This window comes from Magnolia sinica, chromosome 10 (assembly GCF_029962835.1).
Source record: "Magnolia sinica isolate HGM2019 chromosome 10, MsV1, whole genome shotgun sequence".
Taxonomy (NCBI): Eukaryota; Viridiplantae; Streptophyta; class Magnoliopsida; order Magnoliales; family Magnoliaceae; genus Magnolia; species Magnolia sinica.
Window position 1 is genome coordinate 9,454,793 of NC_080582.1, and position 72,089 is coordinate 9,526,881.

Below are 72,089 nucleotides of genomic sequence, written 5' to 3' on the forward strand. Positions count from 1 at the left end.
TTCTATTTGGTTTTTAGAACCAACTTTCCTATTTTGTAGGGTTATTGATAGATCTTCTAAATTGGTAACTTTGTCCTAATTTTTTTTACTTTCTCTATTTTCTAGATTAGATTTTTTATTTTTTTTTCATCACAATACTAACTTGGTTTGTTGTGTTTTTCAGGATCTTAACTTAGGACTTCGAATTCGGTAACTTCTTTCCATCTTTCCTCTTTATTTCTAGAATTCCTTTCTATTTTTCCTCTTAGGTCTAAGTTTAGAATCTAAATTGAGTGCTGCGAGTGTTTCATGCCCAAGTAAGTTCGTGATAACACTCGACATCTCTTAACCGGAGGAGGATTAGTTGAGAGGTTGACTGTCCATCGCAGGACTAGACACCACTCGAGGTCCCCAGAGTTAATTAAAGTAATGGTTGCAAATCAACCGGAAACACTACCCCCACCTAGGGTGGAGGACATTCAGGATGAGAATGAGGTGCATCAAACACCCCCGCCTCGTACTTTATGAGATTATTTAAAATCGGCAGGGGTGAGTACGCCCTCATCCTGAAAATACAGGACATGAACATCAAGCCAGGGGTTATCCAACTCCTTCCTAAATTCCATGGGCTTGAATAAGAAAGTCCATACTTACATCTGAAAGAGTTCAATGAGATAATAGCCAGTTTATACTTTCCTATTGTATATGAGGATACAGTCAGGCTGAAACTCTTTCTCTTTTCCTTGAAGGAGAAGGCTAAGACGTGGTTACATTCACTGCGTCCTAGATCCATTGGCATATGGAATGATATGCAGAGGGAATTCATAAAGAAATTTTTTCCACATCATAAAACGATTACCCTTAGAAAAGCAATCATAAACTTCGCCCAAAAGGAGGATGAAACATTCTTCCAATGTTGGGAAAGGATTAAGGATCTTGTCAATTCATGCCCACAACACGGCTTTGAAACATGGCACATTACAAATTTTTTCTATGATGGATTGACATTTTTCATGTGCCAATTGGTCGAGATAATGTGTAATGGAGAATTCATGAATAAAGATGTCGATAAGGTATGGGATTACCTAGATAGACTTGCTGAAAAAACACAATCATGGGACCATTACCCAAATTCGAACACCACGTCTAAGTTGACTCAATCTAAGGAGAAAGGTGGATTGTATCTCCTGAAAGAAGAGGATGATCTCAATTATAAAGTGACTAATCTCATAAGAAAATTCAAGGCCATGGAAGGAAAGAAGGATAAAGTTAATGAAATTGTTTGCGGCATCTGTGATTGCAACATTCACACAACTGAAAATTGTCCCACAATACTTACCTTTCGAGGAGTGTTGAATGAACAAGCCAATGCCATAAATAACTATCAAACACCTTTCAATGGACTTACCTCTAATACATACAATCCTAGTTGGAAAAATCATCCAAATTCGAGTTGGAGAAATGCACAAACTGCTACCCCTAAAGGTTTCTTTAATCAAACTTCATAACAACAGCAAGAGAATCCTCAAGAGGATCCGATTCTAAAACATTTTGAAAAGCAAGATCTTTTCAAGCAGGGTATGCTACAAACCTTGCAAGACATTAACAAAACATTACAAGGATTTAAAGCTGAAAATACGATTGGGAATAAGGGGAGCCTCCCAGCTCAACCTCTTCCTAATCCAAAGCTGCAATGTAAAGTTACCAACCCAAGCTCTTCAAATCAGATGGAGCATGCTAAATCCATCACCACTCTTAAGAGTGGGAAGTTTATTGATGAAACCCTTCCGGTTAGGCCCGAAAAGCCTCAAAAATCAGAAGAGGACAACAATGATGGATCTAGTAATGCCCCACAAAAATTAGAACCAGAACTTCTTGAGAAGCCAGTTGCTCCATATTCCTAACGGTTGATTGTACCAAAACATCTCTCTAACTCTCAGGATATTATAGAGGTGTTGAAACAAGTGAAAGTCAACATTCTTTTACTTGATGCCGTAAAACAAATACCTTCATATGCCAAATTCCTAAAAGACTTATGTACAACCAAAAGACAACAAAATATTTAAAAGAAAGTCTTCTTAACTGAGAAAGTGAGTGCCATCCTAAATCAAGATGTGCCGCAAAAATTCAAAGATCCCGGTAGCCCAACCATATCATGTGTAATCGAGGACTATCGAATTGATCACGCACTTCTTGACTTAGGAGCAAGCGTCAATCTGATTCTCTACTCGGTATACAAACGGCTAGGTTTGGGTGAATTAACACCCACTCTAACCACACTACAACTTACTGATCGCTCTGTTCGTGTATCAAGAGGGATAATTGAGGATGTGTTGGTCCAGGTCGATAGATTTTACTACCCTATAGATTTTATCATCCTGGACACCGAATCCATCAGTAGCATAAGCACTTAGATTCCTGTCATTCTTGGTCACTCATTCCTTACTACTTCAAATGCAATTATCAATTGTAGGAATGACGTCATGACTGTCTTTCGGGAATATGACATTGGAGTCAAACATCTTTTTCAATAACTGTTCACTCCCCAAGTATAGGGTTGTGATGTAGTAATAAACTCGGTAAGACCGAGGTCGAATCCACAGGGACTGATACCTGTACGTTATCTGAAACCAAGTAGAACTAGAACTAGGCTAAGATGTTATCTAAACCAAATAGAATTTAAGGAATAATTGTGGAATAATTATCTAAAACTTTAAGGAATTCAAAGGAAGGAAACTAGGGATTCAGAGGATCCACTTGTAGAGATCAGGGAGATCTTATGCCTGCTTCAAAAATCATGAAAATTAAACTGAACTTCTTCTGATATAATTTTAAAGGGATGAAAGGTATATGAATTAGAATGGATTCCATCACCACACCATGCCCAGGAGACAAAGTTAACAAAAGAATTAAACGAATTACCAACCAATCAACATGCCATGAAGGTTAGGAAGGGTACTATCATCCAACCATGCCCAGGAGACGATGGTGAACAATAGGGCCTCCTGACGTCATAAACATTAAAAGAGAAAAAGAAGTATTCAAAGTCATTGCAAACCCATTGTAATTTCAGTCACAACAGACCATTAAAGACTGAGAAAATATTCCTTTAATAATCAACTTAAAAATCAAATTAAGTTCAGAAATTTAAATTAAATGCATAGAATAGACTCTCCCATCTCGCTACAGGCTTCACCTCTTAGCCCTAGCTAAGAGGTTTAGCCCAACATGATCGGGCTTAATCTCTCAACTAATAATAAATAAAAATTAAAAAATTAAAACTTAAAAACAAACTCTCTATGCAGACGTCCAGCCCCAAGCCTTAGATCCCTGCCCTTTCTCTCTCTCTTGCCTTGCTCCCCTATTCAAGCATACCCTCTTCTCCACGTTTGGAATTCTTTTTATAGCTTTTAGAGTGGTGGAAATCGGATTTGGGAAGCTATCGCACGCACAGCGAAAGCCTTTTCGCAGCCAAGTTCGGGGCTTCATAATTCTCGCGTTCCTTGCATTATTTCTATAAAATCAGCGTCTCTTGGAAGTGTTTTAGCTGGCCTACACGATGGACGGTTCAGATCTGCCATATGATCAAAGATGGTGGGCCACAACTGCCTGGAAAGTCCGATTTCGCGGACGTGCGTAGCCTTTCGCACGTCCGGCGCTGACGTGATCGGTGGGCCCCACTGAGGTATTTTCTGGGAAATCCACCCCGTCCATTGGATTCAAGACGAAATTTCGGTCAAGAATGGGTGGTTTTGAACGTCCATTGATGCGGCCCAGAGAAGAAATCACCCCAAAAATCGTTTTGAACGTCACAGGACCGCCTGTTTGTGGCCTTTGTATCGCGCACATGTGCATGCATGGGTGTAAAATCTCAGCAAGGTTTTGTAGTAGTCGAGGCCCTCTACACGATGGATGGTTTGGATTTCCTACTGGGACAATGTGTGGGGCCCACTAGGGTCCGCAAAAATGGACAGCGTCCATCCGTCTCGCCGCATGAAACGGAAGTTGCCGTTTTTTTGGGAAGAAGGTTTGGTGCGGCTCGGGTACATGTGTACCTCATATACACACGTTGTATATGCGGGGCCCATTGTGATGTTCTATCAAAATCCAAACCATCCATTTGTTTCCTCATCTTATTTAAACCGCCGAGACCAAATTTGAGACAGTTCCAGATATCAGGTGGGCCCAGAATCAATGGTTTATGGGCTAATCTGTCAGTTGGGGCACTTCCATAGTGATCCGAGGGCTGAAATTTTATATGTACGGCTAATTTATGGCCCTTAGGCCATGTATAAAGTTTTGAGCCAATCAGATGGCGGGAACTATGTGATCTTGCATTCTTCACCAATTTCGGGCCTCTTTAACGTGAATGGCTTGATTTCCTCGGATCCCTGGTGTGTAATTCCATCGATCTTGGTCCCCTGGAGTCCGTCCCTTGCTTTGGGTGTCATCAGAGTGTCAAATCCATGGTTTAAGCACCCCTTTTCAGTTCATGCTTGTAAATACACTCTGCATCACAAACACGATTAAATCAGGCTATTAAACGGTATCAATGATTGTAAATCCGTGCAATAACTGGGTCTGATATGCAATATTTGACCCTCAACAATAACGACAGAAACTTAGAGGATGATAACGATTTCCACAACATTAACATGATTGACTCTTTCGTAGAAGATACGACACCTCCGACCTTATCCTCTGACCTTCTAAAGACGTGCTTAGCAAACTCCCCTGACTTGGATGATGACATGATTAGGGAGACGTGTGCCTTACTTGATACTGCGCCGGTACTTGAAGTTAACTAGTGGAGGCCACAATTTGAAGAATTGCCCCAAACTGATGTTGTGCCTCTATCGTCTAACCTTAAGTCACCAAAGCTTGACCTAAAACCTTTATACTTTGATTTAGAATAGGCTTATTTAGGTCAAGAAGAGACATACGTAGTGATGATTTCATCTCACCTTGAGAACAAAAAAGAGAGTATGCTCATTTCTACTCTCGAAGAAGATAAAGGAGTTATTGGACATATCATCACAGATCTCGATAGGATGAATGAACTCCTTTCAACTGAATGTTTCGACTCTTTGGAGGATTGCTTGGCACACTTTAAAGAATCAACAGATTCAAACGATCCTATGATACAAGAAATAGTGGATGCCTCACAAGACAATACCTTGGTAGTTGTCACGGACCGAGAGAACCCTTATTCTTAAGTACCTCCTCCCCACTCATATTTTTAGAGAGGCTAATGGCCCGGCTGATGGTCTGGCCAAGGAGGGCTGTAGGACCCAAACATGCTGTTTTTACTCTTCCTTGAGGGAGCTTCCTCAGGAGGTTAGGGGTAGGGTGGCTTTAGATTCTTCGGGCATTAGTGTCATTAGGAGGGGAGTCCATGTATAGTTGATTATGATAGGTTGCCCATTGTCATTTTTTGAGATTTTAGGCAACCTGAAGTACATCCTTGTAATCAGCCTTATCAATGTAAGCTATTTTACTTTAAAAAAAAGTTCCTCCTCCCTCAGATCCTGAATGTTTACCATTAAAGGAGGAGGAGCTGACAATGGAACCGAAGTCTGGCACTTTAGAATGTGTTGAGACTACATTACTTCACGAGAAGTTTTCTAAACTTTATCTACTTGTAGTCTCTGATTCACCATAGGATACTAACATTGAAACTGCTTTTGTCACAAGTAAATCGTATATACTCTGGATACCTCAAGCAATTCAACGAAAAATTTCTTATGAGGTACATAAGTTTCTCTGGAAAGTCATGCTCCGGGGCGTCCAAAGCTTATTGTAAAAAGGGCTTTTGGATGATCCTGTTGAGGAATTTACTTAGAAACTTATTAAGATATTGACCGGAAGAGGAACCTTACGGCATGATCGAGTAGTTTTTCCCTGCTTTCATAGGATTAGGGTAGTTTGTTTTATGTTGTTTTAGGATAGACGGTTTTATGTCATTAGGTTAGTTTGCTTCCTACATTATTTTATGATAGTTTTCTTTTGAGTCTTCACTCTCGTGCTGACCGGCATGCTATGATCATTGTGGAAACGTCTTTCTCGATTCCTTCGTCCAGGTACTATCTACCTATCACTTCTCATTTACTTTCGTTATCACATGTGTATTGCATGCTCATATCTTTTATATTAAGGACAATGTAGATTTTAGGTTGGGGGTGAGAGATTAGGTTTCTTAATCAGTGTTTTCTCGGTCTTGAGCAAAAATTGTGAAAATTTTTAAATTTTAATTTTTTTTAGAATTTCTTGTGAATTTAAAGTGATTTTGACAGTCATCTAAGGCACTTAGAATTTCAAGATACGTGATGTTGGTAATTTATGATCTTGGATTCCGTATCTGTTAGATTTCACAGTTAAGTTTGAATTGTTAATCCAGAATTAGAAGTTGTAAACATTGACTGAGTCATGATTTCACATTTCACATCTCGCCTTCACATTAAGTTTTCAGTTTGATATTGAAGGGTTTACTTGGTAATCACTAAGCATGTAAGGAACCAGCCTGGAAAATTTGCCCGTCATGTTCAATTGAAGAAAAAGAAAATACCTAGCTAAAAAAATAAAAATAAAAAACCAGATACCTTTCGAAAGGGTTAGGCGAATAATCTTCACCATAGGTTTGGTCCCTATAGGTGTAGATTTAATGCCCTATAGATGATATGTGAAAAAGGTTGGGTGTATGGTCTTCACCATAGGTTTGCTCCCTATAGGTGAGGATTTGATTCCCCTTCTTGGCGTTACTTTTAATGGACAAATTAAAAGCTGGAAGAATGAAAAGATGATCTGTGAGGCAAGTTTTGGTTTAAGTCTTGGTTATCATGAATTCTCTTGTTGATTACCAATGATATCCGGAAATAGAGAAGTGAATTTTAATGATGATAAGCCAAAATTAGACTATATACTCATGGATCCTAATATTTAGAATTTTTTCTAATTGATGGATTAATACTTTGATCTTGATTATAAAGTCTACTGAGCGCTTGAATATATGGAATGTAATGCCCAACATTCATGAATCTTAGACTTCTAGTATCTTAATTGTTTTAAAAAATCGCTCGAGTTTTTAGAGATTGTCCTATAGTTCTCAACTTATTTTTCGCATAATTTGCTCGGGATTAGCAAGATGCTAATTAGGGATTGTGTTGAGGGTCAAATATTGCATATTAGACCTCAGTTATTGCCTGGATTTACGAACATGATGTCGTTTAACGGCTCGATTTAATCGTGTTTGTGATGCAGGGTGTATTTACGAGCTTAGACTGAAACGGGGTGCTAAAAGCACGGATTTAATGCTCTGATGATACCAAAGGTAAGGGACGAACTCCAGAGGACCAAGATCGATGGATTTACAGGCCATAGATCCGAGAAAATCGAGAAACTGAAGCTCAAGTGGTTAGAAAGTCAACCAGAATGCAAGATCACAGGGTTTCTACCATCCTTTCGGCTCAAAAATTATGCATAGCCTGAGGACCATAAATTAACCGTACACTTCAAAATTCATCCATCAGATCCCTGTGGAAGTGGCCCAACGGACAGATCAGCCCTCAGAATCATGATTCTAGGCCCACCTGATATCTGTATGTGCTTCAATTTTGGTCTCAACAGCTTAAATGAGGTGAAAAAATTTATGGATGGATTGGATTTTGTATATACATCAAGGCGGGGCCCACTTTACTTAAGTGGAGTGCACAAAAGCTGTGCACTCGCTGTGCACCGAATGGACCAAGTCGGTCAGCAGGCGCTGACCCGACTTCCTTCATTAAAACGGAAGTTTCCATTTCCTGCTGCGTAAAAATAGCAACTAAGAGTTGCGGTCGACGTCAGATGGGCCACCATCATCACACATCTTGCTGATCCGAACCGTCCATTCGCACCAAGGGGACAAACCAACCGTACATTGCTGTGTGGCTCGATTCTCTCAGACGTTACATGTATATGAAGGTTTAAAAAGCAAAATGGATGGCAAGAAAAGATATCCTGTGGGCCGCATCAACAGACAGTAAAAACTGTCTATGATCAACTAGTTTTTCGTCCTGCATCTAATGGACGGCTTGGATTCCTCAAAATAACAATGGAGTGGGGCCCACCATCGGCACAGCGCAAGGCTTGCGCATGCCCTGTTTACGGCGCAACCGAGACCTAGTTGATCCGGGCCATTTAGCTATCATGGCCAGGATTGGTCCAATGATCCCGGCCGCTCAAAATCATCCCAAGGTGGGACCAACCAGAGCCATGAAGACTGAAAGACTCAGATCGCGCGCTTGGAGCTCCTGTAGCCGAACATTCTACTCCAACGCAGATTGGTTGCGTTTTATTATGAAAGGAGTGCCTAAACTCCAGCTTCCATCCGCATTCTCCATGCACCGACTGCATGAACTAACTCCAGCCCTTACGCACTCCCAACCGATTACATCACCTGTATAAAGAAGAAGTGAGAGAGAGAAAGAGATCATCCAAGCTTAGACGTGGAGCGGAGAGAGAGAGAGATAGAGAGAGTAATATTTATCTTATTTGTTTATTTCTACTGTTTCTTTTTATGTTTAGCCTACTCATGTCTATTCTAGGCTAAACGGCTAAGAGGTGAAGCTTGTAGCGTAATAGGAGCCTTTTTGCTAATGTCTTTTGTTTAAACTGAACTGATGTTGATTTTAGTTTAATTAAGGGAATGTTTTTAGTTTTTAATGGTATGTTGTGACTAAAATTACAATGGGTCTGTGATAGCTTTGATAATGTTCCTTTCCTTTTTATGTTTATAACGTCAGGAAGCCCCGTTGTTCTCCATCATCTCCTGGGCATGGTCGAATGACAGTATCCTTCCTAACCTTTATACATTGTTGAGTGGTTGGTAATTAGTTTAATTCAGTTGTTTACTTTGTTTCCTAGGCATGGTTTGGTGATGGAATCTATTCTAATTCATATACCTTTCATCTCTTGAGAACTATATCAAAGGAAGTTCAGTTCGATTTTCATGGTTACACCCTTCAACTGGATGAAGATGAGACTCTAAGTCTAGTTGAGTTCTTGAAGCACGCATAAGATCTCCCTAATCTCTACAAGTGGATCCTTTGAATCCCTAGTTTCCTACCTCTGATCTCTCTAAATTTTAGATGAATATTTCACCATTACTCCTTAAATTTATTTGATTTAGATTTCGTCTTAGTCTAGTTCTAGTTCTATTTAGATTCAGATAACGTACAAGTATCAGTCCCTTGGTATTCGACCTCGGTTTCACTGAGTTTATTACTACATCACAACCCTATACTTGGGGAGTGAATAATGGGCTGACAGTTGGCCTGGTCAAGGAAGGAAGTCTAAAGCATATTAGTAGTTTATCCCGGGATCCATCTAATCTTCCTTGTATAGTCAAGGGCAAAATTTCCTAGACAAAGTAGGTATAGTTTCTATCCGTAAGAGCCATAGGAGATCTTTGTATAGCATATGATAGTTAGGGCCTATTTTTCTTGTTGGCCCTTTCTAAAGGTTCCTCTTGTATCTCCTATTCTGATTAATGAATATATATATATATATATATATATATGGATAAAATTAAAGAAGTGCCACATCACTTGAACCATTCATATCTGTGCCCATGACGCATGTGCAAAGGTGCGCACAGGTGCTCACTTAAGAAGGTACATAGGTGAGCATTCCCTATATATATATGTGTGTGTGTGTGGAAATGGTATTATGAGGTCAACCTCATGGGAACTGTGTGGGGCCCATCATGATGTGTGTTGAAAATCAACACCATGCATTTGATGGGTCCCTTTTAGTTTATGGGATATCCCAAAAAGGGCCGTATGAGTAACTCAGATAGTCCATACCATCTAAAACTATGCGAATATATGCCTAAAACATATAAAGGAGTCGGTGAGGTCACCTGAGTTTTGGATGCTGATGAAACTTGGTCTAGACCCGTCATCCAAGTGGGACACACAATGGATGGGCTGGATTTGTAAACCACATCCCAGTGGCCCAAAAATTATTATGAATGTTTTAGTGGAAGGGTAACCTCTCTCAACTGTTGTACGTGGTGTGGCCCACCCAAGTCATGGATTGACTTGATTTTTAATCCCAGGGTCCACTATAGAATGGTTCATCTAACAAATGGAATAGATGTTCAACTCACAACATGGTGGGGTCCACACAGCTCAACCTCATGGGAAGTTCAGGTGAGCTCGACCACATCGTACCATTTCCGATATATATATATATTTGGCCCGCAAGTTGGATTTTCGTGAAGAAAGGACAGAGACCCACACGCGTCAAGCATCTATTCCCGTTGGAGAGACCGAAACCGTTGAGAATCTTACGGAATCTAAAGTGTGGTCCACCCAATGAGCGACCTGAACGTCGCACACATCAAATTGGTGACAGCTCCACCCATGTATGTGACTTCATTTGGCATGTGATTTATGGAGCTTTGCTTAAGCTCTCTTGCGAAATGATGGAAGACTTCTCAACGTGGCACTAGGGCTGTCAACGGGGCAGGCCTGTGGTTGGCTGTTTGAGCTGGCCTGATGGCCAGACCTATTCAAAATTGATTTTCAGCGCCGTTCGTATGGCACCCGTAGCCCCCAACTTTATCCTAAAGCATGTGACAAACAGATTGTTGAGAGATGCTCCATTGACTTTATAAAGTTACACTGCTCCGAGTTTCACTAGCACACGTCAACAGTCCGTCTGCCTGGAACATCCAGTCCAACAGACATTCCATGGGCTACGTTGTAGGTATCAGAGTTTTCCAAACAGTACTTGGCTTGGCTCGGGACTTGGTCACTGGTCCAGATTAACTCGGGACTTGACAAGTTGGTCAGGCATGTCAAAAATTATTTTTCATTACAGGCTACCGTGCGAACATCAGGCCAATACGATAAATATGAAACATTTGATCAGTGGTCTTTAATAGTGATGGTCGACATAATTTATATAATAAAGGTCCAATTAATAGTTGTATCCATCTATTTATTAAGGTATCTGTTGTGTGTAGCTACCACACGTTAGGCACAAAAGCAACTTTAGAATGAATCAAACACGCAACAAAGAAATGAAAAATTCGAGCAATCACAGAGAATACTGAGATTTTGCGTGGAAAAATCTTTGTGGGAAAAAAACGATCGTCTTCTCTCATCTTCTTAGATGAATTCCCCTTCTCAAAACCCTAGCTTTCATGTTTTATATAACCTGGTTATAGAATTAAAAACAAAATTATGCACTTATGCAAAATTGACGCAAGCCGTAATTGAACTATTGATCTATCGACTCCGATTAATGATCTTTGATCGATCAACTCTGATCGATCATGTTCGATTTGATCAAACATGCCCAAGAGTGTCCAAAGAGTAAATTGATTAATTTTGAATTATCTCAATCAATCGAGCCTAATTAATGTTCAATCAATCAAGAATGTCAAAAACTATCCTGAGACCAAACTGGTAGATTCAAGATTTTCTTGATCCGATCAAAGTTGCTATCGATCAATCAAAATCCTTGTATTTATACCAAATTGAAGGCACTCAATCAACAATCTCCACCGTGGCTTCAATTTTGCATCTTCACTATTGTAAGTTGTTATCCCGATCTCTAAATTTATTCGTACATCCATCATCGCTTATGTATATACTCCATCTTCATTCATTCTTCGCCAAGCTCAGAGAAGTCAAGAAAAACCTGAACTTCTATGCAGGAACCACTTTTGTAAGCACATTTACCAGATTTTCACTGGTGTGAATCTTCTCAAGAGTAATACTGCTTTCCTCTAATATATACCAAATAAAGTAATGATGCACATCAATATGTTTACTTCATAAGTGATATATTTAGTTCTTCGCCAAATTAATCATGCTTTCGCTATCACAATACACAAGCAAGACTTCCTACGAAACTCCCAACTTGTTCGTCATATCTCTTAACCAAATTGCTTCCTTGAATGCTTCTGTCACCACCATATACTTAGGTTCGATTGTGAGAAGAGAAACCATAAACTGAAGCTTCGACAACGGGTCAAGTTAGGCTAAGCTCAACAATTTCTAGGCACAGACATTGGGTTTTAAGTGTGGACTAGCCTAGGCTAGTTGGCCTATGCAAACTATGAGGTGAGCCCCTCCTCTTGTGCATCGCAAGTGTTGACAACTAGTTGCAATCCATTTTTACCCTTAACTAGTAAAAGTAATAAGAAAAATACAAGGAAAAATGCATCCATCCTCTTTTAAATGGTGATCTCTACACCATGCAAGTGGCATACATTAAGGAAATCAAAATGTTTCAAATCCTTAAAAGAAATCCAAACCGTCAATGGTTGAAGAAAATGGTTATTGTCTAGATGGGTTAAATTAGATTGTTTAGATTTTTTGTTAAAACACTTGTACATAATTAATGCAACTAAAGTAAAATCACAAGAGAAGTGCTAAACCAAAATTCAAAAGCCATGGAGAAAAGATAAATGATAAAATCCATGAGCCTTGTTTATTCTTTTCATTAATGTCTACGTGGGATACTTAACTTAATTATCAAACTGTTTATTCATCAAGTACGACCCTGAATAGATTATATACCAAATATCACAACGATCAGTCGATTCAAATAATTTGAAAGCATTAAAATTGGGTGCCTTTATTCTATGCTGAATTTGTGTCTATCAATAGGATCAACAGACTGCTCAATACGATTAAGAAAATTTCCAAATTCCTGATTTACTCATTGGACAGTTTTTTGGTCATCTGATCCTATCGATGGAGGCCTTGATCCTATCAACAGGCATTAAATGACCGCCGATCTTATCGAAGGTCCTTTCGACAGAATTGCACATTTTTGCATAACTGTGGGTTTCGTTTTTAATTTTGTAACGTTGTTTATATAAACTATGTTTACGTGAATTAAGGTTATTCTCCTTCGGCAATATGAAAGAGCCTCAGGTCAGAAGGTGAATAGTTCCAAATCTTCTTCCATTGCCCCATCAAAGACTCCCAGGTGTCGCTCCCATAGGTTGTGCGATCTAACGGGTTTCCGCCAGGCTTCTCTTCCTTCTATTTATCTTGGTGTTCCTATCTCTAAAGGTCGCATCCCTGGGGCATTCTTTCATCAGATCATCCAGAAAATCACCAGCAAAATTGATGGGTGGAAGGCTAAGCTTCTCAACCCGGCTGCGAAGCTAGTTCTTATCAAGCATGTTCTGTCCAGCATTCTTGTTCACACGATCTCTGCCATCAGCCTTCCGAAATCCACCATTCGCATTTCGGAAAGAGTTCTTGCAACTTCTTTTGGGGTAGCTCGGATAGGGGTAACAAGAGGCATTGGATAAGTTGGGCCACCTTATGCACTCCCTGCTCTGAAGGAGGCCTCGGCATTCGTAGGTTCAATGATTTATCGCGGTCCTTCCACATTAAGCTGGCTTGGCATCTATTGCAGGGTAACTCCTTGTAAGCGTCCCTCCTCTCAGCCAAGTACCTTCAGAAGCTTCTCTCGACCAATGGTGCTTCTGGCTCGATTGCATCTCAGAGCTGGAGGGAGATATATAGAGTTCTGCAATTCACTTTCCGGCACTCCAGATGGCTGATTGGCAAGGGGAGCGTCAATTTCTGGACTCGGAATTGGACGGGCAGAGGTTTGCTCGCCAGTGTTGCTGTTAATCCTATCCCACGCCATCAACTTTCAGCCCTTATCAGCGACTTCTTCTCCCCCCAAGGCTCAAGAAATCTACATGAAATCTGTCATCTCATCTCTCCTGCAGCAATGCGAACCATCTCAACTTTCCCTGTTTCTCTTTCTAATAGGGCAGACCGCATGGTTTGGGATATCTCCACTTCAGGTAAGTTTTCTATTAAATCTACCTAGAATGGGATTACTAGCCAACAATCGGCCCTTAGGTGGACCAATTGGATCTGGTGTAAGGCTCTCCCTCCCAAAATGGCCATCTTCGCCTGGAAATCTATCCATGGAGCTGTCCCGGTTGATCTAGCTATCCAGCGTCTGGGTATTGCTTTTGCTTCTAAGTGTGAATGTTGTAACTTGAGCCCATCCACCCATCTGGACCTTGCAGTTGGCCCCTCTTCTGCCATCAGTGGACAGGGCCCTTCTCTTCCTAGCCAACATTTAAGGACTCAAGGCAGTCCCCAGCCGTCTGCAGTGGAAGACTTGGATCATCGATTCAGCTCAGGTGTTATCGCAACGCAAGTTTGGGCCCATTTTGGCAGGCTCTTTGGCCTATCTTCCCTCCCCCATCTGACCACCGTCCAAAGGTTTCAGCTGTGGATCTCTAACGAAAGAAAGAAATCCAGAGTTCCCTTCCTCTCCGGCCACGCCCCAAGCATCATCATTTGGGAGATCTGGAGAAGTCGCAACAAAGCCCGCTTCGAGGGCCACGCCATGTCCAACTCTCATATCATTTCCAACGTGCATAAATGGTTGAAAGAAATTGGTTCTTCCTTCCCCCTTCCAGACCGCAACTCCTTGGCAGATTCTATCATCCTCCAGGCTATTGGAATTTCTCCATCCAAGTTAATCCCTGCTATCAATCCCATTTACATCAGATGGATCAGTCCCCCTCCTGGCTGGTTGAAATTGAATGTGGATGGATCATTGAGGGGGAACCCAGGAATCAGTGGAGGTGGGGGCGTTTGCAGGGACCATCTCAGGAATTGCTTGTCTTTGCATTCCATCGTCACTATGGGCTTTCCATGAATACTTCTGCTGAGGCAAGGGCTATGCTCGACGACATAACTATCTATGCCAATTTGGGCCTCTTCAACACCATTGTCGAGACTGATTCCAAGACCATTGCTTCTGCAATGACGGATCCTCAAGCACAAATTCCCTGTAAAATTTGGTACCAAGTGGGAGCCATCCAGCAATTCCAGCAATCCTTGAATCTCTCCTTCCTCCACATTTTTTAGGAAGGAAACTCGGTGGCAGATGCTTTGGCTAGGCTGGCCACTGATGGCTGTCCAAACAATATCTACATCTCCTTCCCTGCTCTTCCTCGTCTAGTTCGGGGTGCCCTTTTGCTGGACAGGTCTGGTATTGGATCTATTCGGAGTGCTTGATGGCTTCTGGTGTTAGGCCACGCGTTGCCTGTGATGCCCCTCTTCTTGTCTACTCTGTTCCCATTTGTTTGGTGTCCTTTTGTATAGCTTGCGTTTATATGATAGGTGGGATCTACCCCTTTTTGTTGGGTCCCATCTGAATGGCTGTATAGTTTCTGGATCAATGCATTTTGTGGCAACAGGCCACTTTCCTTAAAATAAAATAAAAAATAAAAAATAAAAGAGCTTAAACATTTTCTAAGAGGGTTTTAAAGGGGGCTATGGTTTTCTACTCTAAAATTTTGCATGTAAGTTGATCTGATCTACTGTAATTTTGTTTTCATAGTGGCTTGCTTGTTGCTTTGTGTTGTAATTTTTTTTTATTTTTCGCAAGGACTTTTCCACATAAATAGTTATGTTATCTGTGCATGCTTGAATTTTCTATCGTTATGCTTGTTTGATTCATGTCTATGTTATTTTAGGGTGACGCTTCTGTGCCCAACAAATGGTATCGGAGTGACCAGGTTATCAGGTTAGGGTTTTAGATTGAATCTGAAAACATAGCATTAAAGAAAATGAATATTAAGTTTGAGATAAAGAAATTTATAGGTAAAAATAATATTGAATTGTGGAGGGTGAAGATCAAAGCCCTTTTAATTTAGCAAGGGTTACAGCAGGTACTCCTCAAAAAAGCTAATCATCTTGATACTATGAGTAATAAAGAGTGAGATGAACTAGATCAAAATGCAATTAGCACAATTCAATTGTAGTTGGCCGATGAGGTCCTCTATAATTTTATAAATGAGACGACTACCACAGGATTGTGGGGGAAGTTGGGGAGTCTATACATGATGAGATCGCTCTCCAATCCTTTATTTCTGAAGAAGCAATTATACAATTTGAAGATGGCAGAAGGGACAAATCTCAATGAACACCTTAGCAACTTCATACGACAGGTGAAGCTTCGAAAACATCCTGTAAGTACGTCTCGGGTTTGGTCTACTCCTACACATCAATGCAAGCTTTGCATATCTACTCGTGTTTGATTGGAAACACCAACAGTCAAGAGTCTTGGACAACTCAGGCCTAGGCTCCATAAGAAGGCCTAATTTGATTGTAAATGGGTTGTAAATGTTTGCTTTGTGGTCTTTTAAGAGCCTCTCTTTTGTCTTCGTTTTTGTCTATAGAGGGGTGACACGATAGGAGAGGTCCGAAGTCTTTTTGTTGGGACCCTCCCGAATGCCTGTATATTTTTCTGATCAATGAAAGTCTAGTGGCATACGTCCACTTTCCTTTTTTATTTTTATTTTTTTTATTTTTTTTAAAGGAGTCTTCCAACCGACATTGAAAGTGCTCAATTCAGTGTCTTCAATGTCGAGGTGATTCATGGTGTCAAAACAAATCAGGTTTCACCAAGTCCGAGTTGACTCATCTGATTTGCACCAAGTCTTGAAAGGCCATACTTGCCAACAAACACCTGAGAAGTCTCCTCTTCTCACACTGTATGGCATATGATAGGCAGTCCAGTTCTTTTGTCACTGGCTTTCTCCTGCCGGAAATAGGCTTTTTGTAATCTTTGCTGGATATGAAATGCCGCAAGCTGTTTCTTTTTTCTTTTTCTTTTCTTTTTTTCTTTTTTTTTTTTTTCTTTTTTCTTTTTTTTAAATGGTTATTCGAGCGTATAAACCATGGAATATGACAGATGGAAATCTAGGATTAAAGCTTTTAATATTACTGATGAGAAAATCAAGAAACGTTTTTTTTTTTTTCTTTATCATTAATCAATGAAAAACTGGGCACCCATAAACCTCTACACCTGGGGCCGTTGGGCACTGAGCCAGAGGGCAATGGTCTCCCAATTCCAAACCCCACCATTTCACTCCATAGATATTCTGGAGAGCAAAGCTTACCAAAAGAGCAGTAAAAGCAATCCCAACATCCAGCCCAGCTGATAACACATAGTTGTACCTGCTCCACCACCCATTGTACTTCCTATATATAACATAGTTAAATAGGAAACCTACCACTAACCAAGACCAGTGATGGACAGCCCTTATGGGAGGCATGTTTGCAGTAGCCCCCAGTATGATTGGGAAGTGGATGAGTCTGATCCACTTCTTCTCGGAGAACTTACGTGAGAGAAGCCACACAGGCACGGGTGCGAGTGCGCCGAGGAGGAAGAAAAGGTAGACGTGCTTGTACAGGCCAAATGGGGCAAATATACGGGACGGGCCAACGATACCCCAAGTGCTTGTAATACTGAAGACGACACGTTCGGTGGGGCATGTCCATGGGCTTCCCGGCGGCAGCAGCTTCGGTTCACAAATGTTCTTCACTGTCGAGAGTATCCACCATGCCGTGCCGAAGCTAATGGTGGAAGAGATCAACATGCCTACTACCTAATCTCATTTGATGTAAACATGACTCTGGCATGAGCATGTCTTGATAATTTAAATAAATAAATTAATTAATTAAATTTTTTTAAAAAAAAAAACAGAGAGAGAGAGAGAGAGAGAGAGAGAGAGCTTGGAAAAGAAAAAGGAAAAGAAAACTAATGGCCTGCTTGGTTAGTGGACGCCTGTACGTAAATGAGTTCATCTCATTCCAGATACAAAGGACTTCATTTAGGATATTCCATCTTGCTAATTACTTAATTAATTGATTATTAAAGAGTTCATTTAGGATATTCTATCTGGCTAATTACTTAATAAATTGATTATCAAAATCAAGAGATTTTTTCTTTTTTTTCATATGTTTACATTCATCTACTAATGATGTATATATACCCTATTCATATGCAAAATTATATAAAGAAAAGAATTCAGTGAAAAGAGTAATTCCACTTTATTATGGTATAGAGGAAGGTTTTTATCTAGGCCATTAATCTAGGGTTCTCTTTCCAACGGACAGATCTCATACGTGCAATATCAAAGCAAATACACTGAGACTCTGTGTATCATCTTTCCTTTTTTCCACACAATAACCAATTGCACCTCGGAGCTACACGGTCAAGCTCACCATCACTGCTTCACAGCCGTCGTCTGCTCATCTTCAGACCCGCTGAGAATCGACAATCTCCTACCGTCGTCTTCTCTGCAGTGAACCAGCACCATCAACATACCTTTTGATTGGCCGTTGGACCAGAGACATTAAGTCCGGTTGTCGTCCTCTGATTTCCTCATCGCTGGTAGCTGCACCATTACCATTACACTTCTCCTCCTCTCAATAGATGCGGCATTTGGCTGCAGTACCCATTCGTTTCGGCATATTGCATTTTTACGATGGCTGTCATTGGGGCTTCGCGCTGCTGCACTGTACTCAGACATCTGCTGGTAACAGGTTCCGACATCTCGCTAGGCCCAACACCCACTTCAACATCTGCATCAAGTAAGAGCTAGATCTGATTCCTTTTCCCTGTTCACAATTACCACCATCTTCCTAATCTTACAGCCTTGTTTACTACCATTGCCCACCATTTCTCTTCCTTTTTTCTTTCTTTGGTGGTCCACCGGAGCACTGATTTCGTGCACCTTAGTTAGATCGATGCAATGCACGATCATCATCACATCCATCTCATCTATGTTGGGCACCGAAAATCCTTAATGATCGTGGAAGCAACTTCAGACACAATCAAACATAAGGGATAACGAAAAAGAACTAACAACCATAGAGAACATTGAGATTTTTACCTGGAAAACCCTTTCGGGAAAAAACCAAGGCACAAAGCGGCGATCAATTCACTGAGAAATTCAATATGTTAGAAGAATTATAAGAGGTGAAACAACTTACATATGGAAAACCCTAAATCCCCCTTCAAACCCCTCTCTTTGTGCTAAGCTCTTTCATATTAACCTTAATTGCATATTACATGTATTTTTATACACTTCCATACATAATTAGAAATAAAACTCGCGAGCACTGTCGATCTAACCATTGATCAAATTAATAGGACTTGATAGACCATTGATCGAATCAACACAATTGTCGATCGAATCGACAACATCCAAAAACATCCAGCAAGCAAACATGAATTTCTATGAATATTTCAAAAGAATCAACACTCCATCAATTGAATCGAAAACTCTATTATAGCAACAGGTTGAAGGCACTCGATCAACAATTTAATGACTCCATTCCACAGACCTTCCAAAACTTCTCCATGGACTCCAAAGGTGATAAGAATTTTTCCTCAAGCAAAACTAGTAATGTTGAAGATCTATCCAATCGTTATTATTTACATTATTCAAAAAATCTAGGGAGAATGCTAGTTTCACAACCCTTGATGGGTGATAATTATTTCACCTAGAGTCGGTCCATGAATATAGCCCTTAGTGCCATGAATAAAATAGAATTTTATTGATGGATCTATTTCAAAACCATCAATGACCACCGATCCAATCTACTCTCAATGGATATTATACAAGAACATGGTACAATCATGGATCTTAAATTCATTGTCAAAGGATCTTGATACATGTGTATCTTATGCGAAAACAACTTATAAAATTTAGCATGACCTCAAAGAGAAATTTTCTTAAAGCAATGCTCCTAAAAATTTTCAAATTTAGAAGAGGATCTCCTCTCTCATCCGCAACAAACTTTTGTGAACACTTATTTTTAAAAACTAAAGGAGTACTAGGACAAGCAACCTATCAATTGATATCCTCATCTTCATGTGGTGTAATGAAAATATCCCTGGACTATCAACAATACGAGAGAACTATGCAATTCTCAATGGGCTAAAATGAATCTTATGCTTTCATTGAGGAATGATTCTTTTGTGGACCCTCTCCCACCAATTAATAAGATTTTTTCTTTTGTGGTCCAATGAGAATAACAACATGAATTTTCTATCCTAACTCCTCAGCCTGCTGAAGCTGCAACCCTCCTTGTGAAATCTAAATCTCACAAATATATCATTGCGTGAGACAATTGAGCTTCACAAAGAAAAAACTTGTTTACACTTGGCTTGACACAGTCCACGTTGCCCCATAAGAAGTCGCCACATATCAACACCATGTATAAATGGTGGGAGGAAATCATACTTGCATTGAGAGAAGATCAGTGATCCTTATTGCATAGCGACATGTAGCTTGCCAAAAGAGGCTTTCCTTGGAGTCACATGCACATCTATGACAGAAGAAGGAAACATCACTCGAAGACATGTGATCAACGGATGCATGACATGTGTAACCCCTAGCATACACAAGAAGGTTTTTAAGTCCTGCTGATGTTAAACTTCTAGCAATATAACACATAGCAAGACCTTCCTCGAATCAACGCCAACTTGAGAAATTTTTGAGGGACAATCGATATTTTTTTAGAGGTAACATGCAATTAACAGAAAGTTCATTCAAAATTAGAAACAAATCAAATCACGATGGTACCATACAAATATGAATCCAAATCTTATTAGAACACAACCGTTACACAATCAAATATTCACAAGGAAACTTCAGCACGACCACCGCCTCTTCAAGTCTATAAAAGCATATATCGAATAAGAATTTCATACCATCGTCACACATAATCAATCTGTCTACAATGCTACATTGCCTATCCTTAGTTTTTAGCTTCTTAACTTAGATATTTCACTTTTGTCCATCCACCCTACAATAAGTCTGAAATCGTTAATTTAATTTATATTTGCTACTATCCACCGCCATCACTATAATACACCCCAAGAGTGGATTAAATATCCACGATTTTCATCATTAGACCCCCTGGTCACTGACTTCTTACTTGGTAGATCGCCAATCACATCTTGCTAATTGCATACCACGGTCGTCTCACGACCATCTAGTAACTCTCCAAGGCCATTTGTCAGCAAAAGCCGTCGTAAGTATTGATTTTCTTCTCTCGTTAGTTTATTTTCTTCTAATTGATTGTATTGTTCATATTCTCAAACTAATAAAATTAGCAACCTAGCCTTATGTTTGGATCTCATTTTAAAGGATTAATCATCCCTTTCTAAAATCACCTGATCATTGTAACAATTGGTGGCTGAATAGTCATATCAACATTCATAAGTTTGATCCTAATACAACCAGTTCGACACCTGGAGCCACAAGCGTTCAATCGATTGGATTCGAGTACGACTCTAGCATGCCCAACACTTCGAATTCGGGTTGTTTGTTACACATGTGGCCACCCATATTGAACAACAATAGAACCAACATTCCCATAGCTCACGATGTGTAAGACCTACTTGTGATCATTCTGTTGGGTAGGACACTATCCATAAATGCTATGTTCTTCAAAGGTATCCTCCATGGCAACATTTCTATAAGAATAGTAAACACTCATCTACTAACCCAGTAGCAATGACAAGTCAAGCTGAGGTCTCAATTGTTAAAAAACCATGAAGTGGCCAAATTTAGATAAGTCTCTCATTTGTTTATCTTATGTGTCATAAGTCAGAAACACTACATCTTTCAAATCATTTTTTGCTTTGGTTAAAATTCAATTTAATCATGTCATAAAACAAGCATGTAGTGATAATGGGATTAAATTAGAGATTTATCATTTCTTTCGAGAAAATGATGTGATTCAGTGACATAGTTGTTACCCTATAATGAAATAATATCGTTCAATGCAAACATCATCATTTCTTAAAAGTCGCACAAACTTTTCATTTTTAAGCTCACTTGCCTATTTCATTCTAGGGACAATGCAAAGTTAAAGACACCTATTTCATTAACTAAATACCAATTTCTTTCTATTCTGGTTGCATTCCATATGAGGTCATTTTTCACTCTAAACCCAGACACTTCAAGGTTTTTTGATGTCTCTATTATACTTTAATTTTAATTGCCAATTGATCAAATTAAATTTGATCCATAGGAAAGAAAATGCATGTTTATTGGTTATCTTTACAAACAAATTGGATATAGAACTTTTTGATCTCATAACACTGGGCATAATAACTTCATGAGATATCATTTTTATGAAATCATATTCCCTTTTCATTCTCAATATCATATCCACCATCTTTGATTATATCCTATCCCATTTGGGACTAAGATGATTCAGTTGAAAGTTTGATGCCTCCCTCATCACAATATTCTCAAAACACAAGTGATGTTCCTTGTCAGTCTTCTAATGGTACATAATTTACAGCACATCACTCAACTTGCACTTGTTAACAGTCAAGCGATCTTCATAACCTCCACTGTTAACTAACTACATTCTCTTATCCCAACTCATTGTCTTCCTCTCCAATGGACTGTCCAATAAGTAGTTCTCATTCTTTATCCAACTTTTTATATTAAGATAAACTCTCTTATCTCTCATTGTGCTTTCTCTATTGATATTTCTTCTATCACAAAACCAAGAACCTTCACTAAAGTTGCCAAAGTCCAAATGGTGTGAACAATGGCTATTGAAATCCAAGCCGTAGAGAAGAATGACACTTGGACTCTCATACCATTACCTAGTTATAAGTGAGTCATCAGATATAAATGAGTTTACAAAATCAAGCACAATTCCAACGATTTCATTGAACATTACAAGGCTCGTCTCATGGCCAAAGCTTATAATCAAAAGGAAATGTTGAATTACCATAAGACATTTGCTTCATTAGATTCTGCAGTTCGATGTAGTCGGGAGTGTTCAATTAGCACTGTTTCATCTGGAGTATATGTTAGATGGCTACAGATGAATGGCAACAGATTCAACACAAGCCTCCTTGCAACCATCCATTTACTCTATTCGTAGGAAACATCTCCTTCGACACCACGATAGACAATTTAGTCAGAATTTTTGGGCGATATGGGAAAATCTCAGATGCGTTTATTCCTTGGAATCAACACCTTAACAGATCGAGAGGCTACGACTTCATTAGATTATGCGATCAAGAGGAGGCCAGAGCAGCAATGGGTATCCTCAATGGAAAAAAGGGTGGACGGGAGGATTCCGTTGATTCAATGGGCTAGGGCCCATGCGTCCAACTTCCGCCCAGCCCTTCCCATAGATCCGAGCATCCCCTCTCAGCGAACAAACTCCCAGAAGGAATAGGAGCTCAGGGCACGTGACCCCTAGCTAGTTCGCAGATCCTTCGCTCAAGCCCTGAAAGACCCACCTATCCCTCGCCCTCCAGGTGTTTGTTCAAACTCCTCACAGAGTATTATGGGCATGGAGAGTGTTCGTCCTATAACCCCTCAGAAATTCCTGGTTAAAGCTGACAATAAGAGTATGGCCTTTAAGATAAGGGAGCTCAGCTTGGCCCTGGTGGCTCACGCAGTGGATAGCAAGGTGCAAATCATCAACCTAATCTAAGAATTTAGAAACTCCAAGTATGTTTCATCTGCCAGTGATGTAACGTGAATCGGCCTAGACAAATTCTTCCTCATATTCAAGACCAGGATGGAGCTTCTTTCTTTCTTCTCAGATTTGACCCTCCACAAGAAGATGGGTATTGATAAAGTTGAGGCATGGTCTACTAAATTTGTGCCTGAAGACGGAGGCAAATGGATTCAACTTCATGGAATCCCTGCTCATGCCTGGATGTAATCAGTCTTTGGGGCACTAGGCAGCATGTTTGGAGAAGTTGTGGAGATCGATAGATGCTCGATTTTGGGCCTAGTCCAAATGGCAGCTAGAATCAAAGTTATCATTCAACCGAGCAATGATACACATTCTCCTAGAGGACTAATTGTGGTAAGGAAAAATTTACTATTTGGCCAATTATTGAGACCTTCAACATCTTGCAGGACAGAGGCCAGGAATCTACCAGACAGTGGGTGGAAAAGGCCTTTTATTACCCTGCTCCCCCCATTGAAGCATTGAGTAGACCTCCCCCCCCCTAACGATCCGAGTCATGTCAGCGAATCTTGACTTTCCTCTCTGTAGCAACGTCCTTCGAACACACAGGAAAATAATCAGGGCATTGAAGCAAGACCCTCCATTTCCTCAACTCCTTCTGAGGACTCCATCTCTCCTACCATTCATATCAATGGCATGAATGCTTGCCCACAACAACAACAACTTCTTCAGCAGGAAGAGCTGTGTGCAACTGCTGATCAAGTAGCGCATATACCTGACCATTCCCTCAGACAACATTCCTTCTCCCAATTGCGTATGGCCCTCCTATTCCAAGCTCTTCCAAGGCCACAAATAGCCTTCTTTGAAGGTAATAGCCCCCTGCAAATTGGCAACATCTTTGAGGAAGAACCTGACAATGCTCGTATTTTGGCTTCGAATGCTATGAAGGAGAGAAGAACCCTTGATATTAGGGGTCACCTGCCAATTGATCTCTCCCCCTACTTCAAGCCGACTGTCTCACCCCACTCCCAACAAACCTCTACCTTAATAGCTCCAACATTGCTAGAACATGCCCTTCCTTCCTCGCGACAGGCCCTAGAATCTGAGATGGACATTAATGAGAGGCCCGCCTCCGTATCAGCTACTCTCCCAGGCATTTACACATCTCAAGCTACTTCAACTTCACCTAGGTCTATCTCGCCCGAGCAAGCGGCGCCCCCATTAGAGGTTCATGGAGGGGCTTCTGCCTATCACAGTCCATTCCTCATCAACAGGATGCTGAGAAGTCTATCCCTCTCGACAGGGTAAACAATCTGACCCAAGTGGTAGGAGATCTCCTTATCTTCTTTTTTTTCATGAAAGCAACCAAACTATGATTAACAAAACTTGGTAAGCTTTTCACAAACACACCCTTCAAATAGTATAAATAAAATTAAAATCCATAGGCTTTCACGAGCTCTCACCCACGCCTTTTGCAGCAGCAATCTTCCTCCCAATAACCAGAATCGAAAGCATCCAAACCTAACAGTTTCCGTCTATCTATGTGCCGTCACCAACGTCTTGATGAATCTCAATCCGTCGAACTTTGGTGTGAATTTCTCTTTCTCATAAGAAGTTCAGATAAAAGATCCCACTTCTTTTCCCAAAGAAGAACCCTCTTTTGAGGGAGGATGATTGGCAACGTGGCGATCTCTGGGAGAGATGAAGGCCATGGAAGAGGCTGTAATGACGGAAGCAACCAAAGGGTCAGATCTCTTCATCTCGCGATCGATCTCCAAGTATTTCTCGTGAGACAATTGCTAGGGCGACAAGATCTCCATGAGAAAAGGAAGAAATTCGACGAGCTTCGCCGGATCTCCGCCCACTCTCTCTCCCTCCCCTGCTTTTCTTTTCTTGCCTATAGCTATTATGGTAGGAGATCTCTTATGATTGGAGTGCGCCCAGCGAAACGAAGGCCCAAAGGCAGACAGCTAATGGCCGGAACAAATTCGCATGGGAGACTCAGAACATTGAAGTGAAGGGGCGAGTTATCTTCCAGGTTTGCCCATGGATAAAATCCTTATTTGGAATGCACGCGGGGTAGGGAATTCACCCATGATTAGAACAATTAAAAGGCTAATCAGAGAGCTTTGTCCTGCCATGCTGGAAATCTTAGAACTTATGCTTAGAGACGAGAAACGCATCAGTACGGGCCTAAAGTGGGGATATCACTCCTCCTGCTCTAATGCCAGCCATGGGGGGAAGATTCGAGTATTCTTAACCTCATTCCTATCCACTCAGATTGTTGCGGCATCTGAGAAAATGCTAACCTTGTCTGTGAGTCTCTACAATACCTCAGTTAAGGTATTCATCTCCTATGTATATGCGAAGTGCTCCAGAATCTTGAGGAGAAATCTGTGGACAGAGTTAGCTCATCTGAGTGTGGGCTGCACCGCACCGTTCCCTGGTTGGTGTGTGGCGACTTCAACGCTGTGCTCTCCTAAGTCGAGCGACGTGGTTCTTCTTCTTTCGATGCTAGGAGTGCAGCGGAATTTGCTGAGGGGCCAAACAATGTCGATCTAGTTGACGCCCTATTCTCAAGTAACCGATTTACTTGGTGTAACAACCAAACTAGTCAGCCCAGGGCCTGGGCGAGACTGGATAGAGGCTGTTGCAATGATCACTGGCTACGCAGCTTCTCTTCTTTCCTAGTCAAGCATCTCCCAAGGCATAACTCAAACCATGCCCCACTTTTACTTTCCTTTCCCTCTCCACAATCTTCGGGCCCTAGAAGTTTCAGATTCCAACCGATGTGGTGTTCCCACGTGGGATTCCATAACCTCATCAGAAACTCCTGGACGACTACATCCTCATGTGACCCCATGCAGCTACTCATCAATAAACTGAAAAATGTCAAGCAGGCCCTCAAAATCTAGAATAAAGACACATTTGGCAATATCTTCCTGAAAATTCAAACCGTTGCGGCAGCTGTAAGCCAAGCAGAAGAAACAACCCAAGCGTCTACAAATCCTCTCGCCCATCATACGGTCCAACAAGCTAGAGCTAAGCTGTCCCACCTCGAGCTCTGCAAAGAAATCCTTTGGAAACAAAAGGCTAGAGCGCATTGGCTGGTAGAAGGAGACCGTAATACGAAATTCTTCCACAATTCGACTACGAGCAAGGCAAGAAGATCGGTGATCCAAGAGATTAAACTGCATAATGGGGAGGAAATTACTGACCAACCAGAACTAAAGCGAGCTGCTATAAACTTCTTCCAAAATCTTCTGTAAGCAGAGTCAGAGCCTAATCTGGGCGATCTGATGGATTGCATCCCATAGTCAGTTTCCAGAGAAGACAATCAGTTTCCAGAGAAGACAATCAGTTTCTTCTGCAGGCCCCTTCCATTAAAGAATTACACGTCGCAGTTCAAGCCCTCCTGGCTGATGGTGCAGCAGGGCCGGATGGCTTCTCTGGGGCCTTTTATCATGTATGTTGAGACATTATTCACCCCAACCTACTCAAAGCAGCCGGCTTTTTCTTCAGCGGAGGCAACATCCCCGGAGCTCTCTCAGCCACGCTAATCTGTCTCATCCCTAAGATAAGTGCTCCTTATAATTTCTCTGATTTTAGACCAATAAGCTTATGTAATTGCCTATATAAGATTTTCTCCAAAATTATCACGACAAGGTTGGGAAGGATCCTTCCCAAAATTGTCTCCATAGAATAGGGTGTCTTTGTGCAGGGTAAGTCTATTGCCGAAAATTGCGCTCTTGCACAGGAAATCTTCCGAGACATCAACAAAAAGGTTTAAGGAGGAAACATTCTACTGAAATTAGATATGAAGAAAGCGTATGATTGGCTCAACGGGAATTTTCTCAAGATGGTCCTCTCCAAGTTCGGTTTCGACCAAGACTGAATTTCGATGGTGGAACGCTATTGGACAGGCTGCTGGTTCTTAGTTCTTATTAATGGAGAAGCAGCCGGCTTCTTTTAGTCCTCTAGGGGTCTCAAACAGGGTGACCCCATATCCCCTGGACTCTTCATTCTCGGAGCTAAAGTCCTAAGTCGCGGGTTCCACCAGCTTGTGGCAGGAGGCTCCTACCAGCCCTTTAAGACACGTGTGAATTGCCCAACGGTCTCCCACCTTCTCTTTGCCAACGACACAATTCTATTTGCTAATGGCTCCAAAGCTTCCTTATGCAAGATCAAGAAATTCCTGACCAACTATGAGAGCATTTCAGGCTAAAAAATCAACCCAAACAAGAGTTTCTTCATCCCTTCATCTGTGATGTCCAAGACAAGAAGTAGAACAACATCATCTATCCTTGGCTTCGCCAAGATGTCAGCCCCGTTCCAATACCTAGGAGTTCCCATCTTCCTCGGAAGACCCAAACGTGCATACTTCCAACCTTTCCTTGAAAAAATTCAGAACAGAATTCTCAACTAGAAGAACCGAATTCTTTCTCAGTCAGGGTGCCTCACCCTTATCAACCATGTCTTAAGCAACATCCCCATCCACACTCTGGCGGCGACAGAGGTACCCTGCAACATTCTGGAGGATTTCGAGAAGTCCTTTGTTGACTTCTTCTGGGGGTGGGACGGCCCAAATAAAAGATGTCATTGGAGAAATTGGTCAAGCTTATCCATTCCCAAATCGGAAGGCGTCCTGGGCCTGAGAAGTCTGAAATCAGTAATGAAAGCCTTTAAGATGAAGTTAGCCTGGACAGTCCTATTCAAAGGGGAGGATAGCTGCTGGAGCAAATTCATCAAGGGTAAATACGAGTCCGACTTCTCCCAGCGGTCTCATTCGCTAGCCTTCGCGCTCCCCAGAAATGCTGCCACTTCCACTGCCTCCCTTGTCTGGAAAAGAATCAAAAATCTATTCCAACTGGTGCTCTCTAAGTCTTGTTGGCTGGTGGGTAAAGGGAACATCAACTTCTAGGAGGAGGATTGGTCGGGCCTAGGGCCCTTGCGTCAGTGGAGAATTCAACATGCTTCTGTTGATCCTCAACCCGTTAAGGTTAGCGACTTCATTGGCCCTCATGGGTGGCTTGAGAGAGCAAATGCCTCCATCTTCCTAGCCCAGCCAGCCATCAACCACATCATTCTCGAAGGTATTTGCACCTTGAAGGCTAATGATAAACGCATCCAGCTGGACGCGGTCAATGGAGAACTATCCGTGATCTTAGCCTGCCAAAGCATCAGAACTAGTACTAGTAAGAAAGCTTGGGCAAGTTGGGTGTGGCATCCCAAACTACCCCCAAAATTATCTCTTTTAGCCTAGAAAATTTTTCACAAGGCGGTCCCGGTCGATAGCAGGATCCAAAGTAAAGGCATTAGAATGGCTTCTTGATGCAGCAGCTGCTCTCAATCCCACAGGCCCGGTGAGGAGTCCATCGATCATTTGTTCGCTGCTGGAGGTGCGGACAAAAATGTTTAGCATTTCTTCTCACGCTGCTGCAGCACACCGAATCGTGGGTTAGAGTCAGTGACAGGGAGGGTCATCCATTGGTGGAGAGCGTCCCACTGTTCCAACAACAGCTCCTCTCTTAAAGGGATTATTCCCATTTTTATCTTTTGGAAACTATGGAAAAGCAGAAATATTAACCGCTATGAAAATCGAGTTCCGTCTACCCAATATATCATCGCTGGTGTCTTCTCCTGGACCAACTGGGTCAGCGGTTTACTGTCGTTCCCCAAGCAGCTCAAAGCGTCCACAATTTCTCTGCTGAAGTCCCTTAACATCCTGATCCCAGCCACTAATTCCCAAAAGGTGACGGTAGTTAAATGGGACAGAACACTGTAGGACTAGATAAAACTCAACGTTGATGGTTCGGGTAGAGGCAACTCGAGCCAATCGGGTGGGGGAGGTGTAGGAAGGTACAACAATGGTAAATTCATTTTCGCTTTTTACCGAGGCTATGAGGTGGGTACTAGCCCAAGGGCGGAGATTAAGGCGATCTTGGACGGCCTCATTTTATGTGCGTGCTTGGGATTCTCTAGAGTTGTAGTGGCTAGCGATTCCAAGGTTGCTATCCGGGCCCTGCCCAACAGTAAGAGCTCCTACTGGCCCATCTAGTATTGGAAGATGAGAATTGAGTCCATCTCGCATTCATTGGAGATTCAAGTTGTCCATACTCCCAGAGAGGCTAATTCGATGGTAGACGGCTTGGCCAGGCTCGATAGCGAATGCCAGCAAAACCATGACTTCCGCTCCTGGGAGGCCCTCCGCCCACGGTCCGGGGCCTCCTCTTTCTCGACAAAACGGGCTTAGGAAATCTTCGAATGTCCTAGTCTTTGTTTTTCCATGGTTTTCGAGATGTATAGTCATACGATGGGGCGGGGGGCGCCTTTTCTTTTTGCTATCGGCCCACGCCGAATCATGAGCTGTAAGCCGCTCGCGGCTTCAATTTCTATTGAATATATTCCACATTTATAAATTATTATTATTTAAAAAAAAAAAAAAAAAAGACATTTGCTTCTGTCGTAAAATCTCGATTACTATATGTTGTGTATTGGCCACACTGCCATAAAAAATGACATCTTCACCGACTAAATATTCATAATGCATTTCTAGATGGTAATCTTAATATATAAGAAAGTCTACATGACTATTCACCTGGCTTTGCACGAAAGGGGGAGACAAGAGTATGTCATCTTAACAAATCTCTATAAACTGCAACAAGCATCACAACAATGGTTTTACTAAAGTCTCTTTGGCCCCACCCAATTAAAGGCATATTATTTTTTATTTACAAGATCAACTAGTTCATCTTTTACTGCAGTTCTTGTATCTAATAACTACATCATCGTTGTTGGAAATGATATCAACTCCATTGTTGACCTCAGAGCCTTTTTTTCATGTCATTTAAAATGAGGGATCTTGGTCTTCTCTAGTTCTTTTTAGGCATTAAGGTTGAACACTTCTACCATGACATTTTTTTTCCTCAAAGAAAATATGCCTTAGAGATTCTTGAAGAGACTGGTTTTCTTGGAGCTTGTCCTACCATATATCTTCCCCATAGATTAAAAATTTAAACCTCACCAACTGCAATGGAAATATGATTCCTAATCCAAACAACTACCATTGCCTCATTAGCCATTTCATTTATTTCACAATCACACGACGTGATATTATTTACTTGGTACATATCCTCAACCAATTCACGGATAAGCCTCGACAGCCACACTTTTATGTGGCTCATAGAATTCTTCACTATCTTAAATAAACTGCTAGCTAGGATATTCTACTCTCTTCTTCTAGTACTCTCTAGCTCGAAGCTTTTAGTGACTCGAGTTGGACTAGCTGCGTAGAAATCCACCATTCAATTACGAATTGCTCCATCTGGTGGGTGCTTCTCCCATTTTATGAAAGTCCAAGAAACAATTAATCCACTTTCTCTAGCTTTTCTACTGAAGTTGAATATCCTTCAATGGCTACGACATGTTATAAATCTACTACATGCTGTGAATCAGTTGTCTTTCATATCTATTATGCGATTTACATGTGTCACACCCACAGCCTATTTCAGTCTTTTGTGATAACAGGGCCTCTCTTCACATTGTTGTTAATTCCATCGTCTACAAATGAAAAAACATATTGAGATTTAATATGAACAAAATATATAGAGATTTATTGCCACATTATTCGAGAAAAAATTCAGCCAGGTCTCATTTGTACCGTCCATATTCAAATGGATCAACAATCTGCGTGCGCGCACGCACACAATATATATATATATATATATATATATATATATATATATATATATATATATATATATATATATATATATATATATATATATATATATATATCTTTTAAATCTCATTCCATACTAGTAACAAAACACAAACAATACATCCAAAAACCTAAAAGAAGCAAAAATTAATACACCTCAGACTACATATATATATATATATCTTTTAAATCTCATTCCATACTAGTAATATAACACAAACAATGCATCCGAAAACCTAAAAGAAGCAAAAATACACCTCAGACTCACCAAACTGCACTAGTACCCCCATCTGTGGATATTTTGTAGACATTGTAACTGCGACCATTGCCTGGGACCACCTTAATTCTCAAATGTGAAGCGAAGCTAAGCTGGTTCAATGGGTAGGAATTTTTATTTTTTTTTTTTTTTTTAATTAAGAGGGCAAATGAGGCCCTATATTTCATTTCATCATCAACAAAATGTACATTTGGGATTGATAAGAAAAATATCACTGGGCAATCCTATCATGACTACACTGAAAAGCAAGAAAGGGAATAGTTACAAAAACAGCGAAAAAAGGGGGACAGGGGTTAACGCTCCCTAATCGCACCCAGTCCCACCTTGTCAAGGAAAAGAAGACCTTTGACCTGAGGGGGCAGATCTGGAATCTATTGAAGCAGGAAAAAGTTTGGCTGTCGCTACCAAATCAGGCTAAAGCATCAACCAGATAGTTTGCCTCCCTGAAGACATGAAGGAAGAGAACCTGACCCATAAGTTTGAGATTCTCTAATCTGCTGAGCCAGTATCTCCATTTGTAACCTGGTTGGATGTCCCCATTCAGAATATTAATAACCAGCTGGGAATCAGATTCAACCCCCACATTGGAGAAGCCCCTGAGGAAACAATGGTGTAACCCATCGTGAATGGCATGAAGTTTAGCACTAGTGTTTGATCTGTCGCCATAGCCAACCGATCTCAATCATGCATTTAAATCTACCAAGCTCACTAGTGCATTTAAATTCCATCATCTTATTCGCAAGTTAGGTGTGTTCTTAATATTATCTGGTTAATTATTTTATTTTATTTTATTTTTGGAACAGATTTTCATATCATGGGGGGGAAACTATACAAGACAATAGACATTCAGGCTGCCCTCGGACAGAAAAAACTCCTGGGGTAGCCTGTCTTTTTAGAATCCTATACACGGCGACTAGGGAAGAGCCAAAAAAAAAAACTATTCCCCTATGAGAGATTCTCTAATATATCCCAACCCCGCTTTATCTAACAAAAATATCTCTCTAATGTGGAGAGGGAGAACCGACGCCTATCTGACGAAGAGGTCCCCTTGGAGCTTGCCCCCCAAACGGTCCAACCCATCTGCTGTGGCATTTCCTTTTCTCGGGACGTGAACAAAGTGAATCATTCCCCTCTTCTTCTGTCTTTCTATCCAAGTTGACCAATACCTCCACTTCCAAGCCGATTGGGACAAGTAATTTAAAGAGTCCACCACCAGCTTCGAGTCTGATTCGACCACCACCTGAGGTAAGCCTTGGTTCAAACATTCGGCGAGACCATCGTACACCACTTGCAGCTCTGCTCTGTTGTTGGAACCCACCCCATACCCTTTTGAGAAAGCGAAAATGAGATAATCGAATTCCCCTCTGCAAATTCCTCCACCTTCTAACATCCCCAGGCTCCCTCTAGCTAACCCATCCACATTCAATTTTACCCAACCCCTTTCTGGCTTTATCCACTTCACAATAGTGTACTCATTCCTTTGAGGACTTGAGACGACAACCCCTAAGTCTCTAAGGGATAGACGATGGAGCATTGACAGATTCCTAGGAGTCGGAATCCCCTTGTTAAGCCAAACCAGCCACCACTTTACTCTTGCTATCGGGCCGCAGCTGGGACTTGCTTTCTGTCGAATCTAATGGCATTTCTGGCTTTCCAGATTTCCCACAGAATCAGACATGGGGCTAGCCCTCTTCGCACTACTATGATTATCCCCGGAGACGGCGACAACCACCATTGGTTCAATCTTTCTTGGACCAGCTGATTTGACATGAGGGCAATACCAAAAATTACACTGAAGTGGTGCCAAACCTTTTCAGCCATGCTACTGCTAACAAACAGGTGGTTCATTGTTTCCATGGCCGGACACTGATCCGATAATATTATCTGGATAATTGATTCCTAATCTCAAATGTTTTAATTTTCATCTGTTTATATATATTGTACCATTGATGCATATAGACTTCATTCATACAGGAAATTATTTTCAAAAATTCAGTGAAAATATTAATATTTTTTTATTAATTATGTTTTAAAAATCATATTACTTTTTAGTAAGGATTAAAATTGATATTGACAACCAACAATCATGATCTCTAATACCTAATTAGAATTAAATAAAATGAGATTAACCCATTTTTAGGTGTCCACCAAACACGCTGTTAGTATTATTAGCTAGGTAGAGCTTTGCCAAGGCCATGGCGCTTATAAAGGTAGCTCATGTATATGTCACAGCATTTGCTAGCAAGGCACATTGGTACAATATCTAGTCTATCCAATCGATGGGTGGTACCATGTCCCCACGGCCTAGATATCAGACCCAAGAATCAGGTCAGTCGGCTAGCCAGTAGGCTACAATTTACAAAAGATATGTACAGCAGAAACTAGGCTAGAATTTCTAACCTTTGCACTTGTTTCTATCCTCCTGGCGTGGATTGCCTACTGCTGCTGCCAATAACTACTTAATGGCGGGCGCAATCTTTACGTACCGTTTTTTATCCATGTCGTCCATCCATTTTTCCATGCCTAAAAATAAAAATAAGGTAGATCCATATCTCATGTGTACCGCACCACAAGAAATAGTGGTGATTGAACGCCCACCGTGAAAAACTTCTCGGGACCACAAAAGCTTTGGATGAAGCTGATATTTGTGTTTTTCCTTCATTCAGGTATATGTGACCTAATCAACTGATGAGATGGAAAATAAACATTACAGTGGGCCTTACGAAGTTTTGAATAGTGGACATTCAATCACAATTGTTTTCCTGTGGTGTGGTCGACCTGAGATTTGGATCTGCCTCATGTTTCGGCTCATGAGCTAAAATTATCATCCAAGATGGATGGATGGCATGGATAAAACACACACATTATGGTGGGGTCCACCGAGCACCGTCCAAAATAGCCACCTCACTGCCCGTAGTGTCAGTAGGCAATCAGGCGTCCCTGCTGAATGTAATGGTTTGAATTTTGCGAGAGAACATCTAGGTGGTGAGGCTCACTTGATGAACAGCCTGAAATTGCACCTAATTACCATGTTGGCATATGTGGTGGCATGTAGATTAGATATACCATGCGCTGGTAGCTAATGTTTCTACTTTATGCTTTATGCTTTACAAACAAGTTCATGGTCTAATGACATCCAGTCTGTACATCATGTGAAACCTCTCTTCGTATCCTTGGGTCCCAAAATTCATGTTGACCTAGAAAATCAGGTGGGTTACACCATATAAATTCATGCCTAAAAGTAAAACCTCTAATTAAAATCACCTGTTGTACCCCACATTTTTTTAAAAAAAAATTTTGGCTCGCCTGGGTTTCAGAATGGCTTAAATTTTTGGGCGTCCATTAATGCTGGTTGGATTTATCTTCTGAATCGACTGGGTAGATTTAAAAATCAGTGGGCGCACATACAACTATGATGGTTTTTAATGTTGTTCATTTCCATCCTGACCGTTCATTGTAGTCTGGTCCTGATTTTTCAATCAGCGTGGTTTTGGGGCTCCAGGAGAGAAACAAAGGTGTAAATCATGGATGGATTGGATGTCATTAGAATATCAGAGTGGGCCCTGCACATCAATTTCTACATTAGACCTAATACAGAAATATATAATAATGTTTTTAGCCATGGTAGATCATACGTACCTGAACAATGAACATTGATCTTGGAGGAATCTTCATGTAGTGTCCTTGCTTAAGAACATAAAGGAAGGAGAGGGCATGAATCAAGCTCACCATGCCATAGGATTTGAAAGCCATGTTAGCAATAGGCTTGCCCGGGTACAAATACCCCATTACTAACTCCGTAATTATACTTAAGCCAAGGTGCTGCAAATAAATTTTATGTAATATTAGTACTAGTTGTTTATTTCATAATAAAAGCGCACAGGTGATGGGATGGTTATGATCACCTAATCAAAGGGATTCTACCTAACCACAGGTGATCCATCAGGCCTTAATAAACATGTAGCAGAAATCGTTATTCGGACCAACTTTTATACCGAAGATCTTGATTGTCTATTTTGTTGATCTATCAAATGATTTGAACGGTCCTATTGAAGTGATTTTGTATATTATAGACCTAATTGATGTAAATCGATTAGGTACTGTCCCGCCTGTCCCGATCTCAGAACAGGCTGGGACTTTGAGGGTCCCACTGTGATGTATAGGTTTACCAACACGGTCCACTTATTTTGGCATATAATTTTAGTATACAAGCCGAAAAATAGGCAGATATCCAAGGCACAAGTGGACCACACAATGGCCATTAAACACCAACCATTAAAAACTCCTTGGGAGGTGTCAAAGTTTTGGATCAAGCTGATATTTGTGTTTTGACTTGTCTAAGTCTATGTGACCTTATAAATGTTGGGACCGCAGAAGCACACTGAGATAAATCAAGTGGAGTAATCCAATAGCACCAAACAAACACAATAAAAACATTCCAAATTTTATGTGGAAAATAAACATCATGCTGGACCTTAAGATGGTTTTGACTGTGGGCGTCATTATCACTGCTGATTCCTGTGGTGTGGTCCACTTGAGCCTTAAAATTACTCCATTTTTGGACTTATATCCTAAAATTATATGGAAAAATAGATGGATTGTGTTGGTAAACCCATACATCATGGTGGGTCTCTTGATTTGTCTTTATCTTTTGCCATGGCCCACCAAATTTTTGGATAAGGGTGAAAGTTGGACCTTAGAGGTTTCATAGGGTGTTGCAACACATAGACGGTTCAAATTTAATTTGCGCTCATATCACAGGAGATAAATTCTGAAAACATTCTCACGAGTTCTCATGAGAATTGGTGTGCATGTGAGCATTATATATATATATATATATATATATAGGGAAAAGGTACTATGCACTCTAGTTGATGGGACCGTCCCATGAGGTCGAGTTGTGTGGGCCCCACCGTGATGCATTTCGAACATCTACCCCATCAATCAGATGCACCATTCCATTGTGGGCCTAGGTCTCAAAAATCAAGTCAATCCGTGACTTGTGTGGGCCACACCACATACAGAAGTGGGGAGGGATCGGGCACCATTAAAACATTCATAATCATTTTTTGGGCCCACCGAGATGTGGTTTGCAAATCCAGCCGATCCATTATGTGTGTCCTACTTGGATGAGGGTTCAGACCAAGTTTCAACAGCATTCAAAACTCAAGTGGGCCCCACCAAGTGCTTTTATATGTTTTTGGCATGTCTTCACATGATTTTAGATGGTATGGCCCACCTGAGTTCCGTATACGTTGATTTTTGGGATATCCCAAAATTTAGAGGGGACCCATCAAATGCACAGTGTTGATGGTCGACACGCATCACGGCGGGGCCCACACAGCTCAACCTCACAGGAGCTTATCGTGAGGTCGAGTGCATAGTACCTTTTCCTATATATATATTTCCGAATACGGACATGCACCCCAAAATCTGAATCCATCATACATGATTTGAATCCAAAATCTGAACAGTCCACGTGAAGCAACACCTCATGAAACACCCCGGGCTCAATTTTTACTTTGATATGAAACTCTGGTGGGCCATGAAAATGAAATTAATTTCCTCCCTTGATTTGTATTTCTCTTTGCTATGGCCCACCAGAATTTTAGATCAGGGTGAAATTTTTTTTCCTTTGAAGTTTCATGGGATTCCGTATCACATGGACCGTTCGGATTAGACGCCTATGACACATGTGCAAAGGTGCGTATGTGCGTAGGTGCGCAAGTGAGCATGCCTCTCTCTCTCTCTGTCTATATATATATATATATATATATATATATATATATATATCTCATCGTATTGTTATCCCACCATGAAAATGGACAATTCCAAAAGTTGGGTGAATCCAACTATTAGGTAGGATGCAGCATAGAAATTTGTTTATGAATGACTATCCAAAAATTTTACATTCACGTGGGATACATTTAATGGTTGGATTTACTTTATTTTTTTAGCATCCCATTTTCATGAAGACAGAGAAAGAGAGAGGAGGGAAGGGGATGGGGGAGTGTGTTTTACCTGATTGCTTGTAGCTTGAATTACACCAATGGGTACTACGAAAATCAAAACTAAAGCGCATGCTAGGAGAATCCCCCAGAAAGGCAGTTGAAGTTGCCCTCCAAATCCTTCACACGTGAAAATTGCAATACCAACCGAGCCAACAAGAATTACTTGAAACCACCATTGAGGGATAGGATGGTACTTCTTCATCAACTGATTGTGAATATCACTGGTTAGCTTTTGGTCTCCATGAGCCTCCTTTAGCTGACTCCATATCGAACTATAATAAATAAATAGAACAACAGTAAACCATGCAGAGATTAGTGCAAGCACCGTAACACTTTTCACACGGATCCCATGTCCATCAATGTCCACATTTCTATCCAATGGGCCACCCTTAGATTTACGAAAGTAAGATACCAATCAGAAGGCTAGGATTACTGAAACGCAACCATGGCCCATTCAGTGGACCATTGACGCAATGTTCAAAACCCAAATTGTAGAAAGGTGATACAGAGAGATTTTCAATATACATCCTGTGAAATAAATCATCATCATGTGTAGAAGAATTCAAATCTGAAATTTTAAATTTTGATAATTCCACACGCATGTGGAGCAGTACACGTGTGATATATGAGCTTTCCATAAGGTTGAAAATAATGTTAAATTTTCAGCCTTAAAAAAATGGACAGTGTCACTATTCACAGGCTGCAACATAAAAAGTAAATTGATGGGTGTTTTTTCTTTTCTTTTCTTTATTTATTTTCTATGGTCATTCATCTGTTATGATATACTGTGACCTAACTGATGTGTTAAATGGTCTAATTTTTTTGCTAGGAGATCTAAACAGTGTAGCTCACCTTATGGAAAGCTCATATCTTACACACGTCACATTGCAACATATATACCCACATGTGGAATTTACAAACCTCCCAAAAGGACATGGACATACCTTCCATGGAAAAGAGCTGCATGAGTGAGAGTAGCCGTTATACAGGCAAAGCTGAATCCGTAATTAAGAGCATAGAAGGTGCTAAAATTGATTCTTGAGTAGTTGTCATAGGCCTTCTGATCGAATTTGAACTCTTTCTGTTCCAAAATTCGTGAGATGTTGTATAGTTGTCCATTGTCATCAAACAAATCCGAAGAGAAAATCGGGTATCGCTTCGCATTGTATAGATTAGTCCAATAAGCAATGGGTGTTACTACATAAAGGATTATGATAAACCCAACCAATTTGTTTACGATGGTGAACATAGGATAAGCTAAAGGACTTCCTAAAGTCGCTATTGTCGACCAATCTAGGCCAAATGAGCCAAGGCCAAGACCACTCCAACCAGCACCAAGTTGTTGGGCCATGACCGAGTCCTTCCAAAACCAGCACATAAATGAGAGGGCGGTTATAGAAGGAAAGAAATAGTTAGGGATAATGTAATAGGCGAAGCTTGATATTAAGACTAAAAAAAAGAACTGAAGTCTTGTTAATTGTCCCTTGGATCTTTCTTCAACCTCATGCAATGCCCTAAAGAGAGGGGAGAAAGTGTTAGATATCATGCAATAATGAGACATACAAAACTACTATAGTGATAAGAGAGAATTGTAAGGGCCGTGCTGTCCCATGGGCCGTTTCATATGGCTAAATCCAGGTCTAGACCATTTAGTCATTGGGCCTCCCAATGAAATTCCAAGCATGGCCTACAAGATGTTAAATTCATCACAAATCCAGCCCAAAGTGTCCTGGGGTTACCCGGGCCAACCTGGCCCGCTTTCGTCCCCACAATTACAATTTTCTTGGGTTTGGGTCTGATTTAGTCTTGTTGGTTTGTATTGGGGCTGAACTTCAAGCCCAATTAATAAACGGGCCGAGATATAGCCCATGTTTAACAACTTTTCTTGAGAGAGAGAGAGAGAGAGAGAGAGAGAGAGACCTATAAAAAGAAATAGAAATGAGTACATTAGGCCACCACATGTAAGGAGATTCAACAAGCAGCTTCATAAACAGTCCAGCGAATCCATAACCCAACATCTACAAGCATCAAATACGAAGAATGAAAATCATTTCCTCTGTCCATTGTAGGGTCCATCCAATCAGTGATCTAGATCGCTAAACCATGAGTCTAATTTGTGCAAACCATAGTTTAAAACCGTGAAATAACTAGACTTGCCTATCAAAACTCGAGAAAATCTCGACCCAACTTGAAAAAGAAAAAAAAAATCAATATAACTTAGACAACTCAACATTAATTAGGTATTACTTATACATGAGAGATGCTCACACACAACTAGTTGGACCGTCCAACTAGTCGTCTGAATTAATGCTAATTAATGTTAATGAATGATGCTTATGCAAAAGATACTTAAAAGAGGAAAAGGAGTTACTGGCTTGGGATGGCTCCACCACGATGTTCATGTAAAATCTACCTCAGCCATTAGCTAAGTTACCCAATGCTACACCCATGGCTCTTAAATCACCCGCATCAGTGGTTCAGATAGACCACACGATTAAAAACAATCTACAAAGAATGCTTACCCTGAAAATTGCTTCCCTTGGTATGATCTCACTTGAATCATTTATGAGCCTTCATTTTAGTCATCAGGCTTAGAATCTAGTGTGGTATCCAATGGTTGGAAAGGATTTCACATGCTCATCACGGTGAGCCTCTCCCAACTGTTTCTAATAATATGGCCCACTTGAATCACATATATATCAGGCTGATTTTTTGGCTCTGTACCCTGCATATGATTACACATCCAATTATCAGAGTAGATTTCGTGGTAGGCCCTGTGAAAATATAAAGGGTGGACCTTTTGGACAGTTGGCTCAAAACCCGTTGGACATTCTCGAGATTGGTGGGGGATTGGATCAGTGTTAGCTGGTAACAAAGCAGTGGGGTGTTTAACTGACCATGGGGCCCACCTCCATGTATGGGTTGTATATCCACGCCATCCAACAATTTTTTTACACATCATTCCAGTTAGGGATGGGCATCGAGCCGAGTCGAGTCGAGGTAGGCCAAGCTCGGCTCGGCTTGTCCATGCTGTACTCGAGTTTGAGCTCGAGCTCGACATTGAAGCTTCGCTTGTTTGCCAAAGCTGTCGAGTCGAGTTCGAGTCGAGCTAGTGGTTCGAGTCGAGTCAAGCTTGAGCTTATTGGGAGAGAGAGTAATGGATTCTGTTCTTGATCCTCCTTCATTGATTTAGAAGAGAAGCTAAATTTAAAAAAACAAAAATAAAAAAATAAAAAAAATTAAAGATACATTTTACATGACGCTCCACCAAACGAAATTCATTTTTGATTTGGCCCGACAACCGAAACAGAGTGTAGTTTATCTTTCAACGGTCCATAAAATCCATTTATGTGGGCCCTATGATAGAAGAACTATGGGCTAAAAGCATCTTTGATTGTATGTTCTAAATTACACATCATTAAGACCATACTTTCCAATGGATAGGATTTTAAACAGACTTGGGACCACAAAAAAGTGGGACCCACCTGTATTGTTACTACTCAGACAAAAGCGTAGTTTCCGTTACCTTGCAGATGATTTGAGGACTCGTAGCTCACAACATATTCAAGAAGGATATGTCTATTCATGTGAGTGCTCCATACAATATACCATTTTGGATTCAAGAGATCGTCAACACTAACATCAAACTCTTCGCTGTTAGGGTGAAAGCAAAGAGATCTCACTTCAACTTTCTCTGCATTCCCCACAACTTTAATATATTTATTAATCGAGCTCGAGTTCGAGCTTCGAGTCGAGTTGAAATGCCCTCTGGTCAAACTCGGCTCGAACTCAACTCAAGCTTCAAATAATTAGCTAACTTGGCCTGAATCGGCCATTCAAGCCGAGCCAATCCGAGCTGACTCGAGCCGAGTTGAGCAAGTTTTTTGAGCTAGCTTGACTTGTGAACAGCCATAATTCCAGATCTTAAAAATGAAGTAAATCCAAATTTTAAGTAGATCACAACACAAAAAAGAGTAGACATCGGATACCCACCATTAAAAACTTCCTAGGGCCTATAGTAATGTTTAGTAGGCCCACCATGACGTATGTGTTATATCCGCACGGTCTGTACATTTGTAGAGATCATTTTATAACATGAGACAAAGAATGAGACACATCCAAAGCTCAAGTGCAACCCACCACCTAAAACATTGTGAATTGAACGCCTACCCTTGAAAACATATTGAGGCCATGAAAGTTTTCGATGGAGCTGATATTTGTGTTTTCCCTCATTCCATTGTCTCTGTTAACTTATAAACAGGTTGGATCTGAAATAGACATCATGGTGGGCCCTATAAAGGTTTCAACAGTAGGTATCATTGTTCCCACTGTTTTCTGTAGTAGGGTTCACCTGAGCTTTGGATCTACGTCATTCTTTGATTCATGCCTTAAAATGATCTCTCCAAACGGATAAACGGTGTGGATACAACACATACATCAAGGTGGGGCCCACAGAACTTGGTGACAATACTTCAGCAGCTAATCCGCGACCGCCAACATTACGAGCATTAACCACCGCATTAAATTACGCCCAATAGTAGCGTCTTGGAAACAGATACTGCAAGGACTCCCACCCCTGATTTTTTTTATGGGCCTAACCTACATATGAGATCCTCTCGGTCCATTAGATGTATAATCAAGTAATAGGCCGAGGGGTGCGGATTAGCTACCGACAGGCGACAGGTTGAGTAGCGAGACACATCACCAAGTTCCGTGGACCAAACCATGATGTATTTTTTGTATCCACACCTTCCATCCATTCGGAGAGATCTTTTTATGGCAATATCCAAGGAATGAGTTAAATAAAAAGCTGCAGTGGACCCAGCACGGAAAACAGTAGGGACAGTGACGCCCACCATTAAAAACTTCTAAAGGCCACCAAAGTTTTAGATCAAGCTGATATTTTTGTTTTCCCTTTATTTTTTATAACTTTTGAACAGATTGGATTTCATATAAACATTATGCTGGGCCTTAGGGTAGTTTCAACAGTGGGAATCACTTTCCTCACTATTTCCTGTGTTGAGATGTACTATAGCTTTTTATCTGCTTCATTCTTTGGCTCATGCCCTAAAATGATATATCAAAATGGATGGACCGTGTAGATACAATACATACACCATAATGGGGCCCACAGAACTTGGTGACGTCACTTTAGTAGCAGACTCGCTACTCAACCTATCAGTGTCTAATCGCGTCCTAGGCCGAGTGCCAATAAATCCGATTAGATACTGACAATGTCAGTAGCCAAATGGCTACTGAAGTGACGTCACCTAGCTCGTGGACCTACCATGATGAATGTGTTGTATCCATACCGTCCATCCATTTGTAGAGATCATTTTATGGCATGAGAGAAAATAATGAGATAGATCTAAAGTTCAAGTGGACCCTACCATAGATAACAGTGGAGACAGTGACATCTACCGTTCAAAACTTCTTACGGGCAGCAGAAGTTTCTGATCAAGCTTATATTTTTGTTTTCACTTCATCTATCTTTATATTAACTTATGAATAGGTTGGATCTAAAAAATAAATCATGAGAGGCCATATAAATGTTTCAACGGTGGGTGTGACTGATCCCACGGTTTTCTGTGGTGGGTCCACTTAACTTTATATCTATCTCATTATTTTTATCATGCCATAAAACCATTATATACAAATGGGTTGTACGGTATGGATACAACACATGCATCATAGTAGGGTCCACAGAGCTTGGTGACGTCTCTTCAGCAGCGATTTGGCTATTGAACTTGTCAGTATCTAATCCGCACCGCTTCTGACGTAGTGAAATACAATTAGTTGGATGTGAAGAGTCATGTTCTCATGCCATTAATGCTCTTTCCGTTGGAGTGGCGTTTTTCTCCGTTTGGCTGTGCACGCCCCATTTTCAAGTTAATTCTTTTCTTCACTCCCCCTACTGAAGTCACCTCACTGCTTTCCGTGGGCGACACCATGATATATGTATTGTATCCACACCGTCCATCCATTTCGCCATATCATTTTAGGGCACAATCCAAAGTGTGAGAAAGATCCAAATTTCAAGTGCACCCCACTGTAGAAAACAATGGGGATTGAACGCCTACCATTAAAACCTCTTTGGGCCACAGAAGATTTCGATCAAGCTAATATTTATGCTTTATCTTATTCTATATCTTTTTTAACTTATAAAAAAGTTGGATCTCAAATAAACATCATGGTCGGCCCCATGTAGGTTTCAACAGTGGCGGTCACCAGCCCACTATTTTCTATGGTGGGTCCACTTGAACTTTTAATCTGCCTAATTCTCTATCTTACTCCCTAAACACATACATCATGGTGGGGCCCAAAGAACGTGGTGACGTCACATCATTTGCGAGACTCGCTACCGTCTGGTTTAGTAGCCAGCACGTGTCCGTTTGCATTGGATGCGGATTGCGGCCAAAGCCATCCGCGTGAACTTCCTTTAACGGCAAGCTAGGTGGGACACACTTTGATGTTTTTTAGAAATCCACTCTGTCCATCCTTTTTCCCATATCATCTTATAATGTAGGCCCGAAAATGAGGCAGATCTAAAACTAATGTGGGCCGTACAGATGGAAACGCTAAAGTGGGGGAATTCCTATCATTGGAAATTTCCTGGGTCCACCATGATGTATATATGTCATCCATATGATTCATGAGGTCATTCCTACTGGGATGAACTGAAATTATAAAAACATTAGCATAATCCAAAACTTTTGTGGCCACTTGAATGTTTCAATTGCGGAAGCTCAATCCTCACATTTTCCTATTGTGTGGCCCACTTGAGGTTTAGATCAATATCATTATTAGATCATGTCGTGACATAATCTAGAAAAACTGATGGCCGAGATATATAAACTGATGGCCGGGATATAATAAAAAAACATCACGGTGGGCACCACTTATACATGTTACTACTTTTAATACTCCTGCGACGGCATTTTAGTGATGCGCAGAGGATGGGATTTTTAATTCATTAAATTATATAGAGTAGGGACGCGAGTTGTAGGGGCGTACATCGAGTCAAACCGAGTTGAACTGGCCTCAGCTCTGCTCGGCTCGAACATTGGTTGACCTCAGCTCGGCTCGGCTCAGTACTCGAGCCTAACTGGCCAGCTCGGCTCCGTTCGGTCAATAGCTCAAGCCAGCTTGGGACGAGTTCAAGCCAAGATTGAGTCGAGTTCGTCATTGAGTCATTTCCACAAACACCTGAACTACAACTTCACAATCCCACTATTTGTAAAACAGATGCAATAGTTTTACAAGTTTTTTATCAAACACCTTCTAAGTAACATAAAAACCAAAAAAATAAAAAAATAAAAATAGAGGATATTGAAAGTTGACCGTTTGGGCGCGGAAGGAGACGAGGTGGATGTTGATCGATTGATTGATCAAATAATCAATGCGGTGATTGTGCTCGCTGTTGGCACTTTTGCAATCACCAAGTTGCTCACCATTGACCGGTATTACTGGCATGTGAGTAATTCGATCTGGGTTTTCTATTCTCATATTGTTTGGAGTGAATTCTGTTTATTGAATAGGTTTTGGGCATTTACTGGAATTCAGATTTTCTTATTTTGCAATTTGTAGTTTCATTATGCATTTGGAGGCCACCGACCACATTCGATCAACTTCACAATCACACTTGCTTGCCACCGGCCATACCTTCCTTGCCACCAGCCACATTTGGTTGAGTCATTTTATCAAACAGTTGGCAAGCAACATCAACAACAAACTAACCAAGTCACCAAACTAGTTCGATCGAAGTTCGATTCGAGCTGGATTTGATCTGAGTCAAGTCGAGCTGGGGCCTGCTCGAACTCATTTTTGAGCTCAAAAAATCAGCTCGACTTGGCTCGAACTCAGCTTTGAACCGAGTCGAAACGAGCTTTTTCGAGTCGAGTCGAGCGAACTAACTGAGCTAGCTCAGTTCGTGTACACCCCTAGCGAGTTGGCTCCTAAACCAGATGGTAACAAGTCTCTTGCTATTGATGTGACATCACCACATTCTATGGGCCCCACCATGATGTATGTGTTGTATCCACACCATCCATCCATTTGGAGAGATCATTTTAGGGAGTGAGCCAAAGAATTAGGCAAATCCAAAGTTCAAGTGGACCCCACCACAGAAAACAGTGGGACAGTGACAGCCACCGTTAAAACCTTCCTAGGGCCGACCATAACGTATTTTTGAGATCCAACTTTTTTATTAAGTTAAAAAAGACATGGAATACGGTAAAGCATAAATATTAGCTTGATCGAAAGCTTCTATGGCCCAAAGAGGTTTTAATGGTAGGCGTTCAATCCCCATTGTTTTATGTCGTGGGGTGCACTTGAAATTTGGATCTTTCTCACTCTTTGGATTATGCCCTAAACTGATCTCGCGAAATGGATGGACGGTGTGGATACATTACATACATCATGGTTGTGCCCATGGAAAGTGGTGAGGTGACTTGCAAGGGGAGTGAAGAAAAGAAATGGCATGTGGTCAAGTGCTGGCACAACTAAACGAAGAAAAATGTCTAACGGAGCTCCAACAGAGAGAGAATTAATTGTAAGGGAACATTGGTATTCAATCAATGTATTTCACCACATCGCTTCAGTAGCCAAAAGGCTACTAAAGCGTTCAGTATCTAATCCGCTCATGCGAAGCTCCCTCATGAGAAGCTTCGAGCCTCAGAAACTTGCCCAAGCTTTCAAGTCGACTAGACTCGACTAGGTTTTGAGCGGAGTCAGTCTTCTCGTGTTGTTAAGCTACAATGAAAATTGCATTGGGACAGTACTCACAGTTCAATGCATCGGCACCCCAAAGTTCCCTCTCTAGCAGTAGTTTGAAAACTTGCAAAAACTCAACTCAACTGGGTGAGTCCACTCTATTAGAGTTACAAACCCAAAACCTATTTTCCAGCAATAGCTGGTGACTGTTGATCTTACAATGCACAGCAACAATTCCCATGGAGATGCTTTTGGAAGATGAAAAGCCTTGTGTAGTTTCTAGAAATATTAAATGTTGGAAGCTCCTTGTAGGGGTATTGTAGTCATTTCACAGTTGATGCAAATGCCTATAAAAAGGCACCTTGTGTACTAGGTTGATGCAAGAAGCAAGTGTGAAGAAAAAGCAATAGCAAAAAAGAAAAAAACGGTTTAGAAAAAAATTAGTTTCTGTTTGTTTGCTATCTCTGTTCCTTCCTTCTACATAATCAGTTTTTTTTTTTTTTTTTTTTTTCTAAGTTATGTTAAGGCTTTGTAAAGCCAATATTTTTGTCTTCTTAAAACACTTATAAAATTTAGTTTGTACAACCAACAAACTGATATCAGAGCCAAGTTCTATTTCTAGAAGAAGTTTCCAGTAGTTTTTTTTCAGCTGAGAATAGATTTTTCAGAAAAAAAAATTTGTTCAAGAAAAAAAATTCAAATTTCTAATCCATCCCTGTCTCCCTTCCTTCTCCAATAAAAAAAAAAGTCATTCCTTCTTCCAAAATAAAAAAATATTTTAAAAAAAGGATTGTTTGGGTCATCTTGAGGCTTAGTAAAGCCAATTCGTCTAACCCATAAAGCTTGTTCGTGTAAAGATGGCCAACACAATCCAACCGTGGGTTCTTAAGTTGTCAAAGGACAGCTATGAAAATTGGTGCATCCAAATGAAGGCGATGTTCGGGTCATAAGATCTATGGGAGATCATCACTGATTGGTATGAAGAACCCACTACAGAGGAAGAAGCAACTTTCGCCAACAAGGAAAAGTCCGCTCTCAAAAATCAAAGGAAGAGGGACAACAAGGCTTTATTCCTCCTCTATCAAGGGTTGGATGAATCAACCTTTGAAAAGATTACTGAAGCAATAGCAAGCAAGCAAGCTTGGGATACCCTTAGCACCATTTTCAAAGGTGTTGATCAGGTGAAGCAGGTTCGCCTTTAAACATTAAGAGCCGAGTTTGAAGTGGCACACATGAAGGAAGGTGAAAGTATCTCTGACTACTTCTCACGTCTACTTGTTATTATTAACAATTTAAAAAGAAGTAGTGAAAAAGTTGAAGACATACTTATCATGGAAAAGGCACTTAATCTCTCACAACCAAGTTTGAGCACGTGGTTGTAGTGATCTAAGAATCTAAAGATTTGAAAAAATTATCCATTGAAGAGTTGATGGGATTGTTGTAAGTGCATGAGCAACGAATGAAAAAGAATATAGGAATGATGCTTGAACATATCTTAAAGTCTAAGCTGACTCTAAATGAATAAAGAGGTGGCCATACACATCGTGGGGTCTGTGGCACTGACAATCATGCAAGAGGAAGTGGGCGTGGATATAATACAAGAAATCAACAAAATTTACCAATTTCTGTAGTAGAGGAAATAGTAGAGGCCGATCCACACGAGGTCGTAGAAATATGAAAAATATTTGGTGTGAAAATTACTACAAGTTTGGCCATTATGCATCAGATTATTGGAGCAAGCCAATGGATCAAGATGAACGATCTAATTATACCAAAGCATCAAATCATGAAGAGGAAAGAACCACACTTTTACTTGCACAAGAAAAAGGTTGTGATCATTCAGATGTGTGGTATCTTGACACAAGTATAAACAATCACATGTGCAATGACAAAAAGCTTTTTATGAAACTCATAAAAGGAGTTCATGGCAATGTGACGTTCGGAGACTCATCAAAAAACCTAGTGAAAGGTAAAGGTAAAATCAAAATTTACCAGAAAAATGGTGAACTGCAATTCATCTTTAATGTATATTACATACCCAACATGAGAAGTAACATTCTCAGCATCGGCCAACTACTTGAAAAGTGGTACGTGATATACATAGAGAACTTAGTTATGTCATCAAAAGATGCATACGGTAGACATGTGAAACGGGTCCAAATGGCAAAAAATCAAATGTTCTCACTCCATATAAACACAAGGCTCGAGAAGTGTCTTTATAGATGTGCCAATAATGAATCATTGAAGTGGCATCTTCACTTTGGCCATCTGAACTTTAATGGCCTTAAACTCCTGTCCTCATCAAGCATGGTGTATGGCTTGCCTGCTATTGAAGCTCCAGAATATGTGTATGAGATATACACACTTGGTAAGCAACAAAGGAACTCCTTCCAAGTTGGAGTATCCCGAAGAGCAAATGAGTCATTACAGTTGGTTCACATAGACATCTGTGGACCATTTGAAATACCCTCTCTTAGAGGTAATAAAATTTTATTACCTTCATGGCTGATTTTAGCAAAAATCTATGGGTGTACTGTATAAAAGAAAAATCTCCTACTTTTATTATCTTCAAGAATTTCAAAGCTCGTGTTGAAACTAAAAGTGGCTTCAAAATTAAAGTTCTCAGATCTGACAAAGGTGGGGAGTACACCTCAAATGCTTTTGGAGACTATTATAGGGAACATGACATTAAGCAGTAGCATACTGCAGCTTACACGCCACAACAGAATGAAATTGCGGAATGAAAAAATCGCACTATCATCGACATGATGAGGACTAGGTTGAAGGAGAAAGGCCTACCGAAGATCTTCTGGGGAGAGGCAGTTGCATGTATTGCATATCTGCTCAATCGGTGTCCCACTAAGAGCGTCAGGTTCATGACACCACAGGAGGCATGGAGCGACTATAAGACGAGTGTGGCGCACCTTAAAATCTTTGAGTGTGTTTCCTACACTCAAGTTCCAGAAGCAAGAAGAGAAAAACCTTAATAATCGTGACAAGAAGTGTATCTTCATCGGCTATAGTGAAGAGTCAAAGGCATACAAGCTCCACAATCTACTAACTAATAAGGTGGTGGTAAGTAAAGATATGGTGTTCTGTGAGGAAGAAGCATGGAAGTAGAACCAAGAAGATTCAGCTAAAGAAAATCAGGTCGAGGCCGAAGAATATGAAGAAGAGAGGCATGTGAATCAGGAGCAGACACCTACATCACCCCCTTCAAATCGTAGAAGTCCAGGAGTACATTCCATCTCCCCTGGAAGTACTTCAACAAATCGGAATTCAGCCAACACATCTTCATCTAATTCTCCTTCACCCTTGGCTCCTATCAAAATGAGAAGCCTCAACGAGATCTATGTAGAAACTGAGGATGTGAAGTTGCTTTGCCTGTATGCGGACCATGAGCTTCTTACATTCGAGGAGGCTGTGAATGAAGAATGTTGGAGAAAGGCTATGGAAGAAGAGATTCATGTCATCGAGAAGAATCACACATGGGAGCTGATCTCACTCCATAAAGGCCAGATGACCATTGGTCTCAAATGGGTGTGAAAATCAAGTGGAATGCCGATGGTAATATCGAACAATATAAGGCAAGGCTCGTAGCAAAGGGCTACAAACATAAATACGGGGTAGACTATGAAGAAGTTTTTGCCCCAGTTGCTCACTTTGACACTGTGAGAATGATTATCTCCTTTTCATCTCATCACAATTGGATGATCTATCAACTGGATGTGAAATCCACATTCTTAAATGGAGTACTTGAATAAGAAGTGTATGTTAACCAGCCTGAAGGCTTTGTCATGCAAGAGGAGGAATACAAGGTGTATCGGCTGAAAAAAGCCCTATATGAGTTGAAGCAATTTGTGCTTGGAATGCACGGATTGACGATTATCTTCATGAGAATGGTTTCATCAAATGTCCGTATGAGCATGTCATATACATAAAAAAGAATGTCCATGGTGATATGCTTATAGCTTGTTTATATGTTGATGATCTGCTGTTCATAGGAAACAGTCAGACGGTGTTTGAAGAATTCAAGCAGGCTATGTTCAATGAGTTCAAGATGACTGACGATGGATTGATGTCATTCTTCTTGGGCATCGAAGTGAAACAACAAGTTGGGGGTATTTATATATCACAAAAGAAGTATGTAAAAGAACTTTTTGAGAAGTTTCGGATGACCGACTATAAAGCCGTGAATACACCTGTTGCAATAGGCCTGAAGCTCAGAAGATATGGCGAATGAAGAAATGTTAACTCAACTTTATTCAAAAGCCTAATCAGAAGCCCAAGGTACCTCACAATCACTAGGCCAGATACAGTCTATAGTGTTGGGCTTCTAAGCCGGTATATGAAAGCGCCAAAAGAGTCACACTGGCTAGTTGTAAAAAGAATTCTAAGGTATATCAAAGGAATTATTGAATTCAGTCTCTTTTATCCATACGATGATGAGGCAATTCTGTATAGATACTTTGATAGTGATTGGGGTGGTGACCAAGATGAAAGAAAGAGTACCACAGGTTTTGCTTTCTATCTTAAATCGACAGCATTCACATGGAACTCATAGAAGTAGAGTACGGTAGCACTGTCCACACGTGAAGCCGAGTATGTAATAGTTTCGTCCACTGTATGTGAGGCAATATGGCTAAGGAGTATGTTAAAGGAGTTGAAGCATTCGCATGAAGAATGCACTGTCATATACGTGGACAACAAGTCGGCAATAGAGCTTTCTAAAAATCCAGTGTAGCATGGAATGAGCAAGCATATTGATACAAAGTATCATTTCTTAAGAGATCAAGTGAAGCAGAAATCAATGAATCAAGAATACTGTCACACCACCGAACAAGTGACAGAATCTTCACCAAAGCATTGCCAACTGATAGATTAAAAAAACTTAGATCGATGCTTGAAATGAAGCCCGTTTTCGTTTGAATGAGAGTATTGGAGTTGCAAACCCAAAACTCATTTTCCAGTAACAGCTAGCCATACGTGACTGTTGATCTTCCAATGCAGAGCAACAATTCCCATGGAGATGCTTTTGGAAGATTAAAAGCCTTGTGTAGTTTCTAGAAACATTAAATGTTGGAAGCTCCTAGTAGGGGTATTGTAGTCATTTCACAGTTGATGAAAATGCCTATAAAAAGGCACCGTGTGTATCTGGTTGATGCAAGAAGCAAGTGTGAAGAAAAAGCAATAGGCAAAAAAAACAAAAAACAAAAAAAAAAAAAAAACCACTTTAGAAAAAAAAAAAAAAAAGTTTTTGTTTGTTTGCTATCTCTCTTCCTTCCTTCTACATAATCAGGTTTTTTTTTCTTCTATTTTTTCTAAGTTGTGTTAAGACTTTGTAAAGCCAATATTTTTGTCTTCTTAAAACACTTATAAAATCTAGTTTGTACAACCAACACACTCGACTTGAGCAGATCATTGCGCGTCAAGAGTGGCAACTGGCAAGGGACTGAGCCTGGACTAGCCCGACTCTAGTCTTGGGCTCAGGTCATTTTTCTCGAGCTGGGTTGGCACGACTTTGTGTGTACATGTCCAATGTGCAGGTAGTCCATTGTGGTTCATTTTTCTAAACTTCTACTCCTTTATGTATGTGTGACCTGTTGTTGATGTCTCAAATCTTTCAACAACAGGATTTGTCGTTGCCATCGACAAACCTTTTAATGCCATTGATAGCTGCTCGATGCCATTGAGAAAATCCAAAAATTTCATGATTGGTTGCTGGACACTTTGTGGTGTCCTGCTCAATGCCATCAAAAAGGTTCATTGCCATCGACGGGCCATCAATGCTATCAAAATCCCATCGGAAAATTTTGAAAAATCCATGTTTTAATGCTGGAGCGTTTTGGTATTTGGTGCGATGACATTAAAGGCGTTCGATGCCATCAAAGTGACATCGAATGATTGCACAGAATTATGAAAAGTTATGTAAGTGTGGGATCTGTTTCTTTTTCGATGTGTGTGCCTGTATTTTTCATGTTGATAAGCTTGATTGCATCACAACTCAATAATGACTTGGAAAAACAAAAAAACGAAACTGACCCTGACTTATAAACCATCCATGCAGTTTAGAAATCCTTCATACAAAGGTTGTGTGTGTGAGGGGCTTACCTGAGTGGTTTGGATTAACAGCAAAGCAGCCCATGGATCTATCTTCATATGGTAGAAAACCTTCGACTGAGAAACAATCTCTACCGCATAAGGCGAACTAGCACCCGCAGACGCCAAGATGGCTGTCAAGGCATGCTCTTTTATGTTGAATGGCCCTGGGTTCAAAGAAAATGTCCATATTGTCCCTGGAACTCTTATGGAATTTGTTGGCATTGTCCTTGCCATCAGCTTCCCAACCGGTAAAAGGAGGATCTGGGCCACAAGATCCGACACAAAGATCCTGTTTTGACGGTAATGGAAGTACTGGTTCACGAACGAGAGAAGACTGCATGCTATGAGTCCTAAAACCCATGTCCGAAACGTTAAGACAGGCAATGTTGGATCATCGGTTGTGGGAACAGTCAGCCTCACTTGCTCGATGGGAGAGTCGTTGATCTCATCTGCAAAACAAGTGTCATTTTAATTAATGAGAAAAAAAATTGATACTTTGGCTAAGTGTGAGAGATGATAGACGGGCGCTGAGAAATTACTTAAAATTGCATACATGGAATATAAGACATTTCGTGGACAGTTAAAATTGAAAATATTCATTGATCGTATTTTCAGCAGAGAACACTTGCAAATCAGATGTGAGAATTGTTCAACCAATTTTACTTTTGGAACATTGCCTGCATATCAAGTGTCATACATTATCAAATAAGTACTCCCTATGGTGGAGATGAAGTAGTTCAGTGAAGTTTATGGAGTTTGTAGAAGTGGGTCCCATGGTTTCATGATCAAAATGTGGGACCTACTGCAGATTGCCATCTTAACCCTTCAATTGGTGAACGCGGGCTAGCCGGCCGGGAGGTTCGATTCCTCCTCGATCCCTTGGAACTTGATCCATGTAAGGAAGCTCCTTTTCCTGGGAGAGCATACTCCAACATCGGAAATTAATTAGTTCTGATGGAAAGATTTTTCTGAAAGTGACTGGTTCAGCTATCGGAATATTGGATCTATACACCGCTGATTCAATCCAGTCCACTCATTTCATTTAAGACTTGGAATTGTAATCCCTTTCATTTCTTCAATCATGGTTAAACAAAGGAGAAATGTCCCTATGCAACTTGTAAAAGGCCAAGCATTCGATCGATGGATAAAATCTAGGAAGTGGATTGCGTACTGAATAATTCAGTATGCTTTATCGTAATGAGTAAACTCTTTTGGGTCCACCATGAATGCGTGTGGCTTATCCATGCCGTCCATCCATTTTTTCAGATCATTTGAGTGGTTGAACCCAAAATTGAAGTATATCCAAAGCTCAACAGTAATGTTTATTTGTCATCCAACCTGTTCATAAGGCTACAACAGACATGGATGAAGGGAAAACAAAAATATAAGCTTGATCCAAAACCTTCGTCACCCCCCTTAATATTTCAATGGTAGGTGTTCAATTTACACTATCTCCTGTGGTGTGGTCCACTTGAGCTTTGGCTATGCTTTGATTTTAGGCTTTTAACCTAAAATAAGCTGGTAAAGCTTATGGACGGTGTGGATAAGACACATAACTCATGGTGGCCCCCACAGATTTTCTCAGTACGGTCTTAATAGCAGGTCTCAACGTGGATGCACTATTGACCCTTTTCTTTTTATGTACGATAAGTCAATGTAATCTCAACCATCCATTTGATGGCCACCAATTGTATAGTGAGGATAGTCTGGTCAAGTGTCATTCTTGGACCATTTTGCATCCACAAGGGGGCATGCACATGATTCAGATGGTACGGTTGTTAAACGCGTTTGATGGTAGGGAGTAAAGGTTTGATGAACCTCATCTACTTATTTGCACATGGATTAGTGGTTGAAGAATCCAATCCATTAATCTGACGAAATCTACCACGGATGGCCCAGATTATGTATGTGCACCGATCAAACATCGTAGCCGTTCCAACGGATCCCTCTTCAGTAATACCATTCCTTTGAGAGAAGGGATCACCTACAGCCGGTTAAGTGCCAACTCACCATGCATCGCCATCTTTCCCTCGAATCAATTCGGTTGGACATCAATCGGAGCCGTTCAAACTATGGAACCCACTATGAAGATAAGAAATCAGTTCCGTCGACTCAGTAGGTGGGCCACACACCGTCAACTAACAGCCAACATTCCGAGTCAACGGACAGATGTTGCTGAATACATTGGGCGCCCGCTCAATGTCGGGTCAACATTCGGAGTCCCCGTTCAGATGTACCACACAGGTGCCAGGGCAGCTGCATGTTAAGCTACCACGCAGCCGGTTGTAGGTGATCCGTTCCATTCATTCGAATGCACCAATCAGACGGCTAAGATTGCTCAATCGTCGTGGGTATTTCTAGCGTGGGCCATCAACAGGAAGGCACAAGACCATCAATCTGGATTCACCAATCAGGCAATCATGCCCCAGTACTCATGGGTGAGTCATGATGAACCTATGGAACACCAACAGTCACCTGACAATCTTCGCCGTTATTTTCAGAGTACTGTCATGTTCCAATGAATTTAGCGGCTCCAGTTGCGTATCACAATTCCACTAACAAAACTTTTCACAGGTGCACATGAAATATATAGAGAGAAAGTTCGTACCTTGTTCTTCCTCCATATGTGTGTGTGTGAGAGAGAGAGAGAGAGGGCTTACAACAGAAATGTTCAAAGAATTTCTGGGTGTGTGTGTTTATATATATATATATATATATATATATATATATATATATATATATATATATTTGCAGTACATCTGGGCGATGCAAACGGTGTGGCGTACTGCGAAGATCAACTTCCGCGACAAAAATAAAATATAGGATAGTCCGCTCATTTGCAGTACATCTGGACTCAGCGTACATTTTTTGGCCACCTAACGAGTGGTTCGGTGTAAGCGAAGTCTTGAGACGATTGATCTCGACGGTGAGACCTCCTTTTCGTGATGTCCTCTATGAGGAAGACACTGGTGGGAAGGACACTTCTAAGCATTTGTGATTGTGATGTATAGCGAACCGCGTACCAATTTTTGACAATGCTAGATCAAAAGAAGGTTGAGTAAAAGTGGACGTAGTCCGTAGTGTTCAACTCAATTCCACGTAGGGCATGATGTAATTGGGCTCTAAGCATGTTCGATTAAATAAAAAAAATCATTCTAGATAGGTAAAAATTGTCATTTGAAGTATGATTCATAAATCAGTCAACACTCTTGATCCGGGTATATATCATTGTAGGGCACACGACCTATCGATCTTTGTGTAGCAGGTCATTCAGGGGCATGTAGCGGGTTGTGTCGGTCCGTTTGGCAAGAAAACACTTCTTTCGAGTTCAAAATTGCAATTTTAGGAAAAACTTACTATTTTTAATTAAAAAATTTATTTTGATGTGTTTACTTAATTTTTAGAGTTTTATTAATTATATGCAGTCTTCTTAAGAATTGCTTGTAATCATATCAAGAATCATTTAACATGATTAATTTAGGACTTTTTATTTTTGGTAGAGTTTACTATTTTAGATATAAAAAAATTTAGCCGAATTAGGATTCTTAATTAGAGTTTTAGTTTTTCTTTACAAGTGATATAATCAGAAAGTTTGAGGATTATTAAATAATAAAATTTTAAAATTTTCTTTTTTATATTATGGATTCAATGTTATGCCTACTTAAGGAAGATGGTGATCTTTATCCTCACGCTCTTCCCCACATCAATTAGTATCCGAGCTGCAATTGAAGATTTAAAAATAATTATAATAAATAAATAAAAATACTCATCTCCATATGAATTAGTATAAAAAATAGCTCTTCCCAGCCAAGGCTTTGTTGATCTCCCTCCTCCATTGCTGAAATCTAGTATCGCTCGGGGTTATTTCAGCTATTTGCAACGCCCAGATAAAAAATAATCCTAACGCCAGATACGGATTATTTCAGCTATTTGCGAAAGTTAGGATTCGGATATCGCAGGAACTGGATTTCAGCACTCCTATTGATCTGCTGCTAGCTGGGAAGTCTTTCAAAATCAGGGCATAGAGGAGGCAAATCCTGCTCATCACCACCAAAACTCATCACATACGGTAGGGGTTAACGGGGTTATGACCCTAGAGAGCACCAGAGAGTGGGTCATGAGATGTTTCAAAGGTAGAACCATCAATGGAGAAGGGCAGCAAGACGCCAGCAGAGGTAGCAAAGGACGCAAGAGCCCTCAGCAACCATGCTGTTATTATGTTTGTAAAAATGTCATTAAGAACCCATTGCCCATATCAGAAGTCAGGCACCTCAGTCTTTGTAGTGCCCCAGTAGGTGGTACATTAGCCATCATTCCTTCGCGGATCGCAGACAATACCCCAGCTGCAAATACTACTCAAGACAAATTGGCGGAGCAGAATCCTACCACCCCGATATCGGCAGCTTCGGACATGGAAACTCCCAGGGATCAGATCAGTAACAGTCCAAACACTATACAGGTGCCTGTATTGCCTCAATTTTCTCTCCAGCAGCCTGGTAAGTTCATGATTTTTTATCCCAATTCAGTTGCAAACCACCATACATCTAGACGAAAGGGCAATTCCCCAATTAAGGACCTACTTTGTTGCAGGTCTATAGACCACTTCCAAGGAGAAGTTTTCTCCAACACCCCATCCCCTCCTCTGATTGCAGGGGAAGATATAACCCCTCTCAAGAGTCTAACTGACGGCTGCATCTCAGTCTACAAGCAGCTTGATCTTTCAGTGGACTTTTCATCTTATCACCTTCCCAAGAGTGGGACTGGTGATCGTACTAGTAAGGTTCCCTCAGGAGAGGACATCCATCTATAGCATATGTCCAAACCTCTTCAGCATGAGGTGGCTCCACTATCCAATTCCAGAGACCTCCCTCAGGAATTGAAAGGTTCTGCTCAGCCCCACAACATCTTGGGGAACAATGGCGGGGTGACTGTTCCTAATCTCGGAGAGGTCTCGGCGGCCCGTCTCAAATTTGACGTGGCTGATAACAACTCTTCATTAGTAGCTGTGCAAATCAAAGGTAGAAAGTTGAAAAGAAGGGCAGTAAACTCAGGAAATGTGTCTGATGGATAGCATTCTCATTTGGAATGCCCGCGGAATGGCCAATTCAGCTACCATCAGGACTTCATTAAGGCTTATTCGGGAGCATACTCCTGCTTGTGTTGCTATCCTAGAGCCTATGGCTAGAGATAGAAAGTGAGTTGGTATTGGTTTAAAGCTTGGCTTCCATAATTCCATCTCTAATGAAGATTCAAGAGGCAAAATTTAGATTTTCCACAAGAGTACTCTCTCCATATCTGTGTTGGGGATGACTAATCAACTTATTTCTTTGGATGTCTTATCGCAGGCTCACCCATCCAACATCCGTCTATCCTTTGAATATGCCAAGTGTTCAAAGTACAACAGGAGGTATCTATGGTCTTCTTTAGAATCGCTATCAGCCTCAACTTCTGGGCCTAAGGCAGTCGGAGGCGATTTTAATGATGTCCTTGATAGCTCGGAAAGAGGGGGCAGCCGAAGCCAAGACGTCGATAGTTCTGCAGAATTTAAGACTGCCATCAATAAAGCGGGTTTGCTGGACGCGGCTTCATTGGTAATCGGTTTACTTGGTGTAACAACCACGCTGGCTCTTCTCGAGTTTGGGCCAGGCTTGACAGGGTGTTCTGCAATGGGGAATGACTCCACCATTTTCTGGGTTTCCTTCTCCGTCACCTGCCAGGAGTGAACTCGAACCATGCTTCACTGATTGTATCCTTCCCCAAGCCTTCCTCTCCCTCTCTTAAACCGTTTCGATTTCAGAGTATGTGGTTACTAGACGAGTCGTTCCATCAGATTGTGCAGCAAGCTTAGCGCAATGACCCCCATGAGGACCCCATGTTGAACCTTATGCTTAAAATTAGGCAGGTTAAGATTGTGTTAAAGGCCTAGAACAGAGATGTCTTTGGGAATATTTTTCAAAACTTGAAAGCAGCAGAGCGGGACCTCTCTCAGCTTGAGGTCAGCACTCAGTCCTCCCCAGATCCTAACATCTCCTCCCACATTGCGGCAGCTAAACAAAGGCTAAATCAGTTGGAAATCGCAGAAGAAATTTTCTGGAAACAGAAGGCCCATAACAATTGGTTGTTGGAAGGTGATAAGAACACTAAATTCTTCCACCTTTCAACCTCGAAGAAAATTCATAAATCAGGGATCTACAGCATTAAGTTGGAATCAGGTGAATCGGTTACGGATCAACAAGCTATTAAGGGTGAAGCAGTCAGTTTTCTTCAATCCCTTCTCTGGCCTCCTCTTCAATTGCGGAGATAGGAGATATGTTGGACTATATCCCCTCCCTCATTTCATCAGAAGACAATGCGATGTTGATGTCCTCTCCCTCCATGGATGAGGTTAAATCAGCAGCCCTTTCTCTCCCCAAGGACGGTGCTCCTGGCCCCGATGGTATGTCGGCGACCTTCTACTCAGCCTTTTGGTCCACAATGGGCTTGGACATTTATAGAGCAATGGCTGATTTTTTTTTCCATGGTGTTCTCCTCCCCAGGGCCTTCACCACTACGTTGGTCTGCCTGGTTCCCAAATCCCCGGGGGCAAAATGCTTGGCTGATTTCCGTCCTATCAACCTGTGCAACGTGATTTACGAGATTTTCGCTAAGGTTATTGCAGGGAGGCTCAGCTCTGTTCTTCCAAAGCTAATTTCCCTAGAGTAAGGAGCTTTTGTTAAAGGTTAATCAATGGCTGAAATCATCACCCTCGGGCAAGAGCTATTTAGGGATATTGGCAGGAAAGTCCATGGAGGCAATCTAGTTCTGAAACTCAATATGGGAAAAGATTATGATAGGGTCGAATGGGGTTTCATGGTTTAAGTTCTTCTTAAGTTCGGCTTCATCCCTTCCTAGGTGCATATGGTGGAACGCTGATGGAATAATAACTGGTTCTCGATCCTAGTTAATGGGGAGAGTTGTGGTTTTTTCAAATCTTTGAGAGGATTGAGGCAAGGAGATCCGCTATCGCCCAGCCTTTTCATCCTCTGTGCCGAAGTCTTTAGCCACAGTATATCCAAGTTGCTTGCAGCAGGGAGTGTCTCTCCGTTCAAACTCAAACGAGGATGCATCCAGATTTCTCATCTCCTCTATGCAGATGACACAGTTCTGTTTCTGAATGGATCAACCTCCTCTCTTTCCAAAGTGCGGCAGTTTATCAACATATACCAGGAAGTTTCAATGCAGAAAGTCAATCCCAGGAAAAGTGCTTTCTTTGTCTTGTCCAAGGTTCCGCCCAGCAAGGTGAGAACTATTAAAAGATCCCTTGGCTTCCGTAAAGCCGCTGGAGTTTTCTCATATCTGGGGGTCCCTATCTCTGAAGGTAGAATGTTGAGTAGTGACTTTAAGCCGCTGTTAGACAAAATTTCATCCAGAGTTCAAGGCTGGAATGCGAGATTGTTGTCCCAGGCTGGCCGTCTTATGCTCATCTCCCATGTCTTGTGTAATATTCCGGTTCACTCATTGGTGGCAATTGTTCTCCCTGTGAAAGTAATTAGGCTGATGGAGAGGTCCTTCTCCAACTTCTTCTGGGGCTGGCGTAATGGCAAAAGAAAGTTGCATTGGATTGCTCGATTTCCATCCCAAAGGATGGGGGAGGATTGGGCATTCGTAAAATAAAAGAAGTTATGAAAGCTCACCATTTGAAGATGGCCTGGAATATTTGGTATGATATCAAGGGGAGCCTTTGGGCTGATTTCATCAAGTCCAAATATCAACAGCCATTTTCGTTTGCCAGCCTTTCTTCTCTTTCTGCTGCCTCTTCTCCCTTATGGAAGAGATTGGTGGGGTTGTTCAACATGGTGGTCAGAAACGTTCATGTCGACATTCATCAAGGGGAGTGCAACAGGGAAAATAACTGGTCAGGCCTTGACCGTCTGCTTGATATCCCATCCCTGATTATCCCTGATAACTGTAGAGGTCTCAGAGTTGCAGATTTTCTGAGTGAAGACGGCATAAAATCGGAGACCCCTTTCGATCTGCCTGATTGGATTAAGGCCCGTATTCTCCAAGGAGGTTTCTGCTGCTCTGTTGGTGAAGATCGTCGGATTTAGCCCTTTGATCCTACAGGTTGTTTCTCAGTGAAGTCCGCTTAGGGCATGTCTAGAGGCATTGGTCCGAAGAAGCCTTGGTCGAGATGGGTGTGGCACCCCAAGGTTCCGCCGAAAATGTCCACATTTATGTGGAGGCTCTTGCTAGGGGCACTCCTAGTTGATGTGAATATTCAACCCAAGGGTGTGCAATTAGCTTCCCAATGTATGTGTTGTAATTCAAATTTGATGCTAGGCCCGTCCCTAGAATCTATGTCCCACTTATTTATGGAGGGAATTCTAGTGGGTAGGATTTGGAAGCATCTAATAGATTATTTTTGGCATTCCCCTTTTCGCTCACCAGTCCATCCAAATCGAGCTTCATTGGTCGTGGAACAGACCCCTCCCTCCCAACATCAATTCCACCATATTCAGGCTTTCCCCTATCTTCTATCTTTGGCAAATCTAAAAGGTTCGGAATGAGGAAAGATTCGACAACCTCTCAATCCATTATCCTCTTTCTGTCCTACATAGAGTGAAGTTGTGGATTGCGATCCAGTTCAAGGGTCCCCTTCGGAGGCTATCCAGAGCAGCGGTAGGGCGGTCGTCCAGCCCTCTCAAGTCGCCCTCTTTTCCTTCTGTAGTGAAATGGATCAGGCCTATTGTGGGGGCCTTTAAGCTGAATGTCGATGGCTCGGCGCTAGCCAACCCAGGCCCGGCTGGGGGAGGCAGCATTTGCAGGGACAACAATAGGAAGATAGTTTTCGCATTTTATTCAGGGCTCGGGAATGCCTCCAACAATATGCCTGAAATAAGGGCCCTGTTCGAAGGTCTGAAATTATGTGTTCACCTCAGAATTGATAATGTGTCTATCGAATTAGACTCCAAATGGCTGATTGATTGCATTTTGGGCAAGTCCAACCCTGCTTGGTCTTGGAGACATTGGCTGGACAGGATCAAAACGCTAGCTAGCAGGGGTAATTTTTGCTTCTCATATATCCCACGAGAGGCCAATGGGCCGGCTAATGGTTTGGCTAAGAAAGGGAGCTTGAAGCAAGTTAACGACTTATTCTGAGATCCATCGAATCTTCCTCGTCTAGTGAAAGGCAGATTGTTTCTGGATAGAGTCGGAATAGGTTCAATTAGGGAGGATAGAAGTATTTTTGTATAGAATATGATAGATAGGGCCTTTGTTTTTGTCTGGCCCAATCCGAAGAGTTTAGAAGTTTCTCTTTTTTATGTTATGAAAAAAAAAAAAATCAGATCTGGGTACAATTTCAGAAACATAGATAGGTGGTCCTCTGCTGCAAGTGAGCTTCAAGGATGGTGTTTGATGGCTGCTGGTTGTGCCTGGTGCTTGCAATGTGTCACAGGTTTCTTTGGCTAGCGGCTTGTTGATATGTGGTTGTTTGCGGTGTAATAGAATAGTGTTGGATTTCAGGTTGTCTCAAGAGAAGTTTTCACTTGGGTAGTCTTTGTTTTGCAGTTAGGAGAGGCTGGTTGATTCTTTTCCTCAGGGTGTCTATAGCCTTTATTTTCCTTTTTGTGTTCCCAATTTAGGCATTATGATAGCTGAGGCCCAATGTTTTTTGTGGTGCCCCACCTGAGAGTCTGGTCTGTTCATCTTCTGTTCATATTCAATGATATAGGGGCATGACCCCTTCTTTTGAGAAAAAAAAAAAAAGTTCAGTTAAGCGCTGCACCCCTAGTAGCTGCCCCTATTGGGGCTTCCGAGTGTGCTATTTTGTCCGTAGTTGTCTTCTTGGTAGTTCTCAGTAGCCTCTCTGATTAAGGCTTTGTCTACATGTTAGGTGTGGTTCGGATTTTTTTTCTTGGCCCCACCCGAATGGCTGTAAATTTTTCCTTATATTAATTCAAGGAAGAAGATTTTCAATAATAATAATAATAATAATAATAATAATAAATTAGATGGATTAAGAAAGTCAACAAGAAAAATGTTACCGAACGATGTCATATTTCATTCTCTGTTGGTAAATATTATAGGATGAAGTAATATATGATATAGTCGACATGAAAGTTTGTCACATGTTACGTAGTCAACCATAGTAGTATTATGTTGATGCTACGCATAGAAGTTGGGATAATATATTTATTTTTGTCAGAGACGGTAGAAATATTAGCCTTACCACCATGAGAATAGAAAACCAATATGAAACCTCTAAAGTGGATGGGTGGTCCCTCTTAACCATATAAGATTTTATGAAAGAATCCGAGAAAATTGAAGAGATATATGCACCTGTTGTAAAGGAGGAAGAAATAGAGCCCACAAATATTCTGGAGATCAAAGTTGAGATCAGTGTTTAAGAAATTTAAGGCAATCATGCCCAATGAACTTTTTGATAGGTTACCAGCATGCAAGATATATAACATTATATTGACCTTGTCCTATGGACAAGTCTACTCAATCGCTCTTAGTATCAAATAAGTTCAAAACAATTCAAGATAATAATACGAGGACAAGTAGAGGAACTGTTCCATCATGAATATCCTCTCGAAGAATTCCACTCCGACGTGGTCCATGTGTTTCTAGTACGCAAGGGTTAGATCGTTATCAGATATTTTGGACATCTCCTTCACCTATACTCCTAGGGAAGCAAATGCAATTGTGGATGAACTAACCAAGAGAGGAAGCGCTTCTCAACTCACCTCTTTCTATGAGTCTCAAGGTGAGCTCCCCTTAATCACTAGGGGCCTCCTTTTTTTGGATAGAGTGGGTTTAGGTTACTTGAGGGAAGGCTAGTTTCTTCCCCCAGCTCATATGATAGGCATGGTTTTGTCCTTTTTGTGAAGCCCACCCGAAGTGATTGTATATTCCCCCTTTTTTTGATATATAATATATAATCTAAGAAAAAAAAAAAGGTAGAGGAACTGTCCCATAAGGTTCTAGTGAGGGAGAGCATGGACACATATGATGTACTGGCCTTGTTAACACCTAACAAGGATGAGAGTTGGCGCATGTGTATGGAGAGCCAAGCCATAAGCAAAACAACTAAAAGCATTCAATTTCTAATGGTTCCTATGGTGTGGTTCACTTGATATTTGGATCTACCTAATTTTTGGGACCATATCCTAAAATGGGCTGGAAAAACGAATGGACGGCATGGATATACATCAAATCATCAAGGTGGGCCCCAAGGTAAGGGCAACATCCCCTCCGTTTTCACGGATAACTTTTCCGACGGCTAAAAGCTGTCAAGGAAACCACCACACAACCGCTTAAATTAACTTTGATCATCTTTTATGGTAAGATCAACCAATCATGCACAAATGAAAGAAATAAGGTATATTTTATAAACTAGACTGTGGAGAATAAAATTCTTATTAATGTTGACGTGGTTGTTTCTTACTTCTTTTCTTAATGATAGGGGATAATAAAATTCCCGCAGGTGCTGGCGTAGCTGCTTCTTACGTGTTTTTTATTTATAGTTATTTATTTATTTTTATTTTTTTAAATGATAGGAGCTATCTCATCTAATAGGTGGATTTGTTTTTACCGGACTGCTGGTACTTTCATGTATTTCAAAGCGCTCTGGCCACTTCAGTAATCCTGTAGTCCATTTGACTTAATTTTTGTGGGCTGAATTACCGGCAGGAATTTTATTCATCTCATCTCCCTGAACTGTCCGATGTACCCAAGAGAGTTGAAGGGTCTTGTTCTAATCTCCCACTATCTTAGGTTTACCTCAAATCCAAACCATCCAAAATGTTAAGCATCTAAGTAAATAGTCACGTACTTAAGTTTAAGTTGAACAGACAATGCTACCTCATACTAGTCACAATTTATTTATTTCATTTGGATGAAGCGGACCATAATGCCCCCATGATTTGAATGTTTTAAATTAGAATACATCCCATGGGCACCTACTTTTCTTGTCTTCTGCCAACATTGAATTTCATTTATTTTGAAATTACTCCCTCCCTTTATTGAAAGTCATTTAAATTTGACGGTAGCTGCTTTTAAAACTCTAGGTGGACTTGAAACCCCCTAACAAGTAAGGTGGGGATTCCATAATCTCACTGTTTTTTGGGGGACAAACTTATTAAACGGTATTATTGTGAATGCAAGGCGAGAATTCAAAATATAGTAATATAAAATTTAGTTATATTCAAAATATGAAAATTATTTATTAATATATAATTATTATTTTTAAGATATGCTACAGTCCACTTAGAGAACTGTAAGTTATATGTAGTGCTCCCAGTTTCATTGTGACACATAGCTAGTCCAATCCACTGATCTAGACTGTTCATTAGTGGCGTCCGTCCAATCCAAAATATCCTCTCTTAACCTCAGATTCTCCCACTCCTTTCCATAAGGAAATTCGGTAGCAGATGGCCTAGGTAAGCTATGGCCACCCTAATAGCCTATATCAATGCCGTGGATAGCTTCCCACGCTGATCAGAGGCACCCTTGCACTGGACAATGCTGGCATTCGTCTGCTGAGAGTTAGCATTAGGAGGGGTGAGCCCCAGCCCCCTCAATTTTTTCGATGAGTTGTTTAATAGCTGTGAAGGGTCCGATGGTCTTGGAGTGTTTAGTTGTATATGGTTCATATGATAGGTGGTGCCCCTTCTTATTTTATTTTATTATTTTTATTTATTTATTTTGAGAGAGGGGGGAGCTCACCCAAATGAAACTTCCATTGAAGTGTGAACTGACAGTGGGGTGTACTAACAAGCTAACAAAAAAAAAAAAAAAAAGTTTTATCTGCCATTCAATAAAATCTCTCCTTAAAAAAAATTTAAATTTTAAATTTTTTTAAAAAAAAGGAAAAAAGAAAAAGAAAAAGAGAGAGTTTATTAGATCTAAGGTACATTTCAAGGACTTCCATTCAAAACCAATCCAATAAATATTAACTATTTGATCAATGGTCTTTAATGTGGACAATCAACAATATCTACACGAAAATTATCCATCTGCTTGTTAATATCTGTTGATGCAAAAATTTGGTTCACCCTTCGCCGAGCTCCGAGCACTTAAGCCAAGCCCTGTGAGCCTGCACAAGCGAAGGACAAAGGAGACCCTGTCCAGAGTAGGGGACCCTCCGATGCCAAAGTCAGGATAGAAATCTAGGTCTAAGTAGTGTGGGTAGGTTTCGGGTAAGAGATTTTGCGGACCTGTCATTATGTATTTGATCATTATTTATACCTTTCAATTGGAGCGGACGTATCCGTCTTTCTTGGCACGATCTTGTCTTCTAACCACGATCAATGCGCGTGATGATTGGAGACGGTTATGCAGTTATTCTGAGATCGTGTGCCGACTGTTACTGATCGTGTATTACTGGGGATGGTTCTTCAATAGGATTGTGGGTCACATCTCTATGCGGGTCGACTTGTCGATTTTAATGTCCATACCCTTGCTGCTCGATTTGGCGCTGCATATTGATGCTGAGTCCAAGCTTACTTCAACCGGATGAGATTAAGTTGAGCTTAGCATCACCTCATCAGACCTCGCTACTCAGAGAGCACTACAAGTCAACTACAACTCGGGACATACTCTGGATTTTCCCGCAACAATATCCATCATGGACTGCTTATAATTCTAAAAAAATCATTTCTGTTAGTTCCATCATGACTTGGAAAATGGACAGCTAAAGAAAATACGGCCAAATTAAAGATGGATCTAATCATCCGGGTCGTGAGATCTTCAATGTGTCACGGACTTAACAGACAATCCAGATCGATCCATTGAACTGTGGAACTAAGAGCACTATAAATCAATAGTTCTTTGACAGCACTGGAGCATTTGTACGTCCAATCGTCCATCTGGACTGTCCATTTAGTGCAGAGCACTTCTCATGGGGGTTACAATCCAAAAATTAGACCGATTGGGTATTCCAATCCATCCTTTTTGTGTAGAAGATCTTGACTGTTAATATTAAATGCCATCGATCAAATTGGCAAGATTGTCATATCAGTGCGATATTTGCATCATAACGTAGGAAATGAGGGTTGAACCTAATGGACAGTCTAGATCATGCATTACACTATCAAAGTGTTTCTGTGCAAGTAGGAGCACTATAACTGACATAGGGCTCAAAAAGAGCAAGTATGTTTCAGAAGGGAGAAATCATCTTCAGTTTCATACAGCTATTTCTTGCCTCAGCAACGGGTCACTATATCTAGGATATCCTATCCGTGCAAAAAGAGGGTTAGATCATGATCGTCACTTGCAATGAAAATCAGACCCAATCCACCCAATGGGTGGGGCACACTAGGAAACTAATCATACCAACGAACGTCATTTGATTCAGCATTTTTTCCAGCTCCATAACTGGATCGGCCTGATTCTCATTCCAAGCGTTCCTCATAGAGTGGGACCCGCCATTCTCTCGGATCAGATATTAAACGGGTGACACATTGGCAGGAAAGAGAGCCGTTGGGGGCTTTTAGTGGTAAGGTGAATGAGGATGATCGGTGACGTGGCATCATATGCAAGGATCAGTGACATGGCGTCCATTTTGACATGGACGGTCAAGATCATACGTCTACGTCTATAAATGACAATCGCTTACATGGTAGCTTAGTCACTCATCTCTCTCAAGAAAAATGGCTAAAGTAGAGACTCTGCTTGCTTTGATGAAATTTGTCCTGATGATGCTACTATTGCTTAGGCGTCCAGCCAAAGCACCACCGCCACCCAAAAGGAACCCGTCGCCCAGTCCGATAGCACCACCGTGCTGCAGCCCAGAGGAAAAAGGCGAGTAGAGTAGAGAGAAAGAGGGAGTAAGGTGGGGAATGGAAAGTCTAGGTTTTGTGTCTGTGTGTGTGTGTTTTCTTTTCTTTTAGTTAGGTTTTTATTAGAAAATATATGTAAGTTAAATGTATGCAATGAAAAATCACTTTCCCTCTCAATCTCCCTTCTTGTTTTTTTATCTACTTCCCTATTATTTTATTTTATTTTTTAAAAGAATGAGGAAGTGTTAACTATCATCCCATGTTTTTGTATACGATCGCTGTCAAGATTTCCAGAGATTACAGAAGCATTCTGTTGCAGTTGTAATCAGACAAATAATGAAAATCCCAAACAAGAAAACTAACATACCACGCTCTTGTCACACTACACCAAAATCCTAGTTCAGGAACGGGTGTTTCTTTGGTTCTGGTACGGTCCCAAGCCATTCCAAATTTGATACGGTTTATATTTTACGCCTGCCGATGTATACAGAGCTGGTGATTATAATATTAAAAAAAAAAAAAAAAATTCCGGATGCCATTTTCCAAATGGAGTGGACACTCCCAAACCCTCGTCTCTCAAAACCATTCCTTCATCTCTCAAAACCATTCTCTCCTCTTCTCTTCCCTACGAAAACTGAACCTCTCTCTCTATTCACTGCCCCAGCGAATCTAGTGAATCCCGTCCTCTAAGGAAGAAGGTGAGGCAGCCATTAATGGCGGTAGCAACCTTCTATAAAAGAACCTATTAAGATCAAATACCTGTTAGGGGTTTTACTTTTCACCATCCTCGAAGAAAAGGGAGGCCACCATCACTGCCGATTTCAGCAAGAGCTTTCTCCATTGCCGCTGTAGTGATGGATGGCTGCCATGTATTGACGGGCCGTGGTGCAGCGTATTGCAATTGGAGCTGTCGACCGCTGATGGAATCGACTCTTGTCGCCATTAATTTTGACGGTGGTGGCTGCCGGTATTGGAGGAGATGTTGAAAGCAGGGTTTTCCATGAGAAGGAGTAGACAGGTTTACGGCTAGGATTTTCAACCTCATTGATTACCCGAAGCAGATTCCTAGGGCTTTATCTTTCCCCTTTCCCTCTCTTCTTGTTCTGAGATATTTTTATATGTGCCTATCTTTCTTCAATCTGATGAGATTTGGTCTTCTCTTTGTAGGTTGATGAATTTTTGCTGATCGATCTGGTAAAATGGCTTGTTCATTTGGTATTAGAAAAACATGCAGGGGAGTGGTTTGTTAAAATGTCAAAGAGATGTGATTTTCTGGACAATAGTATATTTTCAGTTTGATTGTATTCTCTCTCTATCCGCTGATGGAATATACTTTCAGGGTATATTGTTGTTTGATACTCACAACGGACTACTATTTTGTTTGATGATGCTGGAATATTAATAAAGGGTATTGATGTCAACACCCAACCTGATTGATTTGCTTACCCTCCATTTTTCATTTTGGGCATTCTAAAGAGTACATTTGTGGTAATCTTTCAAGACCGAAAATTGAAAATAGGGTGCAGCTAAATCAATTGGAGCAGACGTTAATAGCAACTCCCCTGGTTAATCCAATAACCTGCAACTGATTGCTTTCTTTCAACTCAAAAGGAATGCCATAAATTTATAGTAGCTGCATGAATCCCTACTTTTAAGGTGCTGGCCCACTTCAACCACTCATGGTCCCACTACCTCTTGTTGCAATTCCTGCTTTCTTACATTTCTGGTAATTAAGTCACATATATTCAACTCCTGGAATTGTATAAGACATGCCCACTATGTTCATATGCCATACCAATGTAGCATAGTGCAATATTGTAGGTCCGAATGCATCTGCATTCACATATGTTTGCCTATGTTATATTGTAAATTGGAACCAACCAAGAGGTTCCAGCGTCGGACAAAAATATGGGGTATTTGATTTCGCAACTTGTGGTTCTTGATTCAACTCTGTTTGTCATCTCATTGAAAATGCATGCACTATACAGTATGGTTGGATTTGATTTTTTTTTATAATGCTAACTTACGTTTTGTTGTCTCTATTGAATAATGCATCTGTGGTGTGGTTAGGGTAGATTGATCTGTTTTTTTATTCAATTATGTCTTGGCATCTCTCATAGAAGCTTCATATGAATCCATGTTATGATGTAAACATCTTTGTCATGATGTAAATGTCTTAGTTTGATCATTTTTCATTCAATTGATTTGTTACTATAATCAGTTTTTCGGCTGACTACATGTATATCCCTGTTGATAGTTTGTGCTTTTGTATGCATGAACATATGATGCATATAGATTTATTTTTTTTTCTTAGGTGATGGTACGCTATTGAACAGTGGAAACAACATATATGGTTCAGTTGAGGGAGCCATGAAAGGGTAAAAAATGCTGCCGGTCAACATAAGTTTTGAGCCTGTATCTATATCATTGTGTCTTGGACATTCTTTAGTAGTGTGCTGAATTCATCACCTGAGGTTGCAGGAGAATACACAAGTATGCTTACATGAGGATGGAACTGGACTTATCAGCTTGGACGACGGGAGCCAGAAAAATTTTCAGCACCAGTCCAAATGCTGGAAGGAGAAAGGCCATTCTCAGCATCTGGCGACATGCACGCTGAGCCGGCCGGCATTGGTGGACTGCTTTGACTGGCTTTGAAGTTCTGGAGGCTGTGGCAGGTTTTGATTATACTCTAGTCGTTATCTCCAATTAGCAGCAAAGTATAAAAGCTAGAACATGCTGCTTCTGTTTTTTCTTGTTTATTCACTCAGAAATGAATACTCCTTGATGCTAAGTCTCTTCAAATCAAGCACAAGATCACTCTTAGCTGATTTTTAAGCTGAACAGCTGCGTGTAAAAACTACCTGATTAAGCTGATTTTTATGCTAAACAGCTGTGTGTAACAGCTACCTGATTAAGCTGATTTTCAGGCTGAAAAGCTGCGTGTAATTATTCTATATACTTGTATATATTCTTCTAGATAGCAATAAGAAAAGAGTGAGTCAATATTTTCAAACTCTAACATGGTATCACACGAGCCTTCCTCCCACGAGAACTCAATCCCAAACACTGAAACTACCCATCCCCCGATCACAACCCCACCATCTCCAACAGATATCCCTCTTATTGCTCTCAATATTATTGCCCAGATAAACGACAAACTCACACCCTCAACCTTCCCTCAATTGCGTGCCCAATTCGAAGCCCTCCTCATTGGGTATAATCTACTTGATTATGTTACTGGTGATAAACCCTGTCCCAACCCCAATGATCCCTCTATTTCCATCCTTTAAAGAACCCACTGGATAAGACAAGATAAGCTTATCCTCAGTGCTATTTTGGCTTCAACGACCACCACCATAACACCATTCATTTCCATTGCCAAAACCTCCAAAGAAGCATGGCAAAAATTACACACCATGTATGCTTCAGTATCCTTGATATATTGGCCCCATGCTTTTTCCACTGCTGCATACCTTATAAATTGTCAATCAACACCTCTTCTACACAACAAATCACCATTTGAAGCATTATTTAAACAGACACCAAATTATCTCAAGTTGAAAAAGTTCGGTTGTCTATGCTTTCCACTCACTCGATCTTACAATACCAACAAACTTCAATCCAAAGCCATTCCCTGCTGGTTTGTGGGCTTTTCTTTGGCCCAAAATGCATACAAATGCATTAATCCAAAAACCAAAAGAATATATCATTCTCAACATGTCCTCTTCGATGAAAACCAGAATGGTCCTCACGGCAACTCAGAGTCTTCATCGTCCTCGGCAGCTGCTCCACTCATCAACGCCTCGTCTCCACCACAACCTCCACCAGTGACTCTGGCAGGGAATATTACTTCTGCATCACCTCTAGGTAATGCCTATGTTTCCTCTTCTTCTACTTTTTGAACTCTAGTTTCTGTTCCCTGCGACTTACCTGCACCACAAATTACCCGCCCCTGCTCCATGACCACTTGGTCGATGAACAATATCCATAAACCCAAACAATTGCATTCCACAACCAAACATCACATTCCAAATACCATTGAACCAAGTTGTGTTGGCCAAGCACTCCGTGAAACACACTGGAGAACAACAATGTTAGAAGAACTCACTGCACTCATGCGCCATGGTACATGAGAACTGGTCCCCCCACCAAATAACTCTAAACCAGTGGGTTGCAAATGGGTATTCCATGTAAAACGCAAAGTTGATGGGTCTATTGATCGTTTTAAAGCAAGGCTTGTCGCTAAAGGTTATCATCAGCGTCCTGGATTGGACTACAAGGAAACCTTTAGCCCCGTTGTGAAGCCCGCTACTATTCGCACTATTTTGACAATTGCTGTTATGCAAGGATGGCCCTTGAGACAACTTGATGTCAACAATGCATTTCTGCATGGCGAGTTGATTGAAACCGTATACATGGTCCAACCCCCGGGATTCAAAGATGCCTCAAAACCTAACTATGTTTGCAGGTTAAATAAGGCCATCTATGGCCTCAAACAGGCTCCTTGAGCCTGGTACTCGGCACTAAGATTGACAATTATGAATCTTGGTTTTCAAAATTCCAAAGCGGACTCCTCCTTGTTCATCTATTGCCACAATTCTGTCTTGTGCTATTTATTGGTATATGTGGATGATCTGGTTATCACTGGCAATGACATGCGCTTTGTGTCTCATATCATTGACCAACTTGGAGTTCGATTCTCTTTAAAGGACATGGGCCAACTTCATTTTTTCTTGGGTATGGAAGTCATTTCTACTCCATTAGGTCTCTTCCTCTCATAACACAAATATATTCGGGACCTCCTATCTAAAACCAACATGACAGGTGCTAAAGAAGTTTTTACTCCGCTGTCCACAAACATAACTCTAAAGTTGGTTGATGGTACAATATCTTTTGATAGTACCGAGTTTCGAAGTGTCATTGGCGGTCTTCAATATTTATCTCTCATCCGTCTAGACATTTGTTTCTCTGTAAATAAACTCTTACAGTTCATGCACCGCCCTATAGTAACTCATTAGGCAACTGCAAAGATACTCCTCCGCAACTTGAAGCAAACTATCTTTCATGGCATCCACATCACTAAAAATTTTAGTTTTGCTCTCACAATATACTCTGATGCTGATTGGGTGGGCAATTTTGATGATCGTACATTCACATCTGCATACATCTGCTTTCTTGGATCAAACCCCATATCTTGGAATTCAAAAAAACAAAGAGCTA

At 40.9% G+C, this 72,089-nt stretch overlaps 1 protein-coding gene and 1 non-coding gene across 2 annotated transcripts; both read right to left on the minus strand.

Annotated features, from left to right (window-relative positions):
* Positions 1–836: 836 nt before the first annotated feature.
* LOC131217903 (small nucleolar RNA R71) lies at positions 837–943 on the minus strand. The gene has a single exon (XR_009157488.1). It is a non-coding gene; the product is annotated as a small nucleolar RNA R71 (small nucleolar RNA).
* A 15,852-nt stretch (positions 944–16,795) lies between these two features.
* Positions 16,796–54,124, minus strand: LOC131217321 (oligopeptide transporter 5-like). Its single transcript, XM_058212233.1, has 7 exons — positions 54,112–54,124; positions 52,111–52,550; positions 39,208–39,305; positions 38,232–38,801; positions 37,298–37,559; positions 34,916–35,098; positions 16,796–17,416 (listed from the first exon to the last, which is right to left on the minus strand). Exons 1-7 carry the CDS (start codon positions 54,122–54,124, stop codon positions 16,799–16,801), a joined length of 2,184 nt encoding a protein of 727 aa, XP_058068216.1. The 3' UTR covers positions 16,796–16,798.
* Between the last annotated feature and the right edge of the window lie 17,965 nt (positions 54,125–72,089).

Excerpts from the sequence above, each read along its gene's own strand:
- LOC131217321 (XM_058212233.1), bottom strand. Across the intron at positions 35,099-37,297 it reads TTCAAGCTACAAGCAATCAG|CACCTTGGCTTAAGTATAAT; the intron begins GTAAAACACACT and ends ATTTATTTGCAG. Across the intron at positions 17,417-34,915 it reads GATCAATGTTCATTGTTCAG|GTAGTAGGCATGTTGATCTC; the intron begins GTACGTATGATC and ends AAATGAGATTAG.